Source organism: Pecten maximus, chromosome 12 (genome assembly GCF_902652985.1).
Source record: "Pecten maximus chromosome 12, xPecMax1.1, whole genome shotgun sequence".
Classification (NCBI taxonomy): Eukaryota; Metazoa; Mollusca; class Bivalvia; order Pectinida; family Pectinidae; genus Pecten; species Pecten maximus.
In genome coordinates, this window is record NC_047026.1 from 3901168 (window position 1) to 3962115 (window position 60948).

General features: G+C 37.4%; 4 protein-coding genes across 8 annotated transcripts in view; 1 reads left to right on the forward strand and 3 right to left on the reverse strand.

The window, feature by feature from the left end:
• LOC117340049 overlaps positions 1 to 6862 on the reverse strand; it is a 15644-nt gene extending 8782 nt beyond the window's left edge. For 2 of the 5 annotated variants that reach the window (XM_033901811.1, XM_033901807.1), the window contains exons 1-2: positions 2124 to 2433; positions 1744 to 1831 (exon numbers count right to left, since the gene is read on the reverse strand). The gene's annotated coding sequence lies outside the window, so the exon portion shown is untranslated. Of the gene's footprint in view, positions 1 to 1743; positions 1832 to 2123; positions 2434 to 6727 lie in introns of those variants that run through there. The other 3 variants (XM_033901810.1, XM_033901809.1, XM_033901808.1) reach the window with 3 other exon arrangements.
• A 13474-nt stretch (positions 6863 to 20336) lies between these two features.
• On the reverse strand, positions 20337 to 31696 carry LOC117340050 (dihydropteridine reductase-like). The gene is made up of 6 exons (XM_033901812.1): positions 31567 to 31696; positions 29023 to 29212; positions 28016 to 28156; positions 27063 to 27171; positions 25419 to 25502; positions 20337 to 23977 (listed from the first exon to the last, which is right to left on the reverse strand). The coding sequence occupies exons 1-6, from the start codon at positions 31654 to 31656 to the stop codon at positions 23878 to 23880; spliced, it is 714 nt and encodes a 237-aa protein (XP_033757703.1). The 5' UTR covers positions 31657 to 31696; the 3' UTR covers positions 20337 to 23877.
• A 218-nt stretch (positions 31697 to 31914) lies between these two features.
• On the forward strand, positions 31915 to 42663 carry LOC117340051 (E3 ubiquitin-protein ligase KCMF1-like). The gene is given in 8 exon segments (XM_033901813.1): positions 31915 to 32095; positions 35136 to 35303; positions 36255 to 36296; positions 36299 to 36393; positions 37413 to 37514; positions 37875 to 38134; positions 39722 to 39880; positions 40167 to 42663. Coding segments are annotated over 8 exon segments (1491 nt in total). The 5' UTR covers positions 31915 to 32079; the 3' UTR covers positions 40816 to 42663.
• Positions 42664 to 43139: 476 nt separating this feature from the next.
• LOC117340052 (protein fem-1 homolog C-like) lies at positions 43140 to 56548 on the reverse strand. The gene is made up of 3 exons (XM_033901814.1): positions 56436 to 56548; positions 46902 to 48171; positions 43140 to 46335 (listed from the first exon to the last, which is right to left on the reverse strand). Exons 2-3 carry the CDS (start codon positions 48153 to 48155, stop codon positions 45673 to 45675), a joined length of 1917 nt encoding a protein of 638 aa, XP_033757705.1. The 5' UTR covers positions 48156 to 48171; positions 56436 to 56548; the 3' UTR covers positions 43140 to 45672.
• Positions 56549 to 60948: the final 4400 nt, after the last annotated feature.

Below are 60948 nucleotides of genomic sequence, written 5' to 3' on the forward strand. Positions count from 1 at the left end.
CCTCGGTCAAAATGTCCAATTTCCCCCCTCCTTTGGTAATTATACACCCAGAGAAGGTGGGGCCTTACCAGATGCTTTTATTCATAATTGAGAGTTCATTGTTTTAAGAGTCAGTCTCAAAGCCAGGTCAGTGCGAGGTGTTATCCAGAAAGCCATATACAATCTAGAACCAGGTCTATGCGTTGTGTTTGGACATTTTCTTTTAACGAAGATGAAAAGGATGGTTAACAACCCTCTTATAACACATGTAACATGAGTATCACAGTCCCTCAGAATACCAACAAACATGATTATCATCGCCCCTCACAATACCAACAAACATGATTATCACCGCCCCTCATAATACCAACAAACATGATTATCACAGACCCTCATAATACCAACAAACATGATTATCATAACCCTTAGAATACGGACAATCATTATCACAGCCCCTCAGAATACGGTAAAAACATTATCACAGCCCCTCAGAATACAGACACACATTATCACAGCCCCTCAGAATACGGACAAACAGTATCACATCCTCTCAGAATACGGACACACATTACACCACCCCTCAGAATACGGACGAACATTATCACCACCCCTAAGAATACGAACAAACAGTATCACAGCCCCTCGGAATACGGTAAAAACATTATCACAGCCCCTCAGAATACAGACACACATTATCACCGCCCCTCAGAATACGGACAAACATTATAACCACCCCTCAGAATACGGACAAACATTATCACCGTCCCTCAGAATACAAACACACATTATCACAGCCCCTCAGAATACGGACAAATAGTATCACATCCTCTCAGAATACGGACACACATTATCACCACCCCTCAGAATACGGACGAACATTATCACCACCCCTCAGAATAAGGACAAACAGTATCACAGCTCCTCAGAATACGGACAAACATTATCACAGCCCCTCAGAATACAGACACACATTATCACCGCCCCTCAGAATACGGACAAACATTATCACAGCCCCTCAGAATACGGACAAACAGTATCACAGCCCCTCAGAATACGGACAAACATTATCACAGCCCCTCAGAATACGAACACACATTATCACAGCCCTTCAGAATACGGACACACATTATCACAGCCCCTCAGAATACGGACACACATTATCACAGCCTCTCAGAATACGGACACACATTATCACAGCCCCTCAGAATACGGACACACATTATCACCGCCATTCAGAATACGGACAAATAATATCACCGCCCCTCAAAATACGGACACACATTATCACAGCCTCTCAGAATACGGACACACATTATCACAGCCCCTTAGAATACGGACACACATTATCACCGCCCCTCAAAAATTATAAACTGGCCTGTCGTATTCCTGGCCCTTATTCCTGCCTGGACACTCTTTAGGTACAATACATTACATTGTTACCATGAGGCTTACGACATAATTAATTACCTGGTGTTAAATCAAAACATAATATAATTACCTGATGTTAAATTAAAACTTAATATAATTACCTGGTGCTAATTTTAAACAACATCAGATAATTACCTGGTGTTAAATTTAAACATAGGATAATCATACCTGGTGTTGAATTAAAACATAAGATAATTACCTGGTGTTAATTCAAAACATAAGTTTATTATCTTGTGTTAAATTAAAACATAAGATAATTATACCTGGTGTTATATTAAAACATCAGATTATTACCTGGTGTTAAATTAAAACATAGGTTTAACACAAGAAAATTACCTGGTGTTTTTATGAAATTCCCCGGTAAGATGCAATGCACTGCTGACAAGATTGACTGGTTTGTCCTTACCATCCTCAGCTGTCCTCTCTGTAAGACAAACTAGAGTTACTCATTATGTCATCGGAATTCCCACCTTTTTACTTCCTCTTTCGTTTTTGCCACAATTACCATTAATTTGTCAATATTACTTTTCAATCATATGAATGTCTTGACCATCGCCTGGTTGTATGACAAATACTGTTTGAAGAGACAATTTTGTAAACCAGGACTAAGCAACCATAGTACCGCCCCTTCACTGGCATCAGAAGATATTCGTCATTAACTGGTGGTACAGCTCAATAACATTGTTACAACAAGACTAACGATATAAGGTAATTACCCGGTGTTATATAAACTTGACCTTTGACTTAACTCTTATCAATCATGCAATTCCCAGGGAAGGCTGGTTTCACTGGACTGTCTTCCCGGTCGACTAAATCACCCTGGACATAAGCATAGCCTCTCTGTAAGACAAAATAAAGTTACTCATTATGTCATCGGAATTCCCACCTGTTTACTTCCTCTTTCGTTTTTGTCACAATTACCATTAATTTGTCAATATTACTTTTCAATCATATGACTTTTCTAATTAACAGTCAAATGATGTGTTTGTTTCACAATCGGACAACAATCAAGGCATCAACGTGATTTAGAAGAAATATAGCGAAATTAATTATAACTGTGACAGAAACGAAGGCAGAATCGGAGTAACCGCGGAATTCCCACCTTCTTTTTACTTTGAACCTTGAATGTGAGTCAGGTTCATTCATTTGAACAAACTTGGTAGCCCTTCACCCCAGCATGCTAAAGACCCAATATCAACTCCCTTGGACGCTTGGTTATTGAGAGGAAGTCGTTTAAAGAATTTAGCCTTTTTGACTCTTGTGACCTTGAATGAAAGTCAAGGTCATTCATTTGAACAAACTTGAGAGCCCTTTACCCCAGCATGCTACAGGCCAAAAAATAGGTCTCTGGGACTCTTGGTTATTGAGAAGAAGTCGTTTAAAGATTTTAGCCTTTTTGACTCCTGTGACCTTGAATGAAGGTCAAGGTCATTCATTTGAACAAACTTAGTAGCCCTTTACCCCAGCATGCTACAGACCCAATATCAACTCCCTGGAACTCTTGGTTATTGAGAAGAAGTCATTTAAAGATTTTAGCCTTTTTTACTTGTGTGACCTACAATGAAGGTCAGGGGCATTCATTAGAACAAACTTGGGAGCCCTTTACCCCAGCATGCTACAGACCCAATATCAAGTCCCTGGGTTTTTTGGCTATTTAGAAGAAGTCGTTTAATTTTGTTAAGCCTTTTTGACTCCTGTGACCTTTAATGAAAGTCAACGTCATTCATTTGAACAAACTTGGTAGCCCTTTACCCCAGCATTCTACAGACCCAATATCAACTCCCTTGGACGCTTGGTTATTGAGAGGAAGTCGTTTATAGATTTTAGCCTTTTTGACTCTTGTGACCTTGAATGAAAGTCAAGGTCATTCATTTGAACAAACTTGAGAGCCCTTTATCCCAGCATGCTACAGGCCAAAAATTAGGTCTCTGGGACTCTTGGTTATTGAGAAGAAGTCGTTTAAAGATTTTAGCCTTTTTGACTCCTGTGACCTTGAATGAAGGTCAAGGTCATTCATTTGATCAAACTTAGTAGCCCTTTACCCCAGCATGCTACAGACCCAATATCAACTCCCTGGAACTCTTGGTTATTGAGAAGAAGTCATTTAAAGATTTTAGCCTTTTTTACTCGTGTGACCTACAATGAAGGTCAGGGGCATTCATTAGAACAAACTTGGGAGCCCTTTACCCCAGCATGCTACAGACCCAATATCAAGTCCCTGGGTTTTTTGGCTATTTAGAAGAAGTCGTTTAATTTTGTTAAGCCTTTTTGACTCCTGTGACCTTTAATGAAAGTCAACGTCATTCATTTGAACAAACTTGGTAGCCCTTTACCCCAGCATTCTACAGACCCAATATCAACTCCCTTGGACTCTTGGTTATTGAGAAGAAGTCGTTTAAAGATTTTAGCCTTTTTGACCCCTGTGGCCTTGAATGAAGGTCAACTTTATTTATTTGAACAAACTTGGTAGCCCTTCACCCCAGCATGCTACAGGCCCAATATTAGGTCTCTGGACCTTTTGGTTATTGAGAAGAAGTTGCTTGAATGGAAAAGTTGACGCCGGCAGACGGCCGAACGGCCGGACGGACGGACGACGGACGCCGCGCCACGGCATAAGCTCACTTGCCCTTCGGGCAGGTGAGCTAAAACCTACCGATTGTTTTTGATTTTTGTTTCTTTGTTTTTTTTTTTACTTCCTGGCTTGTGGACCTGCGCACTTGAATGTAAACTTATACTCGAATGTCCTTTAGGTGGGTTACATTTATGGCAAATTTGTTTGTTTTTAAAGGGACTATATACATTTTTTTACGGTTAAAAAACACTGAGAAAAATCTGTGAACGGGTTTCAATGAAACAATGAATATGTGAGTCCAATAGTACAATAGTTGGTGGGGCATCAGTTTGAGCGTAATGGAAAAGGGTTTGGTGGTATATCTATCTGTGCCCACTGGTAAAGGGGTTGGTTGTATATCTATCTGAGCCCACTGGTAAAGGGGTTTGTTGTATATCTATCTGAGCCCACCGGTAAAGGGGTTGGTGGTATATCTATCTGAGCCCACTGGTAAAGGGGTTGGTGGTATATCTATCTTAGCCCACTGGTAAAGGGGTTGGTGGTATATCTATCTGTGCCCACTGGTAAAGGGGTTGGTTGTATATCTATCTGAGCCCACTGGTAAAGGGGTTGGTTGTATATCTATCTGAGCCCACCGGTAAAGGGGTTGGTGGTATATCTATCTGAGCCCATTGGTAAAGGGGTTGGTGGTATATCTATCTGAGCCCACTGGTAAATGGGTTGGTGGTATATCTATCTTAGCCCACTGGTAATGGGGTTGGTGGTATATCTATCTGAGCCCACTGGTAATGGGGTTGGTGGTATATCTATCTGAGCCCACTGGTTAAGGGGTTGGTGGCATATCTCTGTGAGCCAATCGGTAAAGGGGTTGGTGGTATAACTACAATATATGTGAGCCCATTGGTGTAGGGATTGATGATATATCTATATGAGCCAATGGGTAACAAGGTTGGTGGTAAATATGCATGTATTTGTGGAGTTTGTCAAAAGGTAATTGCAATACTTTGCCATTTGAATTGTGTATATCCTATCAAATTGTGTAACTTTGAATGACATCTTGTATAAAGGAAACTCTATCTTATCAGTAGTCAGCTCAGTTGTCCTTGAACGGTTGCAGTATTGTTTTACATGTTATGGTGGTTTGGGGTTCAGATAGACAATGTAATTATAACCTTAATGTTAATTTGACACAAAGAAATATCACGTGACCAATTTAGCAATAACTATTGGTTGTTTAAGGATTGTACGTCACTTGAAAGCCAACCATGTCTCCATGACACAAGTGAATACAACACAAACACTAGGACTTGCTGGATGAGGTACCTATGCCTCTCTGCGTATAAAGAGATCACCGTTGGACCTATGTCTTGAATAGAATTGTTGACAAAATGTAACTGTGTGCGCGTATTGACATTTTGGAGTTCTTCTGCCTTAAAGGGTCAGCAACTATACTTGTTTAAAAACCATTCATCCGCTAAGTCAACATGTTCTAGGTAGGTATTACAAAATTTAGCAGTTTTGTGGTTCGTAACTTGAATATTGATAACATAATGCACCGTCCGGACAACTCATCCTAAATCTGTGAACTGATTTCATTGAAACAATTAATATGTGAGCCCACTGGTAAAGGGGTTGGGGGTAAAGGGGTTGGTTGTATATCTGTGTGAGTCTATTGGCAAGGGATTGGTGGTATATATTTGTGTGAGCCTATTGGTAAAGGGTTGGTGGTATATCTATGTGAACCCATTGTTAAAGGGGTTTGTATCTTTAGTATATCTTTGTGAGCTAATCGGTAACGAGGTTTGTGGTATAACTGTGTGAGCCCATTGGTGAAGGAGCTGGTTGTATCTGTGTATGAGACTATTGGTAAACGGGTTGGTTGTATATCTATTTGAGCCCATTGGTGAAGGTTTTGGTTGTATCTCTGTGAGCCCATTGGTAAAGGGGTTGGTTGTATATCTATGTGAGCCCATTGGTAAAGGAGTTGGTTGTTTATCTATGTGAGCCTATTAGTTAAGGGGTTGGTTGTACATTTATGTGAACCCATTGGTGAAGGATTTTGTGGTACATCTGTGTGAGCCCGTTCGTAAAGGGGTTGGTTGTATATCTTTGTAAACCAATTGGTAGCCCATTCCCCTCTGTTATCTCCTCCCTCGCCATACCTCTACCCATCTGTTATTCCTTCTTCTATAGTCACCCATTTGTCACCCCTCTTTCCATAGTTTTTACCCCTCTGTCACCCCTCTTTCAATAAGCCTATCCCTCTGTCACCCCTCTTTCCAATATTTCTTACCCCTCTGTCACCCCTCTTTCCATAGCCCTTATCCCTCTGTCACCCCTTTTCCCATAGTTTTTACCCCTTTATCACCCCTTTTCCCATAAGCCTCACCCCTCTTTCCATACGCCTTACCCCTCTGTCACCCCCCTTTCCGTAAGCCTTACCCCTCTTATACCCCTCTTTCCATAGTCCCTACCCCTCTGTCACCATCCCTTCCATATAACATACCTATGTCATGCTCTTCCCCTCCATAGTCCCTATCCCTCTGTCCCTTTCCCACTCCATGTGGTGGGCAATCAGGAGATGTCATCAAAAGAAACATTTACATGTTTTATCAATTTGAATATCCTGCCATCCAATCGGGAAACTCCTATTACTAGTTACCTGTCAGTCGAGCTAATGTGATTGTAGTATTGTGGAACATGTTATGGTAGTTTAGGTTCTAAATTACAGATACATAATAATCATACCTTATATAATCCTCAGTGTATGTTTAAGTGACGTATTCAGAAGGATGTGTCCAGTGATTAATTAACAAATCAGTATATTCAGGAATGTAATAGAACACCTTTGATCTAGATTGTATTGAGATAGCCATTGGACTTATTCCAAAAATTGAATGCCTGCTGTGTATCGTGACGTCAGAGTTCTAAAAATAGTATTTGATTCATCTGAACTACCTGTGCATGTCGTCAGTTTGGAGATCTGCCTGATAGAATATATAACTAGACCTCAAATACCTGTGTTAAAAGATAATGTCTTCAAGGTCACCACATAATACTTTAGTACACTGACTAGTATGAAGAAAATATAGTGGTGACAGAAATATCTAAAACAATAGAGGAACATGAGTAGTATTAATGATATAAAGGCATCATCACTTCATGCCCCCCCCCCCTGGAAAATAACTGTTTCCCATAGTCACCCATCCCCCCTCCATAGCCCCTACTCCTCTCCCAACCTCTCCCCTCCGTAGTCCTTCGCTACTCATCCCTTAAACCCTGCCCTTCCATAGTCCATGTCACCGTCTCAACCCTCGCCCCTAGTTATTCCTATCTCAACCTCTCCATCCATAGTTCTTTTCCTTCCCTGGTCGATTCATCAACTTTTGTCTAAATCCTTAAGAACATAACATAGGTAGGTTATATGGAAGGAATGGTGACAGAGGGGTAAGGACTATTGAAAGAGGGTTGACAGAGGGTAAGGCTTATAGAAAAGGACATAATCGTTGTTTACTAAATTTGATCAGAAGCATTCTTGGGGGGAAGGAGAACAGATAATATATAATTAATGAATCTAGAAACCCTGGCACTGTAGGAGCAGGGCCCATTAAGGCTACTATATGTAAATTCTTTAAGAGGATTTTAAATGAATTTTCGGAAGTATACTCAGGGGAAGGGAAACCAATTGATGATCAATGGTGAAGTTGGCCTTTCTGTGGGCGGAGTTACAGGACATGCAATAGGAAAACGATGGTAAACCCTTTGAATTTCTATTCGTCCTAAAGGACTGAATGGAATTTTATGAAATTTGGTCTTGATTATTGTTGGGTAAAGGAGATTCCGGGTTGTATAAATGAGGATTATGGATTCCCCTGGGCAGGAAAAGTGGTGTCCAATAGGTAAAGATAGCAAATTCTTTAAAATGTTTTTTTTTTTTTTTTTTTCACAGGATTTGATCTACATTTGATTTCTAGATTCTTCTTTGGATTCAGAAAGCTTAATATGTCAGTTTTAGGAAAGTGTAGACTACAGAATAACTAAATTAACCTCAGTTTTGTCCTTGATCAGGCCAATCTACTATATTCTTTCCACATGTTCAACCAGATAGGAATGAAACTTTTGAGAATTTAGAAATGCCGCATTTTAACATTAAGTAGATACCTTAGTGGAGAACACTTCTTTCCAGAAGTAGACTTAAACCACAAAATGGTACCAGCACATTAATGAATTTCTGTAGAAAGGGGAAAATATACTTTATTTTTCCAAACTTGTCATCACTTTGCAGTCATATTGATCAATGCCACCTTCTTAGTTCTTTATTTTCAATAGAGCTGCACCTACAAGCAACTACATAAAAAGAGGATGGCCGAAAAACCTAGTGAGGGTATTATTTATACAAGAGCTGTACCTTCAAGTAATTCTAGTGTGAGTATTATTTACATTTTGGGTACCTCTGTATTGAAATGGAATATATATGGCTAAACTAATACGAACTTCCTTTTCGACTGCAACACTGGACATCAAATTATTTTTGAGAGATCTCCTTGACTGACAGTCAAATATCAATCATTCTATTTGTCATTTTCTACAGATGTCCTCAGCTGAACGTCAAATACTAAACCCTCTGTTGGTCTTTTCTATAGGCATCCTCGGCTGACATTCCTATACTAAACACTTTTACATTTTACAGACGTCCCCAGCTGATAATCATCAGTATAAAATCAGAAATCTATATTCTGATATGGTATTACGTCTCCGGGAAATGATCAACCCAAATAAGAAATCGGCCTGGGACACACTTTTGACAGCACTAGACCCATTGTTACCTCATGAACTCCATGGTGATGACATAACATATATTGGACAAATACTTGAGAAGTTGAGGGCAAAAGGAAAGATTGATCTTATGAGAGGTTCCTTTGAGAAACTCCATGATGCACTCAAAAAAGTTGATGTTGATGCAGCCAAGGTTGTTCAGGATACTATTGTCTTAAGGTTTGTCCTATTATATTTACTTGTTCTTAAATATAATTTTGTTTTAAATGTTAAATCATAAATAATCACACAAACTTGGTAATGGTAAACCATTGATTAACGGCTTGTAAGGCAGGTCCTATAAAATGTTATAGTATGCTTCAATTTCAGCAGGAGAATGATTAAGTAATGATTGATGTGTCCTTTTAATATTACAATAGAACTGATCAGTGTCTGGTTGTAACAGCTTGGTACCCAATGGCATCACAGCTGATTTATGTCTGGTTGTAACAGCTTAGTACCCAATGGTACCACAGCTGATTGTGGTCTGGTTGTAACAGTTTAGTACCCGATGGTACCACAGCTGATCGATGTCTGGTTGTAACAGCTTGGTACCCAATGGCATCACAGCTGATTTATGTCTGGTTCACACAGTTTAGTACCCAATGGTATCACAGCTTATTGAGGTCTGGATGTAACACTTTGGTACCTAATGGTATCACAGCTGATTGATATCTGGTTGTAACAGCTTTGGTACCCAATGGTACCACAGCTGATTGAGGTCTGGTTCTATCAATGTGGTACCTGATTGATGTCTGTTTAAGATTATAGCATACCATTCATCTACTTACAGGAGATCCAGCAGCAAAAAGACATAGGAGTGGAGATGGAGTCCAGATTAAAGGTTAGTAGTGAGCAGGATATAGCCTGACGTTTACCTGTATTGTTAACTTTAAGTCAGAAAGGAATATTCTGTGAATTAGAAACAAAATGAATTAATGTAAGATTGTGTGTAGATGCTCCATACCAAAAATTGAAAGTAGGGTCAAAATAGAGACTTGTGTCAGATTGTGTATAAGACATCTATATAGATATACACAAGACAGTGAAACCTGTAGTGAGGCTGTATATAAGACATCTATATAGATATTCACAAGACAGTGAGACCTGTGTGAGGCTGTATATAAGACATCTATATAGATATACACAAGACAGTGAGACCTGTGTGAGGCTGTATATAAGACACCTTTATAGTTATACACAAGACAGTGAGACCTGTGTGAGGCTGTATATAAGACATCTATATAGATATACACGAGACAGGGAGACCTGTGTCAGATTGTATATAAGACATCTATATAGATATATACACGAGACAGGGAGACCTGTGTCAGATTGTGTATAAGACATCTATATAGATATCCATTAAGTGATGGATCAGATAACATCAGACAGCCACAATGACTAAGTGATGGATCAGATAACAACAACCGGCCATAATGACTAAGTGATGGATCAGATCACATCAGACAGCCACCATGACTAAGTGATGGATCAGATAACATCAGACAGCCACAATGACTAAGCGATGTATCAGATAACATCAACCGGCCACAATGACTAAGTGACGGATCACATCAGCCAGCCTCAATGACTAAGTGACGGATCAGATAACATCCGCCAGCCACAATGACTAAGTGACGGATCAGATCACATCAGCCAGCCTCAATGACCACGTGACGGATCAGATAACATCAGCCAGCCACAATGACTAAGTGATGGATCAGATAACATCAGTCAGTCACAATAACTACGTGACGGATCAGATCACATCAGCCAGCCTCAATGACCACGTGACGGATCAGATAACATCAGTCAGCCACAATGACTACGTGACGTATCAGATAACACCAGCCGGCCACAATGACCACGTGACGGATCAGATAACATCAGTCAGCCACAATGACCACGTGACGGATCAGATAACATCAGACACCCACAATGACTAAGTGATGCATTAGATAACATCAACCGGCCACAATGACTAAGTGACTGATCACATCAGTCAGCCACAATGACCACGTGACGGATCAGATCACATCATTCAGCCACAATGACCACGTGACGGATCAGATAACATCAGCCAGCCACACTGACTACGTCACGGATCAGATACCATCAGTCGGCCACAATGACTACGTCACGGATCAGATAACATGAACTAGCCACACTGACTACGTGACGGGTCAGATAATATCAGCCAGCCACTATGACTACGTGATGGATCAGATAACATAAGCCAGCCACAATGAATACGTGACGGATCAGATAACATCAGACAGCCACAATGAGTACCTGACGGATCATTTAACATTAGTCAGCCACAATGACTACGTAATGTATCAGATAACATCAGCCAGCCTCAATGACTATATGACGGATCAGATAACATCAGCCAGCCTCAATGACTATATGACGGATCAGATAACATCAGTCAGCCACACTGACTACGTGACGTATCAGATAACATATGGCCTTGACCGTAGGAGGATGGTTACATGAACTGTTATTGTTTGATACAAAATTGATATTTTGCGTGCTCTTTAACACACAAACATTAATATTTCAACTTTCACAAGCTGCTGTTTCTGATGACTTCTTGTCGACCTTGTCCTGCAAACTCACCTATCATAGCTTTAAACTTAGGATCCAATTTTGTAAAATAAAAGGATATAATCAACTAAACAATAATTTATGTAATATGACATTGTCTTACTTGCTGTCTTGTGTGTATCTATATAGATGTCTTATACACAGCCTGACACAGGTCTCCCTGTCTTGTGTATATATCTATATAGATGTCTTATATACAATCTGACACAGGTCTCCCTGTCTCGTGTATATCTATATAGATGTCTTATATACAGCCTGACACAGGTCTCTTAGTCATTGTGGCCGGTTGATGTTATCTGATCCATCACTTAGTCATTGTGGCTGACTGATGTGATCAGTCACTTAGTCATTGTGGCCGGTTGATGTTATCTGATCCATCACTTAGTCATTGTGGCTGTCTGATGTTTTCTTATACATCACTTAGTCATTGTGGCTGTCTGATTTGATCTGATCCGTCACTTAGTCATTGTGACTGGCTGATGTTATCTGATACGTCATGTAGTCATTGTGGCTGGCCAATGTTATCTGATCTGGCACTTAGTCATTGTGGCTGGCTGATGTTATCTGATCCGTCACGTAGTCATTGTGGCTGACTGATGTTATAAGATCCATCACGTATTCATTGTGGCCGGCTGATAGAAACAGATTGTAGTATTTTCTTGGTGCAGCATCTGTCGCCTCTCAACTTTTTACGTTACCCAAAGACACGCGCAGCCATCTTTGATTCTATGATTTAGAAAATTTGTAGTTTATCACCATTTCTTGAGAAGTAATGTTAGCTATTTTGCAACTTATATGAAGGTTCCCATTGACCCTAGTTGTGTCCCGTTTAATATTGAGACTGATTGGTACCGTATTTAGAAATAAGAAAGGAAGGAAAAAGTAAAATAAAAATATCAGTCTTACACAGAACCAACAAGATCATTATTTTGTTGGCGCCAAAAATCATATTGAGTGATTAAATGATTTATTCGTTGTCATGGATTGAACATCACAATATTTCAGATTCGATTCATTAGAATTGGGGAAATCCTAATAAGGAAGGACCAGTTTAATTCACTATCATTTGCTAATTTTAATTGTTTTCAAAAACGTAGTTAAATCAGAATATTTAGTCTGAATTTTGACGGATCATGAAGGTCAAGGGTTTGAAATAGTGAGAAGCATTGATTGGCTAATAGGCGAGCGATGTAGGTTCTTTGGGCCATTTTGTAATAGTTTGTATTTAAACGTACATGCATTTCTTCAGAGAAACATTTAATGTATTAATAGTAATATGTGACAAGTTATACAGATATTTATATATACAAAAAATATATATATATTTATATGTAAACACAAATGACAACAAGGCAATTCCGGTTGAATATCGCTAACGTTTTCAAGCAATATTCAACCGGAATTGCCTTGTTGTGTCATTTATATTTACATATTTAAACGATACACGATTTCATCATCAAGTTGAACTATATATTTATATATATATATATTTTGTAGTTGTTTAGTTTTTGCACTTCGGGGTTTTCTATCATTTTTAAAGTAAAAATATCTTTTCTGGTGCACCCGGGGTACTGGCTATTTCATGCTGATGTTAATTCTTATAAGTATAATCTTATTTCATTGCAGATACAACAAAGTCTGCAATACAAACAGAAAAAGAAAGCTACCAGTTTGTTTCTACCAAAAGTCTCAAAGATGCCCATCAACAACTTCTGGAGAATAAGATCGTTATATTTCAGGGAAACACAGGGGACGGAAAATCGTCTATTGCACTTGAACTTCTACGTTTGCTGTGCCATGATGAGAAGGAGGGGCAACAGAAACGATGTAGACAACCACTACAACTACACGATCTAACAGACTTAGATTCGGTTTCACCAAGATCACAATTAGTTATTTTGTTAGATGATATATTTGGAAAGAATGTTGTGTGTCGGGAAGATGTGAAAGAATGGGAAGAAACGAGAAAAAGGAATTATTGCAAAACTTCGTAGAAATGAGACTGAGGCCAATTATCTTGTCATTACAATTCGCAGTGGAATTTTGAATTCTTTGAATTGCTTGGAAAAATCATTTATCAAACAAAACATTGTTGACCTCCGCCAGTACAAAGATGAAAATGAAAAACTTACATTGTTAAGGGTGTATGAACCAGAAGGTGAATTTGTTAAATGGACAGATGATGAGGAGAAACAGATTATTTCCTCGGCACCTGACATTGGGTTTCCGCAGTGTTGTAGGTTATTTAGGGACACACCTAGTTTACAAACAGAAAGAATCAAATTCTTTAAAAGACCTTTACATCATTTTAAATTGTCTTTGTCTGATTTAGAAGACGGGAAAATTTATGGTCTGATGTATCTATTCCTCAATGGTGGCTCAGTTATGGAACATGATTTAGACCCTTCCATTGACAAAATTGAGGAAAATGAGAAAATGAAAGCAGCATTTGCTTTTGATGTAGTCAAAGTTAACCCAACACGTGAGTTAAAATACTAAAAAGAGAAGAACGCTGAATTTGTAAAAGAGTCGTTAGAATGCCTTTTGGGGTGGATGATGAAAAAAAGAGTCTACACAAAAACAGGGGAAAAAATGTCCCTCTTACAAATTCAGCCACGACTCCATTGAGGAAACTGTGGCACTTCACTATGGAGAGAAAAAAAAACCATTGGCTACATACAGAATTGTCCCAAAATGTTCCTCAGTTATTTAGCTACATCAAAAAACACCCCAAACAGGATAATTATATCATCTGATGATCAAACCAATGCCATGTACAAACGTACAGTGAGAGAGTTTGAATCTGTTCATCTAAAAAGTTACTTGCAATTTAGTGAGTGTGAATATTTAGCTACATTAGACGTATGGACAGATACCCTGTTTCTACAGGGATTAATCAGATGGCTAAGTGATCAGATTGATGATCAAAACTTATGCCACCAGATACAATGTGCATTGTTAAATGGAGCATGCTTAACTGGTTCAGAAGATAGTGTCTGGTGTCTCCTTGCTGTGGGTGCCACACCTGACGAGGAGACACCGTTTTGTGTTGTGAACGATGGGAATGTACAATTATTGAGTAAACTACTCAAAGATTTTGTCATTCCTACAGAGAGGGCACACATGTCAGGATCATCAAGTTATACTAGAAATAACAATGTTCTACACGAGGCGTGTTTGCTTGAGAGAGAAGAGATGGTGACAATGTTATGTGACACTTATCCAAACTTGGTACACGATACTGATCACGATGAACTAAGCACGCTTCATGTTGTGGCAAAGACCGGAAACTGTAGTATATTTCAGACAGTGGACAGCATAAGTGTGAGTCAGAAGATGGTCGTGTGGTACATAGGAGTTGTGTGTGTGGGCAATACATGTCACAGTTAGTGGACAAATGCAACGGGATGACAGTGTTACACTGGAGTTGTATGTTTGGACACAGGCAGCTTAGTTTAGAGCTGTGTAAATGTTATCCAGCACTAACCACAGCTGTAGATAGCCTAGCGTATAATTGTCTACATTATATAGCCAGGCGGACGACAGATGTAGACATGTTCACTAAGTGTGAACTTCACGTAAAACAGTACATAGAGTTAACAGGAGGTACGTATGACATCACGACCATACTTACTAATAACGGGAATCTGTTTTAGACTTGGCAAAGGAACAGATGGAGTTAAGTAGCAACCCTTTGCATGATCATCTTGTCAAAGTGTTTAGTAAATAAAATTACTCAATATTATTAACACTTAAGCACGCTTGTTAACTGTTATTCATAGCAATGATTAATGGGACACACCCCTTTAAGAAATGTAATATGTATATGTGTAGTTTACTTAAGGGAAATAACTCTTAGAAGGATCTTGATCTATTTGGAACTTTCTGGGAGATATATAATGCTTTGTTTACAAAGTGTTTATTGACAAGTGGTTGTTGACAAAAAGTGTGTTCCGGAATTCCAGAAAAGAGATGGTTGGAGAATTACTTGAAAGATTTGGAAATATGGTATAAATACCATGAGAGACAAATTGTTATTCAGAACTGATTTACAATTACCAAGGAGAGCTATATGAATTATGTTGGATTATTAATTGCCTGGAATTGTGAACTATTGGATTTTTAAACCGTCTTAATTCTGGAGAAACAGATAGGAAAGGATCTCTCAAGGACAGCTGTTATAAGAAAATCTAGTATTGTTCTATATTCGTGTAGTATTTTTCTATCATTCTATACAATTATTGTTGTATGTATTTTAATAGCGCATCTGTCTGTTGACCGTTGGTAATTAGATGGGGGACACGCCGGGCCGTTAATCCGTGAAGTAATTAATTCTTCAGCACTGATCGTCCGCCTGGCTCTCCTTCAGTTTTATTGCCCACTGTTAGAGAGGTATGCATCGCCTTTCAATCCCATTATCTACTGCAGATAGGTACACTGATCTGGGGCTCCTGTCATGTCTATATCTATATTACACAAGGTAAACATTTACTTAATTGTCGCTAAATGTTTTTCCAAATGTTATGTGTATTATTATTGTGACGTTTAGGTAAAAGGAGCCGGCTTCTCCTTCACAGGAGCGGGGTGCTCCTTTTGCTTCTTCTGCTCCTTCAAGCGCTCCTGCAGGTTTCTGTATAAAAGGGGTGATAGTGATAGCGGAGTGAGAGTTCGAGTTTTACTTGCCTAGGTGTTACTTTGTTGGATATCACTGGTATTCCATATGCGAGAGCGGTGTTGTGAATTACTCTGTGAACTGTAACGATGTACTTTGTATGCTAATGTTGCTGAATACAGATAGCCTGGAACTGTACTACGGTGTTGAATCACAGGTGCCCGACTCGTTTTATAATATAATAACATATAAGAGTACTTACAATTTAAAATTTATATGTACTCTTATATGTTATTATTTTATAACACGAGTCAGGCACCTGTGATTGAATTGTGTTTTCTCGACGGCCCACTCTACTTTTTCTCTAAACTCGGGTATTGTAGGGGGTGTCTGACGCTACCACGAAGACACCTACCGAGGGCTACGGGATTCAACAGTTCTGCAGTTTTCGCTACAATAAGTAATTAACACTGTTGATTTGATACACCATCTTGTACAGAACTCAATTGTAATTGTGAATTATCTTTTTAACTTACTTAGTTTTGCATATATTATTAAATTTTGTTTTGAACTTAGATGCTGGTCTTCATCTTTCTGCTATTATCACGTAAAAGATATGAAGACCAATATAAAAAGGAAATCTGTTTAAGAAACGGACAGAACAATAAGGGAATTTTTGCAGGATCATCTTGTTAAGTTTATTTGTAAATAAATGTACTTGGAAATATTCACTCTTAGTTTTTTTATCTTCTGTACATCAACTTTTATCAAATACCTATGTAATCATGCAATAATTATTCAACAAATCTCGGTGTTTGTTTTGTGTTGGTTTGAATCACACATAAATATACAAGATGTTGTATCATCATACTAGCCGGAGCTACTTTTAAGGAGAATTCCCTTTCCCATATCTTACAACTTTAATTTAAAAAATATGAAAATACTTTTAAAAAATAAATGAATTTAGATACAAATAAAAACACAACTGCTTGAATATTTTAAATGTATCTTTATTTCATTGAAACAAATATTTTCCTCCGACATTTCTGTCGTCTGCTAACAGAGTCTGTCTGACACCACATATTGTATTATCAAACATAGAACTTTCGGACCTTAACTTTGAAATTCTTCATGATCTGATTGTTTGATGAAGAGGATCATGATCTGATATTTGATGAAGTGGATAACGAGGAAGCAGGGTTTTCCACTGAACATTTCATAAATAGGGTCCTTTTCAGATAAAATGAGGTCCCTACTTGTGAACAGGTGCATTCTCCTGATGGAATAACACACCTTTTGTGAGCTTTCCGCGGCGCTTAAGTTTAATATTTTCCCGTATCTGCATCAGAAGTGAAGCATAGTATGTGCCATTGACTGTTTGTCCATTTTGGAAATACTTTATTAGCACAATACCATCTGCATCCCAGAAAATCGAGGCCATAACCATCCCAGCTGATGGAATAGTATTTGCCTTCGATTCTTTGGCGGGGAGAGTGAGGATGCTTCCATCGTTTCGATTCTTGTTTGGCCTCTAGGGTAATTTCTGGACCCATGTTTCATTCAAAGTGGCAAATATCTGAAGAAAGTTGGCAGGATCTTCCTCAAAAAGGTTAAGATTAGCACGCGATAATGTGCGCCTGGTGTGCTTCTGATCAACTGTCAGAAGTCTTGGGACCCATCGGGCCGAAAGCTTTCTCATTGCAAGATCCTCGGTCAGAATGAAATGTACTCTTTCCTGTGAAATGCCAACTCTACTGGCTATGTATCTTTCTGTGACTCGCCTGTCAGTCATAACAATATCATGAACTTTATTGACCAATTCTGGGTTGCAACATTGACAGGCTCATCCTCAAGGCTCTGTCGGCCGCGCTTAAATTCCGCCACCCACCTTTTCACTGTAGCATATGAAGGGGCGTCTTTCTTTAGTGTTGCTACCATATCATTATGGATATCCTGAGGTGTTAAACCTTTTTATGCAATTATTGGATCGCTGCTCTTTCACAGATTTTGTCCATTTTGCAAAAGCCGCTTGTCTTGTTTAATTTAGAGTGCTACCTTGTCGATATAAACTAACCAAATGAGACCAGTCCTTAAGTGCACGGCCCTATATAGTCGGAGAATAGTAGGACTTAAAAAGAAGACCATTGAGTACCTCCTTCAATACGAGACTCACAACATATCAATCATCCCTCGTATATTAGATGGTATTACTTATGTATAATATGTTGAGAGCCTATATGAATTTGATTTGATTTGATTTTTATTGATTTTCATAAAAACTAACGAAAAACCAGTGGAGGCAATTCAACGTTCATGCAGTTGAGTGGTCACAATAATGTTGACAACATGAATAATTACAGTGACATCCAGAAATGTTCGAACTTCTACAAAATGTCCCCCGAATATATCTTTAACAAGTCTGTTTCGTCACCAATTTCTCTTAGTGAACCGGCAATGTGAAATTCCAGAAATGAAAACGCGGTTGCATCTATGAAAATCCAATGTCATGGTAATCTGGAGATTGTCAAAATCACAGGAATGTTTTCTTGGGCGGCACGTTTAATATTACCTTTCAATTATCATTCACTATGCGACTGAGTCATAACATCAATATTGGTACCTGGTACCGGCTTTACTAGAAATTACTGTGATACCAGGAACGGAGCAATGGGACTGCAAGTGATATTTTGTGTGGTTTCAAAACACATATGATCAGTTCAACGTGGAACATAACATCGCCGTTTGTAACGACTCTTTGGATTGGCTGATAATGGTGGCAAATTAATTTGTAGAGAAAAGATGCCATCAATAAAAGTGGATTTCAAGAGCATTGATAATAGTAAATTAAGGACTAGCTTGAATATATTTTATGTTACAGAATAGAATACAAAAAAATGTGTAATTAAACCACTTCCCCTCCTTCAGCAAATGGTGGGCTATTCAAATCGCCTTGCGTCCACGGTCCGTGGGTCATCCATCCGTCCGTAAACTTACTGAAGGGTTATTTTTCAAACTCAATGTTTATGTTCCCTTTTATCCGTAGTTGTGCCAATCTAATTTAGATTTTTTATTAGAAAACAAAAACAAAATGGCCGATAGGAAGCTATCTTTGATTTTGAGAATTGAAGTTCGCTATTGCTATTTCTTGAAAAAATTTTGAGGAATATTCCTCAAACTTCATGTGTGTAGATTCCACTTATTCCCAAGCTGTACCAATTAAGTTTAGATTTTTGATCAGAAAAACAAAATAGCCTACAGGCGACCATCTTGGATTTTGATATTTGAAGTTTGTTATCACTATTTCTTGAAAATTACTGGAGGGATATTCCTCAAACGCTATTAACTATCAAATCAGTGTTTGTCAGGTCCCGATTTTATTTAATGACATTAATTCTAATAATGCTTCTTTAAATTCTAATAATGCTTCCTTAAATTATATCAATGCTTCCTAAATTCTGTAAAACTTTCTAAACTTTGTATTCCTAGGAGAAATTGTAAGCAAAATCTTTATGGCTTTGGGCCTTTTGGTTATTGAGAAGTCACTTAAAGATTTTAATATATCTGACCCTTGTGGCTTTGGGAGCCCTTCATCCCAATATGCTGCAGGCACAATATCAGGACGCGATCCTATTGCTAATTGAGAAGTTGTTTAATGGGAAAGGTCCACTCCGGCTGGATGTCTGGATGACTGCCGATGCGCAACGGCATCAGCCCCATGGGCCTTAACGGTCATCTGACCTTAACAGACCCCAGTACTATTGTAGTATACATACTCAGTAGCAGTACAGTGGTACTGACAAAAATTGGGATTAAGCAACACTATATGCTGGCCATGGCAACCATCTTGGATTTTGGACAGACTCAAAAAAAAAATATAAAAAACACGTATTCAGGATCATCATTTAAGACAAGTTTGAGTTGAAACCAACTGGTGGAACTCAAGAAGAAGTTTGCAATGCGTTTTTCAAAGGGATTTGAGACCGTACTTAAAACACATGTCCAAGACCATCTCAGGATTATTCCACGCAACTTGAGCTGAATCCCACTGGTGGAACTTATGAAGTTTAAATCATGTTTTTCTTAAGATGGCAACTATGGCGCCATCTTTGATTTTGGAACTACCCAAAAAATAACAACTCTTGGTTCGGATCATCTCGGAATCATTTCAGGCAAGCTTGAGCTGAATCCCACATGTTCAACTTAGGAAGAATTTTGAAATGTGAAAAGTTTACGCATGGAATATGACGGACAATTAGGGATGGAGCAGAATGGCTGTAGGCCTTTGGGTCAGATGACATAACAACAGAAATGAGACAATTCGTGAAATTGACAACACTTTATTTGGAATGTATAGATTACATAATGTCTATATAATTTTTGTTACATAACAACAACCAGCATTTTATTAAATTGTTACAAAACCCAAATTCTGTTTACTACTAGGCACTAATCCTTCATTATTCTTGTGAAGTTTTCAAACAAACGCTTATTTTCAGAAGTAACCAACTGAATGTTGACAGATCATGAAACATAAACATTTTGATACTTAAAAAATTTCAACGAGAACGATGGAATTTTAGTGATAAGCTTCTTTGTACAACAAATTCAAAGGAATAAAATACTTTCTGTAAAGATACATAACCTGTATCATATCTTTTCTTTAATCTCAATATTTTGTCTTAAATATTTTTCTTCAAAAAGAAAAAAAATCAACAATATAATAAAATTGAGTCATTAAACAAAATGTGTATGGTATATTATATATACCAGTAAAATCTTTATGTAAATGCATTTGGCAATATATAATTTTTTGTATAAGATAAAATCATTTAAAAGAAATTTTCCTTTTTGCACCAAAGTCACGATTTCGATAATAATTATTATTTCCTGTGTTCTACTAAACGAGTACTAATGACTAGAAACCAGATTTAAAATCGAAGTTTTGTAATGTGGGAACGCATCCTATACAATAAACATCAAACAAATCCCATGGTACCCTTGTCTACACAGAGAAGATGTTTTATATAAAAACAAATTAGAAACCAGCAGAAAACAAAAATTGATAAAAGATTAAATAACTGACAACTTGACATAAAATTAATATTGTCTCTTTACCTAGAAACACTTTGTCATGGCTGTCATCTGCTCAAACTTGAAATTATAATGATTGTGGGAAAAAAATTCTTTTATCAGTGAACTCCACTTCTAAAATGTTCAGAGCTAACAAAATTAACAATTTTCATGGAACAGATTTGTATCTTTAAGTAATACTTTACAATGTCCCAAATAATTAACAAAAACAGTTAAATAATTATCTTAAAATGCTGTGGTATGCTACTGTATTGCCAGAGAGGACAAGGTAGATAACTCCGCATTTGGGGTTACCATGGTTACATACATACATAGACTAGACTTAACACACAGTTGAGCTGCCTTCCATACTGTAAGTGTAACAGTAATAATTACGCAACATGTCGGAGTAAGGAAAAACAAAAAATTATTCAGCAGCATGACAAAATTATATATGACAGATAAAACAGTTTAGAAAATACACAAAGAACTACTGTTACCTGTTTTATTTATTGAGGTAAAATATTAAAATGCAAGTTCCAGTTGACGGGCTATTTTTTGTATGAATTTGACACCGTCGTCCCAAGATACATCTGAATACCAATAATAATTAAATTTGGACGTAGATTTATGTAACAAACAATGTTATCCCACAACAAACTTGCATGATAGGAAGACAAAGTCAAATATTTGTGAATTAAGACGGTGTGCAAACTTACAGCCGTCCTGCAGTTGGGTGGAAGACACGGTTTCCCAGGTAGATGTAGTTCATTTTTCTGTGACAATGAAGCTATCATTCATTTTAAAGTATAAATCTGGTTTAAATGCTGAACACAATCTTAATAGCAAAACATTAAAAGCACTATTTAAGTTTAATTATCAAAGGGGCATTCCTTCGTTTCAATAAAGTTTAGGTCATCAAAATTAAACTTACTGGAAAATATATATTTTCCCCAAGTAGTAAAAGTTATAATCTTCACATTGATAAAGCAGTTTTACTCTAAAGATTAACCAAAGTTTTTGAGTAATAAGTCTTGAAAATTCTTAATTTGACCCGAAGTAACACTAATTACCGCAAAGACATACCGTATTTGTATTTTTCCCTGTACATTTCGGCGTTAATTTCATTACTTGTAGGCACAAACACTCATATAATCATCATTCGGACATAGATTTCATCAATAGGAATTGTGCATGTTTCTGATGTCTGAACGAAGGAATGTCCATTCAAGCACTTTTATCACATTTAATGAAGTAAACTATGTTACCTTGTAACTATTTTTCTTAAATAATGTTCATGACATTTAGAGATACCTGTATCACACTTTCAAGTATTTACATGGAAGTCCATCATTTTCTTTTGAGATTAAATATTCCACCAAATATAACTTATCTCAACTGTATGCTTACAAAAAAACAAAGGGTACTAACTAATATTATAACAGTTTCTCAGGAAAATTTTAACATGTGATATCAGTATTGGGGATAAATTCTCTGAAAATAAAAGTCTGGTTATTAAAGATAAGACTGTATGGTGTTTGTATTGGAAGATTATTGCATTTAGCAACATTTTCATGAGCTTCAAGAACATACATCTAATTAACCCAGAAAACAAATTTTGGTATGCTTTAATATTGGGGCAAGTGATAATTTTAGGTTAAATTCGGTAGCAGAAATATTATTATGTGCAGTACTTAGTGGTGAGAGTGTCTAGAAAACCAACACAGTACAGAATGAGGATTGATTAAGATCACTGTTAAATCTACCTAGTACGATATATACTACACACATCTGGAAATACTTATCCTCAACATATCTATCTCAAATCATCTACACCTTGTTCGTCACAGAAACAGCTTCAGGACTCCATTTTTACCACAAAATTCAACGCATTACACTACATTTCAAGTCTAGTATTATTTTTTTTTGTGTCAGGGCGAAAAAAAGGAAAGAAATACATGTATTATTAAGGAGATCTTTTCACGTCCACACTTTCATGGTGTGATTTTTTTTCTACAACACAAACATTTTTTTTCAACAACATGTATACAACCTATTTCTCTAAAAAAAAACAATGAAAGGCTACCTACAACTCCCACATAACACAACATTTATACAGACATGACCTACATTTACTCATTCAGCACTTTGGTTCTACAATTAATAGATACAAATATGGGACAATCTAATATTGTTTGATTAAATACCTGAACACTTCGTCCCAAACCGCATTCGATAATGGAAAAATTTATCAACCTACACCCATAGCTCTTAAATGTTGAACAGTTCATTGTAAACAAGATAACAATTTCAATAGATAAAAATACAGTGATTCTGAAACATTGTAATACTGTATGTAAATATGATTGTATAATTGGTATTCCATTGTTTCATTATTCTATTGTTACAGTATTCTATTGTAACAGTATTTCATCGTAAGAAATAACAGCATGATTTTCCTTTGTTTATAAAAAATACAATGATTCTGAAACATTGTAATACTGTATGCAAACATGATTTTGTAATTGGTATTCCATTGTTACAGTATTTCATTGTTACAGTATTACATTGTTACAGTATTTCATTGTAAGAAATAATAGTATGATTTTCCTCTGTTTATACAATGGGTATGGTTTTAATCTTCATCCTCAGCAACAATAGCAATATTTACATAAAGCCAAACTTGTGTACGTAACTGTTAGCTACGATCCGGACACCAGGGGAAATGGGGATAATACAGATGACAGACTATACATGGACATTGTTCGTTCGACTGTGTTGTCCGAGATCATGCTGGAGACACCTCGGTGACGTTATCTTTCGTGACCAGTTTCATCAAGCTTCCGTTGGCTGGTCTTTCACCGCCAGTCATCCATTTGTCAAAAAGCCTGACAAAAGAATTTGAAATAAAACTATATATACTGAAAATACTGACAGCAGTGTTCCAGCTAGGTCGGTTAGCAGGGCGCGGCGCCCTGCCCCTATTTCAAAGTTAGAAATGCGCCCCGCCCCTTTTCCTGTAGTACTGCCCTTTTTCTAAGTGTCATTGATGCTCATTTTGCCTCGTATACTCTAGATCCTATTTGCTGAAGCCATGCAATATACAGTCACTAATTGGCCACCTGTAACACTAGTCCCCTTACCTGTGTTAGACCCTTATCCACGGTACTGATGGACGCTGCCCGAGGCAGAGATCGGTCAGCTGGGGATCGAGCTGGTGTTTTAATAGATTCATTTAACCGTGACGAGTCGATAGGATCGGTTGGTAATCCAATTAAATCATAATCACGAAGGCTTTTTGAAGATGGACAAAGTAATGATAATGGATGGAAATGTAGTTTTACTTATGTAAACAACTTTTGACAAGACCGAAAAGAGCCGCACGTTTGTCGTAAAGTTATCCCATGAGGACGTGTGCATTGGCGATCGATCTATATATCTTTGAAATTTTCTTCACGTGACAACACGAAATCCTTCTGGTTTTAACCAAGCAACTTTTAGGTAAATGATCATGAGATCACTTTCCAGTGATTTTCCAGTGATCAAAATTAGCTTTCGGTTTATTTTATTTGATGAAGTTTGGCGGGACGCCGGAAATGGTTCGTTGTAAATGCAGATGTCGCAAATTCCTTGTTGGATTGACGGATTTCTATACAAAATGTTATTTTTCATAAATAAATAAAGGACATATAAAAATATCTGCTCATGTGAATAATGGTTGCAAAAGTTTAGTTTATATTGTGTTATTTTCGTATCTGAAATGCCGACTCTGCATTAACTGCGGGTCATGTGATATTTCTGCAACACGCGGGGACCATTTGTTTACGAGAGCAACGGAACAAATGTTTGATCAGAAACTTGCAAATCATGACCGGCCCTAATTTGTTTACCATTTCTTATAATTAATTCAAGAAAATGTTACCTGCCCTTTTCAAATCCTAGCTGGAACACTGACAGACATGTTGTAATTTCCTGTAAAATGTGTCATGTAAGATGCATATGTAGACACATGTATGTAACCCTGGTAAATACTAGCCGCAATATACTGCTCGGCTAGAGAGATCTTCTCTTTAGCTCGATCAGTTGAGCGTAAGACTAGTAAGCCAGAGGTCCCGGGTTTGATCCCTAGCGGAGGCATTGATATATAAATCTAATTCATCATGTGCTCACCAGAAACCAATCAATCCATAATGATTCGCAAAATTCCATTCTAGTAGAAGAGTTGTGGTTTAATGCTTTGTAACAATAATTTCAGATGTAGCAGACAACACTTGTCTTTGTTAACATAGAAAGTTAGTCATCACAAAAACATTTTAAGTAAGATCTTACCCTGCGACAAACTCCAATGGGGTCCAAGTGGAGAAGTCCGCCTCTGACATAAACTTACGGTTCATGGGAGTATCAAGAGTCATTCTGAAACATCAAACATTTAATACATCCAATATTGCTTCATTTTAAACATTATAAACAAGAGGCCCATGGGCCTTATGAGTCACTGGAGTTTTAATATCTTACAGTTTTGTTTGGTTTGGTTTATTTTGTTTAACGTCCTGTTAACAGCCAGGGTCATTTAAGGACGTGCCAGGTTTTGGAGGTGGAGGAAAGCCAGAGTACCCGGAGAAAAACCTGACAACTGCCCCACATATGTTTCAGTTGCCAATTTGACTCATTTTAGCTCCGCCAAAACAGCCACTGAAATTTAGTCAGGGCCAATATGTGCATACCAAAAAACTGCCATCTCATACTGATAACACTAACCAAGTTTTAAACATTTCCAATACAAAGCAACCCAAGGATGCAGCCAATGTAAAGGTTACCCTCACAGGGGGAAACATGAGACCCCTGGGTCATGAAATTCACAATTTTGATAAAGCACTTTCAGACCCTCCTATCTATGAAAAGTATTTGATTCTACCATATCTGGTATATGTGACAAAGTTTTGATAAGGTGAACCCATGTGCCAAGTATGAAGATCCTGTAACAAGTAATACATGTAGGAGATAGGACAAAGGTCAAAATGTAGGTCACAGTGACCTACTTTTGATAAATGACGCACCATCTCACCTAGGTGAATCCATGCCCCAAGTATGAAAATGTAGGAAATAGCACCCGGACAAGACAAAGTGTGGAAGGAAGGACAGATGGAAGGACGAAAGAAAGGATGGACACAATTCAAAACTATCGCCCTCCCCCCCCCCCCCCCCCCCTCCAGTTCCCAAAGGGGTTCATGGTATTACTCTCAAAGTTTGAAAAAAAAACAACAATACATTGTCCAGCAAGTTCCTGTCTAGCACAGATGGACAGACAGTGCTGGACAGACAGATGAGCAGATTGTAGTATACCAATTCCTTCACTACTTGAGTTATGATGTTAACTCTTTTCATACTTTGTGTTCTTTCCGGATTCTGTACCAGAAGTAGTTATTAGGCTCACCCAAGAAGTTTAAACAAAATGGCAGACTACATGGGCATTTTTGATGTTTTGTTTTTTTATACAGAAACACAAAGGTTAGTGTTATATTTGGACATTGAGAAATATTTAACTGTATTAGATCTAGATGTCTCATTGAACACTCTGAAACGTCCTAGACACTGATATTTAAAATGAAAATGTAGCAAGCTGCCATATTGTTTACATTAATAACCTATTGAGAAAATATCACCTATTAATCTAGTGGAAAAAAGTAACTTGAACGAAATAAACACGAAATTATCAACCAAAATGTTTGTTTTAAAAGTCTTAAACACCTTTTATATGTCATTGTATTGGATATTTGCATGTGTTGGGTGCTGTTTTTAACAAATCAACTTTTAAATAAGGTCAGCTTAGTCTGTCGCCTATAGTCGACAGAGGGTAAGAGGGAGCTTGGAATTATGTCGACTATAGTCGACAACGGGGAAGAGGGGGGGGGGCACATTTTTATGTCGACTATAGTCGACAACGGTACTGAAAGAGTTAAAGACTATACTTACGGCAGGACGGCGACAGTCAAGGAATTAGCTGGCATACCACTCTTATCACAGGCCAAACTTTTGACTAGCTGATGAACGGCAGCCTTGGCCATGCCATACCCAATCATTCCTGTAAAATCAAGCAAACATCTTGTACTTCTATAAATCTAGGTCTACTTTTCCCTTAATGAAAGAAATTAACTCTTATTTTGCTTTTTTTTTTTAACTTTTACATTGCTCTGCAAATTTCAGTGTTTTTTTTATCCTGCTCCTACCCCAAATTGATAAGTTAAAAGGGATCGGGTTTAATACACTGGATATGCACAGAGCTTATATATTTAGGCATTAATGAGATACATCACATGTAAAAATTCATCTTAGGACTGATGAACTATAGGACATTACATAAAACCATAGCAACCAGATATATATCACATCATAGGTTTTCTTTTGGTCACTATAGCAACATTTACGTATATGATATATTTGCCATTCCTCAAAACTATTATACCAATTTTAAGCTTAACTGGACAATATCTCAATTTCGGCTGATCAGAAGCCTCTGTTATGTTTCAACAGTAACGTTTCTGGAAACATATCCATTGATAAATTACACTACTTAACCAAGTTTGAACAAGGAATTAGGTCTGTTTCACTAAGTGGCTAGTACTTTAATGCATCTGCGACCTTTGACACCATGACCTCTGGAGTGTGTCAGAAGTGAAGCTTACATCCATCTCTACAATTTTCCAAGACAATTAGCCGAGGGAGACACAAGAACATGTCATGAATAACAAAGAAGATCCATTGAAATCCTGTTATAGGTGTTACAAAATTGTTACACTCTTACAATGGGTCTATAAATATTTTTTATTTATTTTAGTTTAATAAAAGTTTATAAAGTGTGGTTAGAGGCCAGAGAACCAGATATGTCCTAAGGGAGGTAACTCTTACAATGGGTCTGTAAAACTTACCTGGTGTACCCTCCAATGCGGGCATGGCCCCAGGCAGGGTCAGAACTCCACCTTCCTTCAAATGTTTGGCAGCAACGCCTCCCGATATAGCCGAGGTCCATACACTCTGTTTCCACATTGCATCAGCATTTTTTATGAAGGCTGAAATATTAATATATGTATATTATTAAGTTATAATAATTAATGGTCGGGTGGCACAGTGGTAAAACACTCGCCTTCCACCTAGACGGCTGGGGTTTAAAAAGGTTTAGGGTCACCTGCCGGAAGATGTTGTTATGACATCATCACATATTTGGACAGTACATGACATCACAACCAATTGTATTGAGGGGTCGCCTAGCTGCGAAAACACTTATACTTGTATGTACCATGGTTTCATTACTTGCGACACATTTAAACAATATTTCCTACATATCTATACCTTATACAAGAAGCATACACATGTATATAACACCCTCCCTGCCAAGGAGTTGAACAAACCTCATTGATATAAATTATGATTGCCACCTTCTAATTATTTGGTTGTAACTTGTAATCCATTATTGGCATTAAGGAGGAGTAGTGCTTTCAAGCTAATTTTTTTTCAGCTAAGTTTCCTTTACAGGTGCCGAACTCTCCATCCCCAGGGGTCGAACCAGTCTCATTTATATATAAATTATGACTGAGCTCCCTCAATGATGTTTCAGACCAAATTTGGTTGTAATTCATTAAGGCTTTAAGCATTAAGGAAGAGTATCATTTCAAAGGAAAATTTCATCCAAGTTCTCCTTTTCGGGCTTCTTTCCCCAGAGGTCGAACCAGCTTCTTGTATATAAATTGTGATTCCCCGTCCCAATTAATATATTGGACCAAATTTGGTTGAAATTCACGTTGACATTAAGGAAAAGTAGCATTTGAAAGTAAAAGTTTACGCACGGCTCACAGCAACAGACTGAAAATGATGGCTACATGTCATTCTGACCATTTGGGTCCGATGACCTAATAATGACAGATCTGATTGCCCTCACCTTTAGCAGCGGCGTTACCACCTGCCCAGCCACCAGCCACACAGAATACTCCGTCTAACTTGTTACCCTCCAGGAGCCTGTCCATTTCTCCCAATATCTGGGTCTCCTGGTCCGTCCATGAGTCCTTAGTATTCACCAGAATATTGGCATCAGCTTGTTCATTTGGTGTCAGATCAATTGATCCAACCCACTGCAAAATCAGAAAACATCAATTTTCGATAAAACCTTCAACTCCCAAAGCTAGAAATTCAACTTTAGATCTACCACATAAAACAAGACTTAGTAGAAGTGTAGCGGAAGCTGGACCGAGTCAATCGTCGGCGACCGGGTAGCTCAATCAGTAGAGCGTCTGGCTAGTGTTCGGAGGTCCCGAGTTTGAACCCCGGTCTGGCCGTGCATTTTGCCACTCCTATTACATTTGGGGCCTGTGACCAAACCTTGTTTCAAGTGAGGTAAATACTTGACAAGGAGATACCCGAACCTGGGTTGTGAGTTGTGAAGTCTACTGGGTCGAAGACTTAAAAAAATAGGAGGGAAGAGTGTAGCGGAACTAGACCGGGTCGATCATCAGCGACCAGGTAGCTCAATCGATAGAGCATCCGGCTAGTGTTCGGAGGTCCCGGGGTTCGAACCCCGGTCTGGCCGTGCATTTTCCCACTCCTATTACAGAAGCATTCTTGCTGATGACTGCTGATGTCTACTGCAGAATCTTAAGTGAATTTCACCGATAAAAAGCACAATCCACTCTTAATTGTCTGGTATGACAGGCTCCATTCAAAGATCAGCTCTACATAAGTAAAGACTGTTTGGTTATATACTATCGCCAACAATGTTTATTCGAAGACAGCCTCCTCTGTTTGGAAGATTTATTATTTAGTCACACTAAATTAACCAAAATTCACCAAAATATATTATTTACCAAAAGATGTTTACTGAAAGTGTTGGCTACTTAGAAACTTGATGTTGCTCAAACAAAAGTATTGTCTCGCAAATATTTGTCAACTCATAATGCAATAAACAATTAAAATATGTAAATTGTTGCTTTTTTGCTCGCACATAATAAATCATTAAGTACCTGATAATTTTGTCCAGCGTAAAGCAAGGGTTTATACGGACGGAATATAACACCGATTTGGGACTAAATAGGTACCGGTGTTTTGGTGTAAATAAATATTTCATTTATCCATATATATGTTAGGTAGGTGTTATGTCACGCCAGATTATAATGTGTTTACACCAAAATCTAAGCGACAATAACCGGTGTCAGAGAATTCCACGTTTTCATATAGCAGTGCTCGTTGGCCCTACACCAGTCATGGTGTCAGGGCCAGAGGTACTCCAATAATATTAGAGGTTTACACGACAGGAAACTTTTGACAGGCTGTCATGTAACCTCGAATCACTACCGCACGTAAAACCTGTTGCTGTGACCCACCTAATTAAAGTCGTTTAAAAGTTATCTTTACTCACATTTCATATGATCTAACTTACCTTATTCCATTTATCTATCATAAATACACAAAGTTACATAACGTGTGTCCATATCTATATCCAAGATCAGTGATTATTAGCCTCTTTTGTCGTTTAAGCGTATAGGTCCCATTTGTATATACCGCCATACTTGTTTTGATTGTGACCTCTCGAGGTTATTTCCGGTTTATCCAAATTTGGAGTTGAAATAGACGAAACAAACGAAACGCTGTGAAAATATTGCGTTACGCTTTCCGTTTTATTTGTATTCCGTATTTTATAATAACCGGAACAGCAAAGTTGTTTTAGTGACCCAATATTTGAACACAGTAGGTTGCAAGTGAATTATTGTGGATATAATTATATTTAAGAGGTGTCCATCAACAGTTTGTGCATAAATGGATTGATACTTCATCAACAAGTAAGCGTACACATATTTGCTAACATGAATTATCGTTTTAGATGGTTTATGACACTTTTTTTTGTCGCGCCCCAGAATCAGGGCGCTGGCAGCTACAAGAAAAACACGCTGAGGGGATATGAGGTCGCAATATCCACGAATGTAATCAGGTGGAATATGACCTCATATATGTATAGGAGTAGGCCAGAGGAAACTATATTTAAGCCATCAACAAAGATATAATTGGGCTATATTTAAGCCATCAACAAAGATATAATATTTTTTTCCTTTCACCCTCAAATCAGTGCGGAATTCGCATCGTTGGGGAAATAAGAGGTCGTAGTCGGCACAATAACCGTAATGTCTGAAAATAAATCGTCCGACCATGGGCCTCTTAATTATACTCCTACAACAATACTGTGGTCTATCTTTTACTATGGTCACTTGCAGTACACAAACGATATGTGCGCTGACCTGTTCCTTGGAAAAACATGCATATACCATTGTGTGAATATTTTATTTTAGGAATTTAGCACATGAATAAATTTATGATTTGGTGGGTCTCCTCGCCCATGACCTCCGATCCCGGTCCGACTGAACTCCAAAAAATAAGCGTGCAACTGATGCGTATACGTGCACAAAACTGCAATTGAAGTGATCGTTGAATAACTTACGTAGTTCTTAGCTTTGAAAAAAGAAACGCATGTCGAGCCAAGTGCTCCTTTCCCTCCATAGATCAAGACACGTCCCACTGTAGTTGCCATGCTTAACGTTGAAGAAATTGATGAGCTCGCTGTCGATCGGAAGCTTGAATGAGAATACAAGATACATGCGGTTGTAAACATTTTGAAGATACTAAAAAAATGACATAAACGAATATTTGATATCAAGAGTATTAGTGATATATTTTTATTTCATATGTTGTTAATTATAAACAAAATGAAAATATTAATGTAATATTTTAGACTGGTGCGCTAGATTATAATCACGTTCGCTGAAATTGTGAATCGAGAAATCGCGTGACGTCATCATGGACCCTATTTGCCAAGAATGTAACCTTGGAATGGAGTAGCGAAGTAGCGACAAATTGCGTTTTTCGGACATTTAGCTGGTCAAAACAATAATTATATAACAACATCCAGCCTCATAATCACGTTTCATTGTCATATTGAAACGCAGTCGCTGATATGTCGCGTCATGAAGGTAAGTAAGAGGTGTTATCAATCCAAAATGGCCTCCAATCGAACTATCAGTTTCTTCCGTAAAACGTCTCGTGTAGTGTGTGGTCGTTGCGATCGTAATGCGATAGTATGTCTGCTTACGTTAAGATGCAATACGTTCATTTATCTCATGCGAGAGTTTTTAAATGGACTGATTTGTAAAATGAAATCAAAAGTATGGGTTTACCTCGAGTAGACATCAATAACAATATTGCAATGTGTGATGTAATGAGATATGGAAAAACTGCTTCGTAATGAATGAGGAACACCGTACCAGCTTCCTCGTTCATCTGCACATCAGGAGCTGACACTAATTTCTGAAACTGTGACAATAGGCGTTTGTCGGTGAACACATTGATTGTTATTTCAACATGTTGGAGGCAATTATATATATATACAATTACAAGCTATTCATGAACTTTCATTAAAAAAAAATCCCTTAAAAGTGGGTACCGAGAGACATCAAGTGAGCCTTGTTGTAAAACTTCATTAATTTCTTTTTATATGTTCTAAACTTTTAATGTAGTGTATTTAAAATAACTGTAGCATGTGAGTCTTCTGTTATAATTCAATATACAAAAATAGGTTGTGATGTTAGAAAAAATGGTTTCAACCTAAATTAAAGCCTTGCTTATTGTGTTATCTTTGAATATACATTAAAAACCTAGGAAGGAAAATAAAAAATATATGATCAGTTGTTTTAGTGTAACTTGGTTGACAGTCCATGTGGTTAAGAGAGAAAAATGATTGTACCTGTTCAGTAACTCCTTTAAGTTGACATGGTCAGGTAATAAGTTGGAAGCATTTAATAACAAATGGTGTTATGCAACTGCTCCCTCTTATTTCTGAAGCAACAAACATTTTCTGCCATTTACTGAGAGGTAATAATAAATTTCAATTGTTTTAACCTGATTCCATTTTGGGCTTTTACTGGAAAATTACACAATATTTTTCGTTTTTCAATCGAGATCTGAATGTGGAAAAGCTTAATTTCTGATGCTTTTGCAATTGGTACAAAATGCTGTGGATTTAGTAAGGGGTTTGTTAAATGTTATTGGGTGATCCTGTTAAAATAATTCAATCTAATTAGAACTTAGGGCTGTACCTGAGTACCCAATTGCAAATACAGGTTGGGGTTGATGAGATCTATAGCTAGAACCAGGATTAAAAATGTGTTCCTGGGTACCATACACGTGTTCAGGTACTCATAATTAGCCCTAATAAATAAAAGCAGATATATTAGTTCTGTTACTTCGAACACTTGCACAACTATATTATCTTGTGTTCTTATATTTAATAGTGTTTTCCTGATCAAGAGCGACATCATTGTCAGACAACTTTTGCCATATTTTGTTGTGTATTTGTCAATGTTGAATATATAGTGAGGGGATTCTTATCATTGAGAAGACTTGTTATTAGTCCCTACTGGTGAAACTGGGGGGATTATAGGTTTCCTCTCCATCCATCTTATACTCATATACCTAATTATGCCAAAGCTTGTCAGCACTCTCAGGGCATCCATTAACCCGAGACCTGGGGTCAATGATGCAGCAAAATTTAATTTGACACTTGATTTTTGCATGCCATGTCACTGTGTCAATCTGACGCTTCAAAATTTTGACTTGCACTACTGATGTATCAGTCATATGTGTTGTCCAATATACAGACTCAACAAACGGTATATTAGCTATATATAGCTATGGTCAGTGACATTAATTAATTAAAAGTCTTCATGATCAGTCAACTGTGACAAAGTCCGACTGTCGCCAAATTGATCACAGGTGAAGTCTCTAATGATCAACATTTATCTGTAGTGAAGTTATGTTATTTGCAACGTAGATTTTTCATGAGATGTTATTAGAGCTGAAACGAATAGATTTTGGTATTCGAATATTCGTTTGGTATATTCGAATAGAGGATATGAAAGATAGCAGCACTGTACCTTATTTACGATGTCATGTCAGAAAAATGTTTACATCTTTTCATTCACACGTTTTGGAACCTATTCATGTCAAAAGAGTTGTATATACATGTATTTTTATGTTAAACTGAATGCTGGATTGGAACGAAAATCTGACGTTTGAACACGTTTTCAATGAGTTTGGCCAGGAGATGATTTGCTATGTTGGATGTATAGTACCTTTGTACGTTAAAACCCCTAAATATAGCTTACATTCTGCTTAAGAATTATTGGAATTTAGCTGGAAATGCTCCCAAACTCAAATGGAACGTTTGTACATGTTTCAGATCAAAGGACTAGGGGAAGTAAATATCGTACCGAATATTCGAATACCATTCCACTATTCGAATATTCGGGGAATTGGTATTCATTCTCGAACATTCGTTTCAGCTCTAGATGTTATACAAACCCAAAATTAACAACATTTGCTAATAAATCAGCATATTTTTAGTGATTTAAGAATGTTGGCATAGAACTGCAGTCAGTCTCTCACAAAAATCGGCACTTTGCTGTTTGCAGCGTCCATGATTGTTGTGATGAGTCTTCTAAAATTCTAAATATATCAGTATACATTTGAAAACGATTCATCATTGAGATTGACTGTCAAATTTTTGTGCATCTTATATTTTGACTCTCAGGATTTTGATTTGACTCAGGATTTTACAGCTGAGTCACTGACTCTTGAGATTTTAATTCTACTAGATGCCCTGCCTCTAGCGGCTTCATTCCTTCAGGGATTTCGCTAAAGCTTCACACGATGCAATGACAAAGGACCAATTTTATTCAAACTTCACAAAATGATAAATGACCATAATATCTTGTAACAAGTTCGGAGTTTTTGGGTCAAGATCAATGTTACGTTGCTTTAGAGGAGCTAGCTAGGCCAGTAGGGGACAGGAATATATTGCTTTTAAATAACAATACCCAGTATGATTATTAGATTTAGATATAAGGAAATATGCTGAAACTTTAATATCATTATTTAGTATGTTATTTCCTAAGTGGGATCCATACATAACTTAACCACATATTATATATATGTATGTTGTCTCTGATTTTACAGGGGTCAGCTGCGATTCATGTCTGAAAGGAAACTTTCGAGGGAAACGTTACAAGTGCCTGGTTTGTTATGACTATGACCTCTGTGCGACTTGTTATGAGGCGGGGGCCACCACGACACGGCACACTGCTGACCACTCCATGCAATGCATTCTTACCAGGAACGACTTCGGTAAGTCTGTGTTTTTCAGTTTTGATTCTTTTGTTTGATAATTGTGCACTGAAGTATGACAGTGACCTTTAAATGTTAATAGAAGGCAGGTGTCAATTTATATTAAGAAGTAATATCAAGCATTTCTGTATCCACCACATCAAAGATCTACTAAAACAGGGCTCCATTAAGTCATTTCTATATATAGTACCATGACTAACCATAGACTTTATACCCTAATAAAGCACTAAAAAATTTTCTTCTTTTATGGAGGAGGGAGTCTCGATCTGTTTGGTCCACCTTGTGCAGTTTACTTTCTTTCCCAATTCACCGTCCCCTCCCTATCATGATTTCCCATTGGTAAAAGGGATTCCAACGTTATGGCTTATAAAGAAAAGATGTTGAATTGAGAGAAAGGTCCAAAATAGAATAAGGGAATGCTGTTTTAGTGGCCACAGTGGCCGAGTGGTTAATGTGTCCCGACACTATCACTAGCCCTCCACCTCTGGGTTGCGAGTTCGAAACCTACATGGGGCAGTTGCCAGGTACAGACCGTAGGCTGGTGGTTTTTCACCCCGGGAACTCCGGCTTTCCTCCACCTCCAAAACCTGGTACATCCTTAAATGACCCTGGCTGTTAATAGGACGTAAAACAAAAACAAACAAATGCTGAAATATCTAAGTGAGTAATGGGGAATCTCTTGCCATACTGTTTGAATAAATATTCATCAAATGCTTGTTTTTGTACTGTTCTTGTTGGCAAATGATTGTTTTTGTACTGTTCTTGTTGGCAATGGCAGCCTTCATCCCTTTTACTGTAACACTCCTGTGATTCAACATCAGTGTGATATGACTTATCTCATAGATTACATTTATTGTTTTGTAAACAGATTTACTTCATGGAAGTAAGACTTGAATCTTTAACCATCAAAAACATTGCATTATTTAACCAGTCATGTGATTTTCGTTACAGATTTATTTTATGGAGGAGAGGCTCTGACGGCAGAGCAAACACAGGCTTTACTTGCCCTTACTGCGGTAAAATGGGATTCACAGAGGCTACCTTGCAGGAGCATGTTACCTCGGATCATTCTGACGCTTCCACTGAAGTTGTAAGTATTTACTGTGAAACCTGTCTTAGCGACCCTTTGTATTCACATAGACTTAGGTGATCGAGACTATCCTATAAAAGGGGAATTCCCCTAGACTGTTTCAGAAATTATCATGCTACTGACTGACATCCCCAGACAACAACACTACTGTACATAATGATAACAAATCATTGAATATGACAATTGTTTATTTGATAAAACTTCCATATCATTTGAACGATACATAGATAAGTTATTTCTTGGTTTGATATTGTATTGCTGGCAATATCCCATGTGCTACAGTTGTAAATATTTATCTAGATTTATCATCATTTCTAGCTCAAGTAAATTTTTGTTCAGAACCTAACAATTTAATCACAGGTTTAATGAGAGATTTTTTCTTTTTTCCTTGGGCACGGTATGTTCACCGCATGAGAAAGAGCTTTCATATTTGGCATGTGTGTTCCTTGTCAAAAACTTTATATTGATACAATGTTTGCAGACTTACTTTTTAAAAAACCTAATTCTGAATTTAAACCCACACAGCAAACTTTGTTGTTTTCTTCTGACAACTTTTGTTTAGCTTTTTATATAGATTTGTCTTATAAATATATAATTAACTAATAATGATGCCACTAGCTGCTATGGGCTATTCCAGTGAAATATCTACCCCACCCCAGGACTGCAGGTTTTGTTAAGGCGTATATATATATACGTATACGTACCACCCATCAAATTTATTTAGTAAATTACAAAGAGGTAATTGGAGGGAAATCCAACCATGGATAGGAGTGATTTATTTTGGAGTCCTGGGGTCAGCTAGATATTTTAATGGAATAGCCCTAATGTATTATTTATTTCCTAAATCTTTAAACATTTAACTGTCAAATGCAACATGAGAAAGGTTTTCAGGCAATAAATATTATTTTCTTCACACAATAATATAAAACAGGAAGTAGATTTGCCATCCCAGGATAAAGAAAGGATATCCTGTAACACAATGTAGATTATTTTTATCAATTTATTTATTTCTCAAACAGGTATGTCCAATATGTGCTGCTCTGCCTGGAGGCGATCCAAACTACGTCACTGATGACTTTGCAGAACATTTGACGTTACAGCACAGAATCCCAAGAGAATTTATATCCTTTCACTAAAATTTATGTGATCAATTTTGCTGTGATATTCAGAAAATATACTCTAACCTTGGTAGACCCAGCGTACAACATCAGTCAATATGATAGATAATGAGCGAAAGTGTCATCAAAATAAAAGATTAATTTTACATAGAACCAGTAAAGTTCACCAGTGTTGGGTGTCAAGATCCCTTTGGTATACAAAACAACAGCTATGGGATGTGAATTTTGTTTGTTTATATTATCATGATCAAAGCTAAAGGCTATAATTGGAAATACATTGAAATATTTTCCAATAGATAACATTCTGAAAGATAATGTTTAGTGTCAATATTTGTGGTAATAAAATCCTTAACATCTGTGCACGATGAACCTGTTGGTATTCGACATGTGCGGAGAATTCCTCACCCTGGACGCGGTGTAGGAGGAAACCGGTCTAGAAGAGCAAATATGCACTTTTCTTCTGGGGGAACTTCATTGACTGGGCTCTCCCCAGGAGGACGGGAAACGATGGACCCTATCGCAGAACTATTGTCTCAGCTGTCGAGTGTGAGGAGTCGTGCGGCTGCGGCCCAGAGTGTGTCATCACAGCTACAGCAGCTGGAGATGCAGTTACAGTCAACCAGGTAACAACTGGGGGGTCCTCTAATTGAGATTATTAACCAGGTAACAACTGGGGGTCCTCTAAATGGGAGAATTATTAGTATTGGAAGGTTCTCATTGTGAGAAAAAAACACCCAACATCCCATCCCAAATATACCAGAGTAAAAAAATTATAGTTTTCCCAAATATTTACAGTATCATTAATTTAATAACATTTTGCACATGTGCCACCTTAGATAACCTAATATCATTATGACAAATGAGCCATGGTATTCAGCAAGCTTTGTTATGGCCGAGTTGTTAAGGTGTCCCAATCACTAGCCCTCCACCTCTGGGTTGCGAATTCGAAACCTACGTGGGGCAGTTGTCAGGTACTGACTGTAGGCCTGGTGGTTTTTCTCCGGGTACTCCGGCTTTCCTCCACCTCCAAAACTTGGCACGTCTTAGATGACCTTGGCTGTTAATAGGATGTTAAACAAAAACAAACCAAAATTTGTTAGGGCTTTTCCATTAAAATATCTTCCTGACCCCAGCACTCCACAATAAATCACTTCTATCCATGGTTGGATTGCCTTCCTATTTCTTCTATGTAATTTATTAAATTAATTCTATGGGTGGTACCCCTTAACAAACCTGGAGTCTTGGGATGGGGTAGATGTTTTACTGGAACAGACTTAGTATTCAATAGTTATTAGTCCCCTGCCTGGCAGGTGTGATGTGAAAATTGTACCTAATGCCCCCATTACATGATCATTAGAGGGGACTAAATTAAGGATCTTATCTGTTCCTTCTTTCTAAATACTTTCCTCTTCATTGTTTTTGCCTTGACACTGCCTCACTTTTGGCCTTTAGTTGGGCGTTTGTGCCTGTGAGGAAGGCTTTGGGTTCTGTCCACTGGCCAATGTTAAGTTTTTTGCTCCAGTTTTAGTGCTCATCATATTAGGAGTGGGACGACTGGTTTGCCCATTGTTGACCACCTGGCCCAAAGGGCCCGTGAGCTTATGCCATGGTGTGTCCGTCCGTCGTCTGTCTACATTTGCTTTAAATCATTACTAGTTATAAAACAATGGATGTATTTTAACCAAATTTGGTCAGAACAATCCTTGAGGGAAGAGGAACAGGTTTTGCATTAATGATGATTCTGACCCCCAAGGGGCTAGAGAGGAATGGGCCCAATAGGGGAAATGGAGGTAATTTCTTTAAATCGCTACTAGTCTTAAAGTTATTGATTAATTTGAACCCAATGCAGTCAGAAACATTCTTAGGGGAAGGGGAACAGATTTGTGTAAATGGTGACACTGATCCTCATGGGGCCAGAGGGGCGGGGCCCAATAGGGGGAAAAAAGAGAGAAATTCCTTTAAATCACTACTAATCAAAAAGTTATGGATGGATATGAAAAATATTTGTAATGTAACTGATTACAAATATTTTTTACCCTTTCCAGGTGAGCAATGCAGGCCCTCTGGGCCTCTTGTTAGTATATTGTCAGTCCTGCTGGGTATCTTAGGCAGTACATTAATTGGGCAGTGCTGATTGAAGGATGAAATTTGAGCATTTTCTCTGAATGGGTTTTTATTTGATTTCATGCATTTAATCAATCAATTTTCAGACAACAACTGGAGCGTTTGCCAAACAGACGTACAATGGAATCGGGAAAATCCAACATTACCAATTCTTCAACTACTGGCATCAGCACAGACCTGCAGAGTCAAGGGGGCAGTACCAATCAAACGACTGTCAACACTGACTCGCCATACTTATTAGCCAGGTAATGTCGGAGATATAGGCTCACGAGGGACAAACATTATCTTAACACAAGAATGGTACATAGTTTGAAAATAGCTAGAAGATATATAGAAATATCAGATCAGAATTGGGCCTAAGTTTCATTTGAATTGAATTTTAATATGACGTTGAACACAGTACTTGTATTAATGTTTTTAGCTCACCATGCCATGATGCCATAGTTGGAAGATGCAGCAAAAAAGGTAGAAAAATAATTATGTAACTTAAAATAGTTTTGATACTGTTTTAATGCTGTGTTTCTGTTGTAGGTGCCTCGACTCCTCTGTGACGGAGTCGGAACAGAGTATATTTGAGGAGAGAGAGGATCGTGGTGCGTTTGTACAGGAACTGTTATTATCCACATTGACAGAACAGTTACACTTAGAACAGGACTTGGATGCATTAATAGGTGGTGATAGTTCAAATGATTCTGTCAAACGGAGTAACAAATTGCCAACGGCCACGTCAAACGAAGTTGATCAGCATCCTAGCACAAGTCCTTCACATCAACAACAAAACACAAATAGCCTGGGCAAGGACCCTGGTACTGCTGCTAAGTCTTTGTTACCAGAGAGAGGCAACCAGCTGTCACCAACACAGAAACAGCATGCCGGCGGCGGTGGAGGCACGGTGGTCACTCTTTCTCGACAAAGTCAGGGTCACTCGTTTCAGGGTGTTACCCTTCGACAAAATCATGGATCCATGTCCAGTGGGAGTCAAGTTTATAATTCGCTTCCAGGCTCAAATGCTTTGGCGGGGGCTGGGATCGGCGCTGGAAACCTTCACCCCTTACCTGGAAGGCCTGGGTCAGGGGGCAGAGACAGAGACGGTCGTGTGAATCCGGCCGCAGCAAAAAAGAATATGTACAAACAGTTACCTACATCTCAAGCTTCTGATCGTGAGCCCCCACCCCACTAAGGCTGCACATCTGCGAGTTGAGAGGATTATGAAAACGATACAGATACTTTGCTTCTTTATTCAGAATATCTTCATTTGAACCGAGTGTCCGATGAAGTTGGATAATTATTATTACATAGTTATTGTTGAGGCTATATTTATTGCTTACAATAGCAACAGAAGTTGCTGCATTATGTACTAGTAATTCGACTGGTTTTATTTTCAATTTTTTTTTTTTTTTTCCAATAAATAAAAACAAAAGCGACATGTTTTCATTGATGCTACGGCATTGTGTAGTTCCTACGTATAGCGTGAGAGAGGGATTCAAATCACATGCCAAATATGTGCTGGTGTGTGCCGTTACCACTTCCATGTCCGTGTTTAATCGTATTGTGATGTTATAATCCTTGGGTCACAACATAATGTCATATAGATGTGCACGTTGGTATATACGGACGTAAAATCTGCATCCGAAGTCATTCTTCTGATGTCGTTCATAATTCTTTTTAATATCATATTTAAGAATTGCCACTTGTATGAAGAAATACCATTTTATCATAAAATCGTGGTGATATTAACATATTGTTGATGGAAGATCAGAAAGTAATTCAGAAAGGAATAAAGTGTTTGGAATTCAGATACTAACACTTGAGAATCGATGACCACATGAAGTAGATATGAAGGATTTTTGGCGTTTGCAGGATAGCTTTACTTTGTTACGCTTATATCTGAATAGTAGGTGAATTCACAATTTATTGTGAAGCATTTGTGTATGTTCAATCAAACTTTGGAAGATATTTTTTATAACTTAACTGAGCAATACAAGAATAATGGAAAGCAAAACTATCCTGGTTCATGCTGAAATATGCCTTGCATCATTTGAGTTCCAAAATTAACAAAAAAAAATTGCATGAAACTTTATGTAAAGAGTCCTTCAGTGTGCGGTATACCAGAGACTCTGATCTCTGCTTATAAGCCATCAGTCCAGTTTGTGAATATTATCAATGATACATTTTCTGTGATATTAGCCTATGCTGTTTGTGTGTAAGTGAAATATGTTGTATGTCGATACCAAATCAAATTTTACCAGTGTCACGAGCTAGGTGTATGCTGTTCTTATATGGTGAGGTATTGTTCCAATATTGATAAATACAAACTTCCTAGAGTTGAGAAGGGCCTCCAGTTCTACGAGTGCGAATCAGTGTAAATCTTTCAGTGCTAACACCTCAGTATTAACTAATACATGTATGTGGATAGCTTGAGATCAAAATCACATTCAATTTTAATTTCCCTGGGATGTTTTTTTCTTTCCTATATGAATTTTTTTTTTTTAGTTCACATATATATACTGTATATGTATACATGTGTACATAAAAACTTAACTGATTGATATATTTTAATACTAGCTAAAGGCATGAAACCGTTTCATATTTTAATTCCACTTACCAGAACACTTGGAAATTAATAGCAAATGAGGAGGTGAGCTCATTGTATGTAGTCCGCGTATTTTGCCGTTAATAGTGAAAGAGGGATATGCTTATAGAATATACAGGGTTTGAACTGTGCTGATGTGGCGAGATTTGATGTTCAAGAGAATTACACTGTACTGGTGTGAGTGATAGGTACATTTACTGATAACAATGTACTTATGCCTAATTATCATGGTATGTACAGATGTTGATTGGGAAAGCAAGTGCTCGAGTATAATATTCATCGCCGATCTGTAGGCCCAGAGCGCTACACTACCATTAGGGATAAAGGTTATTTAGTGTGTCGGTAGAAGATGAGAGCACTTATAATGTTTATCTGAAAAAACTTCTGATTTATGTTTAAATTAATGTATAAATCAATAAATGTTTAAGAAAAACATGGTCTCTTGTTGATTTAATCAGGGCTGTTCCAAAATTATGGGGGGGGGGGGAGATTTTGTCAGAGACCCCACCAACCATGATCAAATACATTTGTGTATTAAAACATTTAGAAACAGGAAATCTAGAAAATGGGTCTTTACCCCCACCACTCATCAAATTTTAATAAAAGTGCCTCTGATTGAAGAGCTACCAATTTTGTTCAAATGAATGACCTTGACCTACATTCATTATCACGGGGTCAAATAGGCGAAAGCCTGTTTAACAACTTGTCTATAAACAGATACCCAGGATGTTTACATTGGGCCTGTAGCATGCTTCAATTCGTTGAAGTGCTAAAGTTGACCCCGGACGGACGCTGCACCACAGCATAAGCTTACTTGCAATTTGGGCAGGTGAGAATTGTTGACGAACAGACGATCTGCCATGACAAGCGCTCATATTTTGTCTTCAACCAGTGGAATGAAAAGCAGCATGTTAACAAATATCACAAATAATTTATTAGCACTAATTAATATGTTTGATATTATGATTAATTACTATCATTATACTGGACTGTACACAGGTACATTCTGTTTTATTACAAATACATTTTTACGTATGACTTGGAAGTATAAACAGTCTATCACTGCTTTCAGTAACAATGCCTCAAAATTGAAATGCAGGATGACCGTGTAGACCAATACAAACACATCCAGATACACTAGATAAAATACTGATAAAAACATGTCGACGTTTGCCATTATAACCAGTTGATCTTGCTTGATCTAATGATGCAGGAACATTTAAAACTCATAACTGGGTAGATGTGTCTCAAATAGCACTTATTCACATTACAACATAAAAATAAACAAAAAAAATACAAAATAAATATTGAATATAACTAGACTCTGAAGATCTCTATATAATGAATTTGATGGCTTCGTCATCTAATCAGACTTGTTACAGTGAAAACTAGAATTTCTCAGCTCGAATCAGACTGGCCAAATAGGGACTTAATCAAATTCAGACTTTCCTAACCTTAGGTCATGTGAGGCTCGAACTCTCAACAATGAAAATGTGGACTTTCTCAAATTAGGGCAAGTAAAGCTCTCAACAATGAAAAGATGGACTGGCAACACTGAAAATACAGACATTCTCGATTTCAGACTTATAACAATTTAAATACAGACATTCTGAATTTCAAGGTCATAACAATGAAGACATTCTCGATTTCATATTCACAACACTGAAAATACAGACATTCTCCATTTCAAATTAACAACATTGAAAATACAGACATTCTCGATTTATGACTCATAATAATGAAAGTACAGACATTCTCCATTTCAGATTCACAACACTGAAAATACAGACATTCTCAACTTCAAGGTCATAATAATGAAAGTACAGACATTCTCCATTTCAGATTCACAACACTGAAATACAGGCATTCTCAATTTATGACTCATAATAATAAAAATACAGACATTCTCCATTTCGGATTCACAACACTCAAAATACAGACATTCTTGATTTCAGACTTATAACACTGAAAAAAACAGACATAATCAATTTCAGACTTAAACCAATTTAAATACAGACATTCTTGATTTCAGATTCACAACACTGAATATACAGACTTTCTCAACTTCGGGCAAGTCAGGCTCTCAACAACAGAAATATTGACTTTCTCAAAATTACACTTGTAACAAAGATATTCAGATTTTCTCAACTTCAGACTTTTAATCTCAACATTGAAAATACTGACTTTTTCAACTTTTAAAATACTCAACAATGCAAATATGAACTTTTTCAACTTCAGACTAACAACAGTAAAAATATTGGACTTTCTCAACATTAGACTCGCTCTCACTCTTTTCCAACAATGAAAACAAGGGTTTTCTCAAGTATAGACTCATATTCACTCTTTTTCAACTTTCAAGCTTGCTATAAAGAGAAACCATTTAATTTTTTAGAGTGGAAAAACAATTCTTAACTTCCATTTATTGCAATCCTGAATATCAGTTAAAACATAACAATACCCTGGTAACATTGATAATACATATTGTATCTAGGTAGTTAAAATGATGACACTATAAGAATTTCAACCATAATGTTCTACAATCGGGTAAATGTTTTCATCATTGACTCTAAGCCTTGTACTTAACCTAATTTTATTAGATTCCGCGTTATACACTAAAAATGTGTTTTCAGTACATACCCGGTATATACTTTTCTGTATACAATTGTAAATGTACAGAATATTCGATAGTTTTCTGTTGAATATCATATATGTATATAAATATATTAAACAAGTTTATGTCAGAATATTAAGCACATAATAATATAAATCCAACTCGCATGCAATTAACATATTCCTCATCTGTCAATATATCAAGGTAGTGTTTCTCTGTCAGCAAGGAATATCTTGGGAATATTTTATTCTACATCTCTATTTCAGAATATAAACCACCTTCACCGTTTTTTCAGGATATATTGGGAAGTTTGCTACCCGACTGAAAATGGTGAATTTTTGCCAAGCAAAGTTTAAAAGTAAGATGAGAGGGAAAATTGCTGTCGAGAATAAGAAAATAAAAAATGTCGGTAATTTTGAAGACTTAATTTGGAAAAATAAACACACTATTTAGGACGGTGCCTAATTACTAGAACTTTCCTCATAGATTGCATTGAAAGTGTTTCAAGTGAGAAAGACTCAACATTGCAAATTAGTCATGTTTTGAATTGCTTATACTATATATGTCGGAGCAAATACAACTGAATGTAGCCGGGAACCACGGGCCTGTTCGTTTATACGGACAAAACGGTTCGTCATTTTTTAAATGTAATATTTCAAACATATATCTTGACGGACCTTCAAATGTTAATACAGGCCTTGGGAGTCTTTGTCAAGGCTCGTCTGAAAACTATATAAAATCACCAGGTCTGTCTTAATTTCATAAACGAACAACACCGGTCCAAGTGGTCTAACCGTTTGGACCGCAAAAACGAAAACGGCCCAGATCAACGGTTACCCGTGCATTTCTATGAAGGGGAAAAGAGATACGGGGACCTCAGTGTGATAAGGTATTTTGTAGCGCATGATGACCTCTGCCGATAGACACCTTAGTGTACGATATTGCAGAGGGGGAACAGGCAGCCCCTGGTTTTGCATCATCTGCAGGGCACTTAATCCTTCCCCGTTGTAGATGTCCACATGAGCACCGTTCTGAAGTAAACAAGCCAGAATGCCTTCATTTTGAAGTTCCGAGTAAGTGAGAAACTTAATGCTGTTGTGAAGTGGCGTGTTTCTTTTCTTGTCCACAGCATTAGTCTGGGCCCCGCAGGTGATAAGGGTCTGAACAACGGCCAACGATGGGAAGGGAGAATAGAACTCCTCACTGGTCAGCGAGATCTTTGGATCCACCGCCAAGTGCAGTAAGCTCTCCATATCTTGACCACGTGGGTCAAGAGTAACGAGTCGGTGCACAAGTCTGTGGAATTCAAATTTCTGTTGATCTTTGGGCTCCAGTCGAGATATGAGATGGACCACATGTAGGGAGAGCTGTAGAAGCAGTTGAAAGTCGCCAAGTGAAGAACTTGGGTTCGTAGGATTTGTCTTAAGGAAGTTTATTCCACCTTCAATTTGCTGAATCAGTATTGAAAATACTTCAAATGCATCTGTAATTTGTACCTGTAAGAAGAAAATTAAAAAGAATTTTGTTTACAAGTTGTCTGATATTACTGACTTCAATTTTACAGACAGTGTCATCGTCCGATACCCACGGTTGATTGCACTATGCTACACTACACTTATAATTATCACCCATGGGTCAACTCGGAGAAAAATTCTCATTTCAATTAGAAACTATGAGGACCTGTTATAACATTTGTTTTTTATTTAAACTTTTAGGGAACAAAAAGGCATCTCCCTAAATTAGCCGTTATTCATAATAAGCACATAATATGCAATTGTAGAAAATGATGAACTTTAATTTGATCAAAGTATTTAAAACATGTCAATGGAAGAGTCTGCACAATATTTCACTACAAGTTTGGAATTTATTTTACTTAACGATTCAAGTCACTGTGACCTTAATAATATGTATTGACACACTTTCTATGGGTGACCCAGATCAGCTTCAGTACCATAATTTTTCACATCCAAACTGGAAATCAAATCAGTCGCCTTGGTGAAAGGTGAGTGTATGGTCATTACTTAATCACCATTTTTACAAAAATATCATTAATAATCAATACCTTTTCCTCTGTCGCTCCAGATTCTAGCTCCACCTGCATCTCCCAAAAGAGCTTGATGAGAGCCTGTACGGTGAACAAACATTCGTGGTTGAGTGGTTCCCCCTTCTTGTTCCTCAGTATGTAAGCATATTTCCACAAATCCACACATCGTTGATACCTATGGCTGTCTGCATACACTGCACCTCTGTACATCAACCCGAAGGTGGTGTCCTTGTGGAACGGTCCAATGACTCTCTCTCGAATAAGTAGAGCCTGCATGTACACATCATCTGGTTCGATGATGTCCTCAACTTCCTTCAAAGTAGTGGGTTCTCGCGCATGCTGATATGCAAAATTGGTAGCTACGGGTAGATCTTTCATTATTATATTGTTTGGATCCGAATATCTCATGGACATGGCTTTTTTCCACACTGACAAAGCACGGACAATATCATGTACTTCATCAACAAAGTTTGTACCAAGGAGTTCGTAGGAATGAATTGCAGTTTCTTTATTCTGGACAGTATTTTCTAAGATATAGTCTACAATTATAGTAAATCCTCGCAATGCCGCCGTTTGTAAAGCATCATCACCGAAATCATTTTTGGCGGTGTGATCTGAGCCACAGCTCAACAGGAGCATCACAGTGTCCAATCTACCCTCCCTTATAGCATAATGCAGGGCAAGGTTGCCAGAGTTGTCCCTCGCATTCACATCGACACCTTTCGATATTAGAAACTCACACAGACGAACGCTTTGAACCGAGTTGATCAGACATGTTCCGCCATTAATGTTTGGTTTGTGGATGTCCGCACCATTGTCCACTAAAAGTTTCACCACCGAGATGTTTGTCATGTAGCAAGCCGACCGCACCGGCGTCGACTCTGTGTCAGAAGGACTGTTTATATTGGCACCGTGGGATATCAACGATTTCACCACCTCCAGATTTCCTGCCACAGCCGCGCACCATAATGGCGTCACATCGTGTCGAGAATGGTCAATCTCTACTTCGTAAATTCCACGCTGTTCATAGTCTCCGCCACATTCATCCAGGATGTAATTGCCGATGTGTACTTTCCCCCTGAGACAAGCATTAAACAGGGCAGCATTACCGTTGATTTTGAAATTGACAATTTTGCGTCGTTGATCTTTAGAGAACTTCCTGAGTGTTGCCTTGAGTTTGCTGAGCTTATCCTCCTGAATACAGTTGTGTACGATGGAGGCATACCACGAGACATCAACATCCTCGCAGCGAGCAGACGTACATGCCATCATGCCAACAGCTACTTTCCTGCAAAACAAGATACCATAATTATATATAAAGGTGACTTCAATTTTTTTTTCCTTAGAGAGTATTAGTATTGAAAAGCCCCTCCTGTACTTTTCATAAGGACTACACAGTCTGTGTTTCCATTACGAGAAAGATTTGAGAAATAACCAAATGGTTTGTAATCAATGATGAACCCCTCCACAAATATCTTGATGTAGTATATATATATTTCTTAAGGGATATAGTAACAGAAACATTAAAAACAGAAATTTTATTGTAAAATCACTTCAAATAAATAAAACAACCTAGTTCATAATTGGGATCTTATCAGAATCTACACAAGTCAGAGAGCTTATCTGAAATATTGTTTTTGTGAAACCGTTACAATAAAATTATTGTATTAGTGTTTATCTATGTCGTGACTGGCTTGTTTTTGTTCTAATTATCAAAATAGTATTGTATTGATAATTTTCATAATGGAAAAACAGCTATTTATATCATGTGAAACCATACAAACTGTCTCATTTGAGCTTTTTTGCCATTCAGACGAAAAGTTCGTCCGCTAGTCAGCTTTATATTCTTGTAAAAGTTCAAGGAGTAGTAGTGTGCAGCCAGCAGGGATCGAACCCGCGACCCTCGGCTTACTGGTCCGCCGCTCTACCGACTGAGCTAAAGGGAAATTCCCCATAGCCGGAAGCTATAAGGCGACCATACAACTATGTACAGTATTTACAATTAAAACCCGGCCTGCTACACTACTCCCTCCTTCAAACGTGTTCGCCCCCGAACACACCAACCCAGGTTCTCTCTCCAAGGAAGCCTATTGCTTTCACTTGGAGTGGTCTGCGGCACCAATGTAAAAGTTCAAGGAGTAGTAATGTGCAGCCAGCCGGGATCGGCCCCGCGACCCTCGGCTTACTGGTCCGCCTCTCTATCAACTGAGCTAAAGGGAAATTCCCCCTAGCCGGAAGCTAGAAGGTGACCATACAGCTATGTACAGTATTTACAATTAAAACCCGGCCTGCTACATTCTCTTTTAGCATTTTGTGGTTATATTTGATATTTAATATTTTTGTGATACAGCAGTATTAAAATTTTATGCTGGCGTACTATAATACTATAAGTGTCATGCTCTACCTTAATGGAAACACTGATCACTCAACAATTTTAACACAGACTTTAGCAAGGAGCAAAGATAGACAAAGATAGACAGTGGAAAACAGAATTGAAATATTTCACTTTCACACACTCTGTCCCATATTTTACTTCGTCCCCAGCTTCTTGTTTAATTCAACCACAGGGGCATGTCTAGTCTTAAATAAAGGTATTTCTGGCTATTTTTTTTTTTATATATAAGATAGACATGCCCCTAGCTGTGATTCAACCCCCTCCCCTCCCAACAGGGTTATCAGACAGTGATTTCAGAAAATTGGGAACACTAGCATCAGACAAGTTCTCCATATAGCTTGCATGAAGGCGTATCTACGCTCAATTTCTTAAAATTAACACAAGAAAAAAAATTTAACTTGCGTCATTATCGCAAACAAAATCCGGATAATTGCGTCAGCTCCCGACTCCATTTTTCAGTTAAGCAGAATACGCATGAGCACAAGTCACAAAGACGCTTCGAAAATGTGGGTTATACATGTGTGTTTTTAAAGCGTTTTCATGATCACGATAATAAAGTATAAACATGTGTGCGGTGAAGCAATCATCGCTGCGACAAAATTTGCTTTTCACGTAAGGAAAATCATTCTGAAAGACAAATAGAAACATTTATCAAAAACATTAGATGTGTTCATGGGTTTGAATATCAACTGTTTACAAGAAACACCCGATAAGTCACTAGGGGTGGAGAAAGACCCCAGGGCTATTTTACATGATCGTGTTCATCTCTTGATGCCCTTGGTTCAAGGGAAATTGTTTATAGCAAAATATAGCTCAAGTTTCCTCTGGCCCCGACACCATGTATACCAGACATGGTGTCAGTGCCTTCATTCAACCCCATTTGGGTCATGCAGTCTCCTCATTTGTAGCTTTTTGAATCTCCACCACTCGGGGAAAGCTACCAGTCAAATATGAACGATATCTATAGCTTTGTTCCAGTGAAGAACTTGTTTATAGCAATAAAGCCAAATTTCTCCCTTTGGGGGTCAGCCCCACCATTTGTAGCTTATATAATACAACCACCAGGAATGCTACCGAGGGACATCGATTTGATAGAGAACATCCAGAGGAGGGCCACAAAACTCATACCTGGTTTTAAAAACTTGTCGTACCCGGAACGCTTGCAGAGACTGAAACTGCTAACCTTAGAACACCGAAGGAATAGAGGTGACCTAATCAACGTCTTTAAAATCGTGAAGAATATTTATGACGAGCGAGTCACAACAAATATGTTCCAAATGGACACCACCAGCAGGACAAGGGGACACTCGCACAAAATATTCAAAAAAAACGATGTAACCTAGACATAAGAAAAAACTTTTTCAGCTTCAGGGTAGTAGATGTTTGGAACAATTTGCCACAACATGTTATAGATGCCGAGGAGGTTAAACAGTTTGAAATTGCACTGGACAATCACTGGGATAATAACAACAAATAACTTGTGTATATATATGAAAAAGGACAAATTAACTCATTGCACACCAGATGTATATCACATTGTAAACATTGTAATATCAATTGATATGGACATAGAGGCTTACAGCCTGCGTCCATTATTTATCGTATTAAATCGTATTAAATCGCTACCAGTCAAATATTATTAATATCCATAGCTTTGTTCCGGAGAAGTCATTTATAGCAATATAGCTAAATTGCTGCCTTTTGGCTCAGACCCTCAGCTCCCGTCTCTGGCCGACCACTTACTTTTAATATGCTTCTTTTCAAATTTGGTTAAATTCCAATCAGTAGTTAGGAAGAATAAGTCGTTTTTGTGAAATTGTTGACAGACGGACGGACAACAGATGCCACAGTATGGCCTAAGCTCACCTTTTATGAGCTAATAATATAATTGAGGAATCAGTAGAAAACATAGATTCAGTTGTCAATACATGTATATTGGATAAATGAGATGGAGTGAAATCACTGCTGCCGACTCGTAGCGAAATTCAACACTCTGAACCATTTATGATTGATGACCCATGAGATTGGAACAAAAAGTGAAGAAATCGAAAAGAATGAATTAACTGAATAAATTTAACAAAAATCGTTAACATCATTCTTACCGTCATTTATTGATTGAAACGTTCATTTCGTCAATGTGTAGGCATCTAGATCTAGCCAAGTAAAATCCGAAATGAAATGGAACAAGTAGGCCTACACACAACTTTCACATAATGGTTGAGCCTGTAGAAACACATCAACTCTGACTTTGTCAAAACGCACATGTCGTTATGTATACTGCGTAAATCCAAATATGTCTTTAAATCTTCGGAAAGAGGACTATCACAACAATCCAAATACACCGCTTCGTCAACATACAGACCGAACTCTCGCCAGTATGGGCGTGGCCAATTGACCGACTTCGATAGCTTCTCTCTGATTGGTCAATCCGCCACAGTATGACACGTCACTAGCGGAGGTCACAGAGTACTTAAAAGCATACTTGTAGCGATGTAAAACAATGTTTCTAAACATATGCGATAGTAAACGTGTTAGAATGGGGATAGTACATTGTTTTTCGTGGCTATACTGGCGATTAGAACATGAAATTTGGTTTAAACTCTCGACCTATCGGTCTCGAGTTCAAACTCGCTCTCGAGTTCAAACCAAATGTCATGTTCTAATCACCAGTATAGCCACTCCAAACAACGTACTATCCCCTAAATATTGAACTTTTCCAGATGACAGTAAGATCTATGGAAAAATGAGGCAAGTAAATAGCATCCAAAATGACCTGAAAAAATGTGAGAATGGTCTAGAAAATGGCAGCTGAAATTCAAAACAGAAAAATGCTTAACACTACATTTAGGACAACATAATCCAGGCATCAAATACACAATGAGGGCAGAAAACAAGGATAAACTACTACAAAATGTCAGCTTAAATTCAGTGTGCATGTCTGTAAAAAAAAGCCAATTATTTAATAGGATGACAGGTTTTATAAGAGGAACCTTCAAAAATTTGAATAAGCAAATGTTTCTGATATTATACAAAGCTCTGATTAGATCACAAGTTGAGTGTCATTACATGATGGAGTCTAATGTTTTTAAAGCACATACAAGCCATTGATGGAAGTTCAAAAGGCTTGCAACAAAACTAGTGTATGGGCTGTGAGAAAAATCTTACAAGGAAAGGCTATTATCCCTTGGTTTACCATTCAAATATATAATTTAATAATTTGCATATACAAATTTATCCAGAAAGGTAAAAAGAAAATAAATTATCAAAACATCTAGAGAAACCAGAACAAGAGGACACAACAAGAAATTGGAAACAAGAGATCCCAGAGGGATCTTGGCGCCCACCATTGAATGATCTTCATAGGTTCCATGTCAGATTGATCTTTTCTCTACTTTTCCCTTCATTTTACTAATCTGTGCAAATTGAGACATCCCTCCAGTACTTTTCAAACAAGGGAATCCTAGCTATATAAGAAATTTGAGATTTAACGATAATGGGTGTTTGTTTGCCAGGTTGTTTTCAGGACAGACTGGTCCAAAAATGCATACAAGGGACCAAGGGGAACCTACTTATGAAATTTGAGAAAGATCCATTCAGTACTTTGAGAAATAGAGATAACAAACTTCAATTGTCAAAATCCAAGATGGCGGTCTGTCGGCCATATTGTTTTCCAATTGATCTCAAAATGCAATAAGCATAACGAGGCACCAAGGGGAACCTCCATATGAAATTTGAGAAAGATCCCTTCAGTACTTTCTCAGAAATAGCGATAACAAATTTCAATTGTCAAAATCCAAGATGGCTGCCTGTCGGCCATGTTATTTTCAGATTGGTCTCAAAATGCAATATGCATAACTAGGCACCAAGGGAAACCTACTTATGAAATTTCAGAAAGATCCATTCAGTACATTCTCAGAAATAGCGATAACAAACTTCAATTGTCAAAATCCAAGATGGCTGCCTGTCGGTCATGTTGTTTTCGGATTGGTCTCAAAACGCAATATGCATAACTAGGCACCAAGGGAAACCTACTTATGAAATTTCAGAAAGATCCATTCAGTACTTTCTCAGAAATAGTGATAACAAACTTCAATTGTCAAAATCCAAGATGGCTGCCTGTCGACCATGTTGTTTTCCGATTGGTCTCAAAACGCAATATGCATAACTAGGCACCAAGGGAAACCTACTTATGAAATTTCAGAAAGATCCATTCAGTACTTTCTCAGAAATAGTGATAACAAACTTCAATTGTCAAAATCCAAGATGGCTGCCTGTCGACCATGTTGTTTTCCGATTGGTCTCAAATCGCAATATGCATAACTAGGCACCAAGGGGAACCTTCATATGAAATTTGAGAAAGATCCCTTCAGTACTTTCTCAGAAATAGCGATAACAAACTTCAATTGTCAAAATCCAAGATGGCTGCCTGTCGGCCATGTTGTTTTCGGATTGGTCTCAAAACGCAATATGCATAACTAGGCACCAAGGGGAACCTTCATATGAAATTTGAGAAAGATCCCTTCAGTACTTTCTCAGAAATAGCGATAACAAACTTCAATTGTCAAAATCCAAGATGGCTGCCTGTCGGCCATGTTGTTTTCTGATTGGTCTCAAAACGCAATATGCATAACTAGGCACCAAGGGGAACCTTCATATGAAATTTGAGAAAGATCCCTTCAGTACTTTCTCAGAAATAGCGATAACAAACTTCAATTGTCAAAATCCAAGATGGCTGCCTGTCGGCCATGTTGTTTTCCGATTGGTCTCAAAACGCAATATGCATAACTAGGCACCAAGGGGAACCTTCATATGAAATTTGAGAAAGATCCCTTCAGTACTTTCTCAGAAATAGCGATAACAAACTTTAATTGTCAAATTCCAAGATGGCTGCCTGTCGGCCATGTTGTTTTCCGATTGGTCTCAAAACGCAATATGCATAACAAGGCACCAAGGGGAACCTACATATGAAATTTGAGAAAGATCCCTTCAGTACTTTCTGAGAAATAGCGATAACAAGAATTGTTTACGGACGGACGGAGGGACGACGGACCACGGACGCAGGGCGATTTGAATAGCCCACCATCTGATGATGGTGGGCTAAAAACAACAGGCAAGGATATTAAAACATCAGGAAGCATTTCTTTGGAGTTCAGGTTACAGATAACTGCAATAGCTATAGCTTGCCAGAAAGTGTGAATGCAGGCACATTCTATGGTTTTAAATCTGCTTTGAACTGCCATTGGAAAACTCTTGGCGGGAAGTTCAACCCAAGTTTCGGAACTGTATAAACATTTACGTATGTATAGTGTTAATATTTTGAAGACAATTATATTACGCACTAAGAATACATATAGGGCATAAAATTAATATGTTTAACAAGCTTTCATGAAAAGAAATAAAGGATTCTAAGGGATTGTGGAGAAACAAAATCAAGGCGGTCCAGAAGCCTAAAGCTTATTAAAGACCAATGACTGATATACTGATAAGACATTGTCTAAGCAAGGGACTGTTGCTTCCTGAACCAAATGTTACCCATGGTTGAAGGCGGAGATAGAACCCCCACCCCGATGTTCTGAAGCTATCAGCATGTTCTGAAGTTATAAGGAGCACTGTCAGATGTAAACACTTGAAATTTGAGTACTAAATGATAATACACAATGTATATTGAAACATTCCCTTAAATTATTATATAGTATTAAAGCTTAGGTCAGTTGTGATCTGGCGAGAGGACAAGCCAACAGAACACCGACTATAGTCGTTGAAAAAAACATGTATGTATAGCAATTGATGGAGTCAAAGTATGTATAGCAATTGATGGAGTCAAAGTATGTATAGCAATTGATGGAGTCAAAGTATGTATAGCAATTGATGGAGTCAAAGTATGTATAGCAATTGATGGAGTCAAAGCATGTATAGCAATCGATGGAGTCAAATAAATAACTAAGTGGTTACTGGTATTTTGGTACCAATCTTATCCAATAGAGAGTTACTTCCCTTCTTTTCACTCTGTCAGATGATATACAGTGATAGCTTTGATTCTACTGACTGAGCTGATGAGAAAGTGTCCATGGCAGGTTGTTGGATGACAGACATTGTTTTGACAAGTTATGTAACTTGTGTATATTGCATCAGTTCATGCTTTGGGTTTTGGGAAATGTCATCATGGCAGAGACATATATAGATGGTGTTTAAACTGTTAGTGTTACAGGAATAGATCTGTTACAACAACAACTTCAGTCTGTAACATATTTAATAAACAAACAAAAATAACATATGAGCACCTGTTACTATTAGATTAAGTGGAAGAGTCTGGACAGGATCATAGCACCTGGAATCCTATCCAGAAATAATTATTATACTGTATTACTATGAAAAAGGTGAGAGAACCAACACTCCTAATGTATCAAAGTGCGGCACTGCTCCTGAATGGATACCAGATGGTATTCAGTAGAGGTCCTTACCATGTGGTGAACATATTATGTAGAAATAAAGGATCCTCAACATCCATAGCAGTTGTGTTCTTTTATTGTGGTGCATACATCGTCTACATGTTTCGACCGCTATGCGGCCGTCATCAGGACAATTTTACATATAAAAATATGGTTATAAGGTAGGCTTTTGCGCAACTTAAAAAAACAGCAGAAATATAAATATTATCATATATATATTAATTTAGTTAACAATTCATTGATAATGCTCGTGTGAATAGTCAAATCCCTGTGGTAAAAGGCATTGAATGACGGGAATAAGACGTTCTCTCAGTAAATAGTGTCATTTTACTACTAAAAATAGCAGCACTCGTATAAAAAATATAGGCTATCAATGCTACTATTTTAGTCTACACGAAATAGATCCACTAGGCCTAGTCTCCGTGATAACCATTGAACGTCGGCATTTTGTTTCAGATCTGAAGCAATTTATAACATTTGAAAACTCATGATTATTTCGATTTGTCACATTCAATTACCCAACTACAGTCCATGAGTTATACAACCAGAACGCCTGTCTCATACACCTTGGCCTACCGTAGTCAAGTCATGTTGACGGTCGGTTCGAACTTCAAGCTTCTACGCGACAACACCTTACCTGTAACAGATTACCGTAAAGACGAGAAATATGGAAACATTACTGTCGAGAATATTTAAACGAATATTTACCTGTACAAAACTCTGTTATTGTCGTCAAGCAATCAGAAGTTAAGCTGTTAGACCAATGTATAATGAATTAATTTAACATAATAGTGGGTGGCTGACTCCGCCGCCACTTTGCTAGCGTGTTACAAACACTCCAGAGACGTCGATGCAGAATATTGCCATTAGGTGGCAGCACTTGTTTCATTAATAAAAAAAGAAGTGGGGACGGAGTGAAACTATGAATTTCCATATTCAGAAAAATGATTTGTTGTTATTCTTTCAGTCATGACGTTCTGGCTTCTGTATAAACAACAGTTTTTACAAATCATCATTTTTACCAAATAACTTAATAACAAATACTGTACTGAACTTATAGATATCTGATTTTACATATAATTTATTAGATAAAATGTCCCTGTAATTAACAATTTTATTAACTAAAAGGTTTTCTAGATTTTTAATACAGCAAGTACAGTGTGAGTTATTATTTTTATGCACTTTTGCAAATAAGAATAATTCCATAACTTAAAGGAAATTCCTCAATTAAGAATAATTCCTTAATTAAAAAAAACACACAAAAAAAAACAAAAAAACATAGGAAAGCATTTTAAGATTTAAGGTGGGAATCTATGGAACTTTAAATTCTGTAATGCTTTCCTTTGGATAATAGATTTCCTTAAGTTACGGATACTGACGAACTGGAGCCCAGTGTAAAAGTGGAGAGTACAAGGTATACTCTTTACCAGCTCGATTTATTTTCTTCTAGCCTTGTGGGATAACATGCCGCAAAAGAGTGTTCGGATTCGCCTGTTTGAGCCCCACTGGTATGTTTCACGGGCGGGATGATTTTTCACCTTCCTACAAATTTGGTTGTTTGAAAAAAAGTCAAATGTTTTCAGTTTTTAGTAATGCTTATATAGAACTGTACAATACATACATCACCGAAGTCACCCAAGACTTAGAGTGATGTCATCCAGTGATTCAATATAGCTTTTCGTCTAACATAACTGGTCAGTAATGTATCATGGGGGCCAAAATGAAGACAGGAAACTCAAAGGAGCCTAAACACTACAAGATATTTAAAATATAAAAGAGTAGGTGCATTAACCCTATGATTTAATCAATTAAATAAGTTTTTGAAATTGGATTTAAATTTCAAGAAATAATTAATTATTCTGCGTCGTCCCGAAAATGTCTCACGTTTCTACTTAAAATATTATATTTTCCTATCTGATGTTCAAAACGTCACAACCCGGCATTTTCTCTTTGGCGTTTCAAATGCAAACAAACAAAAAAATGTATTGATAATTATATTTTATGATACGACATATAAACTTTCATATCTATCTGTTGCAAATATGGCATCTTCCCTCTTTCACCGAAATGTCACATTTACTTCTTTCACGTTGAAGATCTCGCATTTCTCTCTTGCACGTTGAAAATGTCATATTTGTGTCTTTCACGTTGAAAATTTTGTCATATTTCCGTCTTTCATGTTGAAAATGTCATATTTCAATCTTTCACGTTGAAAATGTCATATTTGCGTCTAATGTCATATTTCGGTCTTTCACGTTGAAAATGTCATAGTTGTGTCTTTCACATCGAAAATGCCATATTTCCGTCTTGCACGTTGAAAATGTCATATTTGCATAATGTCCTATTTCCGTCTTTCACGTGGAAAATGTCATATTTGTGTCTTTCACATCGAAAATGCCATATTTCCGTCTTGCACGTTGAAAATACATGTCATATTTGCATAATGTCCTATTTCCGTCTTTCACGTGGAAAATGTCATATTTGTGTCTTTCACATCGAAAATGCCATATTTCCGTCTTGCACGTTGAAAATACATGTCATATTTGCATAATGTCCTATTTCCGTCTTTCACGTGGAAAATGTCATATTTGTGTCTTTCAAGTGGAAAATATCATATTTCGGTCTTTCACGTTGAAAATGTCATATTTCCGTCTTGCACGTTGAAAATGTCATATTTGCATAATGTCATATTTGCATAATGTCGTATTTCCGTCTTTCACGTGGAAAATGTCATATTTGTGTCTTTCACGCGGAAAATGTCATATGTACGTCTTTCACGTTGAAAATGTCGTATTTTCGTCTTTCACGTGGAAAATGTCATATTTGTGTCTTTCAAGTGGAAAATATCATATATACGTCTTTTACGTTGAAAATGTCGTATTTCCGTCTTTCACGTTGAAAATGTCATATTTCCGTCTTTCACGTTGAAAATGTCGTATTTCCGTCTTTCACGTTGAAAATGTCGTATTTCCGTCTTTCACGTTGAAAATGTCGTATTTCCATCTTTCACGTGGAAAATGTCATATTTGTGTCTTTCAAGTGGAAAATATCATATGTACGTCTTTTACGTTGAAAATGTCGTATTTCCGTCTTTCACGTTGAAAATGTCATATTTCCGTCTTTCACATCGAAAATGCCACATTTCCGTCTTTCACGTTGAAAATGTCATATTTGTGTCTTTCAAGTGGAAAATATCATATGTACGTCTTTTACGTTGAAAATGTCGTATTTCCGTCTTTCACGTTGAAAATGTCATATTTCCGTCTTTCACATCGAAAATGCCACATTTCCATCTTTCACGTGGAAAATGTCATATTTGTGTCTTTCAAGTGGAAAATATCATATGTACGTCTTTTACTTTGAAAATGTCGTATTTCCGTCTTTCACGTTGAAAATGTCATATTTCCGTCTTTCACATCGAAAATGCCATATTTCCGTCTTCCACGTTGAAAATGTCGTATTTCCGTCTTTCACGTTGAAAATGTCCTATTTCCGTCTTGCACGTCGAAATGTCATATTTGCATAATGTCCTATTTCCGTCTTTCACGTGGAAATGTCATATTTGTGTCTTTCATGTTGAAAATGTCATAATTTTCGCTCCGATGTATGTGTTTCTCGGAAAGCCGAGAAACAGGCCCTTCTGTACTGCCGTGGTGGTATCCTTGGGCAAGACGCTTGTCCCTCATTGCTCCAGGCCAGCATGCTCCAGCATGCAACAGGCCTCCTGCATGAACTTCAGTGAGGTAGTCACCAACTACTACAAGGATGCCCTACCTCGAAATGACCCTGGCTGTTCATGGGGTTATAAACCCAACAATCAAAATTTTTCTGATATAGAAAATGTCATACCCATACCCGAGTATTTCGATCCTTCATGTTGAAAATTTCATATTTCCCTCTATGATGCTGATAATGTCATATTTCTGTTTTACATAAAAACATTTTCATATTTCATATTGAAAGTGTCATATTTTCCTCTTTCATGATTTTGCAAATGTCACATTTTCAAATTAACAGTGTCATATTTTCTCTTTCTACAGTTGATAATAATACAGTTATGTACTCAATTTGGTTTGGTTTGGTTTATTTTGTTTAATGTCCTATTAACAGCTAAGGTGATTTAAGGACGGCCTCCCGTGTGTGGTGAGTGGGTATGTGTGTTTTGAGAGGCTGCGGTACGTTCGTGTTAAGTCTCCTTGTGATAGGCCGGAATTTTTGCTGATTTAGTGCTACCTCACTGAAGCATACTGCCGAAGACACCCAGCAGGACATCCCACCCGGTCACATTAACAGAAATCAGAACGGAAGTTCCTCCATGTACAAAATAGAAATACAAATTGTACGACACAATTTTTTCAGTCAAACATTTTAATATCATGATTTCAATTAACACAATTATATATAACAAGTCTCCTTCTGGAGAACATTTAAGGCGTGAGTATTCTGGAAGCATTTATATGACTAGAGGAGATTGCAATCTCAGGAGAGACAAGATTAAATGGATTTCATTTTAAAATAAATACATGTATATATTTATATAAAGTAAATAATAAAAGTGCTTGCAAATAATAAAATGGCAAAAAATGGGGGGGGGGGGGGGGGGGGGGGGGGGGGGGGGGGGGAGGAGGTCATACAATTAATTGCAAATTCTCAGTTTAATTACAAGTTACAAATTGAACCAGGCCCAAATATCATACAATTTCTTTTCTTCACTCTACCAATGTCTTAACCCATTCACCCCTGTAGTGACATAATGAACTATTCCAATGTTTGAATTGGAAGAGTTCAAATGTGTCTTTAGGGGTGAATGTCTAAACTAAGATATTCCTCAATTTCATATTTCCAAATATTCTAGAATTTGAATTTTTAGCAAACAAAAGGATTATTGAAATGGGATTTGATTTTTATAACAAACATTTAAATAAGTCAAAGGAAAGTTTGAAGAAATATTTATAATTCTTCAAATACCTGGTAAATATGATTTATATGAGATTAAGAGAAAAAAAATAAATTTGTGAATTCAGGGCTGAAGGTATCTTATAAAAAGAATGTCTTTATCAATAAATTGATACAATAAAAGGAAAAACAGAATATATTATAATTTCAATAAAAGGAAAAACAGAATATATTATAATTGGTATCCATTCCTTTAAGTCTTCTTAATGAATATAATGAATAGATGCACTTAAAACTCAGATTTTTTTTGATTATTTTTCCAACT

Excerpts from the sequence above, each read along its gene's own strand:
- LOC117340050 (XM_033901812.1), bottom strand. The coding sequence starts at position 31,656 with ATGGCAACTACAGTGGGACGTGTCTTGATCTATGGAGGGAAAGGAGCA. Across the intron at positions 27,172-28,015 it reads CGCATTGGAGGGTACACCAG|GAATGATTGGGTATGGCATG; the intron begins GTAAGTTTTACA and ends TTGATTTTACAG. Across the intron at positions 25,503-27,062 it reads TTGACTGTCGCCGTCCTGCC|AATGACTCTTGATACTCCCA; the intron begins GTAAGTATAGTC and ends TTGATGTTTCAG.
- LOC117340052 (XM_033901814.1), bottom strand. The coding sequence starts at position 48,155 with ATGATGGCATGTACGTCTGCTCGCTGCGAGGATGTTGATGTCTCGTGG. Across the intron at positions 46,336-46,901 it reads CTGGAGCGACAGAGGAAAAG|GTACAAATTACAGATGCATT; the intron begins GTATTGATTATT and ends TTCTTCTTACAG.